This window comes from Corvus cornix, chromosome 1 (genome assembly GCF_000738735.6).
Source record: "Corvus cornix cornix isolate S_Up_H32 chromosome 1, ASM73873v5, whole genome shotgun sequence".
NCBI classification, from domain to species: Eukaryota; Metazoa; Chordata; class Aves; order Passeriformes; family Corvidae; genus Corvus; species Corvus cornix.
The window spans coordinates 83,408,760-83,470,835 of NC_046332.1; the positions used below are offsets into that span (position 1 = coordinate 83,408,760).

General features: G+C 41.3%; 1 protein-coding gene across 1 annotated transcript; it reads left to right on the plus strand.

Annotated features, from left to right (window-relative positions):
- Positions 1–20,555: 20,555 nt before the first annotated feature.
- P2RY8 (P2Y receptor family member 8) lies at positions 20,556–55,072 on the plus strand. The gene is made up of 3 exons (XM_010394158.4): positions 20,556–20,684; positions 24,184–24,269; positions 50,883–55,072. Exon 3 carries the CDS (start codon positions 50,951–50,953, stop codon positions 52,022–52,024), a length of 1,074 nt encoding a protein of 357 aa, XP_010392460.2. The 5' UTR covers positions 20,556–20,684; positions 24,184–24,269; positions 50,883–50,950; the 3' UTR covers positions 52,025–55,072.
- Positions 55,073–62,076: the final 7,004 nt, after the last annotated feature.

Here is a 62,076-nt window from a genome sequence, read left to right on the forward strand (position 1 = left end):
GCTATTTCTTATATTGTTTTGAGTTATACAAGGCTAAATCTGGGTTTTGGTCTACCTTTGCTCCATCTGTCAGTGAAACAAATTCCAGAAACCCCTGCCCCCCCAACAAATATTTGATCTATAAATTACCCAAAGTCCCATGGATTGTAAGTGACGTGGTTTTATTTTGCTATATTGATTGTGTAATTATGTAAAGCTCTACTGTAACAAGCCACATTTTCTTGAAAGTGTCTGTATGGAATTCAGGCTTGACCACGGTGAAATAAAGTTGTGAAAGAATGCCTGTTTAAGGCAACAGTTCTTTTCTGAAAACAGAGTTTCATTGTTAGAACTACAGATCTAGTTAATTCATTTAGCTAACTATGTATTTTGCCCTTACTCAATTGTGTAATTCCACTTGTGTTTTATGATGCCAAGTACTTTGCATACATAAATCCATCTCAGGAAAAGGCTGAAGTTTTCAGAACTGCTTTCTTAATTTAAGAGCCCAAGACAGATTTTGCCTTCTGAAGTCACTTAGGCTTCATAATGAAACATTTTCCTCAGCGTCTCTTTCCAAATACCTGCTAGTGTGAAACGTGGGTGGGGTGCCTATAACACCAGAAGTGAGTAGGATGAGGACTGTGTGACAACAAAACCCAAACCTCAGAGAGCTGCTCATTTTATTTTGCTTGTTCTTCATGGGTTTGCTGCTGGGGGAGGGGCTGTTGTTGTCCACCTGCATGCACATGAATTCAACAAGCTGCTAAGAGGGAAAGTCAAATTGAGGTGATGAGAACAAGGGAAGGTGGATGAGATGTGGATGCTGGAGGGACGGTGAAGTACAGGGAGATGACCTGTATTGGTGTTAACACACTATGGTCAACTGGTTAGTGTGAGGAGAAAATTGACTTTTCTGTGGAAAGTTTTCACTGTCCTGGACAGACATCTGTGACTTTGAACGTTGTGAAGACGTTATTGAATTAATACTCACTGCATGCAGAGCTTATGAATACTCAGGTTGACAATATACAGAGCTTTTCAAGGATTTCAGATAAAGAAATCAACTATAACTTGGCAAAAGGTTCTTTCCACAGAGAAAAGCTAATACAGAAGTGAGTTTTTGGTGGCTGTTTTTCTTGTGAAAGAGTTAATGTGAAAAACTCTGGTTTCTATCTTCCCTCCACTGTTTTCCTCACAGGACAGTTATTTGATAACTTAGGAGAAACCCCAGGGAGCCAGTGAAAAAGTCCAATGGTTTTCACTGGTTTTTATATGACTTTTTTTTAGAAGGATAACATGTTATGTAAGGAAATGGATACCTTCTGTAAAAACTCCCATTAGAGGACTAAAGCAGAGCTTGAAATCTTGTAGATTCTGCTCTCCACTTCTGTTTGATGTGATGCCAGAGCCCGTGAGTTCACATCATATCCTATACCTGTACCTCTCTGCTGAAAGGGTAAGTTCTAATGAGAAATGTTCAAAATACTTCCTCTTCTGTTCAGCTGTGCTCTTTTGACCATGTGCTTGCATCTTCATGCACACACAGAGTAGCTGTATTCTGGGGGTTTTCCCTCAGTTTAGTGCCCTGACTTTTATTTAGGAAATTACTGGAACCTGTAAAACCAGGTATGTTCACAAATGACAGTAGCTGTGACGTGAGCAAAAGAGCATCCTTTGTGCTTCCACTGTTCCATAAGCGGCTGTGAGGGTGGGCTGCCCCACAGGAGCAAGCCAGGAGCCAAGAGGGGCCATGAGGCTGGCAGGGCCATGCCCTCCTGCGCCAGGTCAATGCATCAGTACCCAGCAAGGGAGCAGAGATAAGACAGGGATGGCGATCATGGCCAGCCCAGAGCCCTGCAAACATCTGGAAGGCTCCAGTGATGGGGCAGGTGCGAGGGCCAGTGGGGGCAGTAGGTGATGGCCAGCAGGTACAGGCTGGGGACAGACTGTGGTGTAGCTCAGGAAAGGGCCATGGCTGAGGATCTGGTCATGGATGCAGTTCCCAAGAAAATGGGAGCTGTAAAGCTACCCCAGTGGTACTCTTGGCTCTTTCTGCCCTAAGCCTTTCGCAGCAGTGAACCCAGCCAGGCTGCAGAGCCAGGGCAGCACTCAGGGCCTGGGAGACTGGGGGCTCAGCAGCAGAGCTGGACTGAATTTTTCTTGGATCACTGAGAAATGCTGTTGTATTACATGAAGAGTTTTCTTGGAAGCATATTGCATTATTAGCACAGTCTCTGGGCTCCAAACAGAGCTCTCTGGGTCCCGGAGCATGGGGCCAGCAGCATAAAAAAGCTTTAGGGTCCAGCAGTGGCCAGCGTGGCCACGGCCTGAGGAGCCTGTACTGGGGGCAGAGGCTTCAAGGTGTTTGTGCAGCAGGCAAGGGGCATACTCAGTAGCTCAATAAAATCCTTGGGGGTTTGAAACTTTCAGAAACATCAACCTCCTGGAAGAAGGGCACCACCCAAGGTGTGTTTCCTCGGAGGAAACATCATAATTTCTTGAAATCTTTGGTTTGTGAGAAATAAAGGGGAAAAAGGATATCATTGTGTATATAGTTTTGTTCTGACTCAGACCAAACCCAAATTTTAAGAGCACTTGAACTTCCCAGAAACCTCAGAACCCTTTCTGATCATCTCAGAAGGAAGGCTTGCTCTGCCACTCACCATTTTTTTCTCTAGAACAAAAAAAAGTTGATTTCTGCACAAGTTCTTTTCAGGAAACATGTTGTTCTCTTGTGGTTGTAGCTGAACTTTACAGCACTGAATATATATTAAAAAAAAGACTTTCACAGTAGAGAAAAGAGAGGACTCTAAAGCTGTAATGAGGCAGGGAACATTGGAGCAAGGTAAAAGCCTTGAATGCTGAGATCACTCTTATTTACATTTACTTCATACAGCCACAAAGATAACCCATTTTTTATTGTGGTATGGACTTACTGGTACTGGTATCAGGTGGGGATAAAGGCAGCCAGTTTTAAAATCTCTCTCTCCAGACAGTGGTTAGACCATAACAGAAATGTTAGTAGATAACAGTGTGGCTTATTTATATTTCAGTACAAAGTTTCAATGTGCTACCTGATATTTCAGTGTGAAAAAATATTGCTATGGATATAACAGTCATGAGCATGTGAATGGGCCTCATATCACTTGTTTTAGATGTTAAAGTCTCTTTCCAGGCAGTGATGGAGCTCAAGTTACAATCAGGTAAAAGATCTAATATAAACAGTGCAAGGCTTCTCAGTTTCTCATCAGAGAAGCTTTTTGATGCTTTGTATATTTATCCCTACCTCACCATGCACAGGCAAGTGTAGGGATATTATCTGGATGAAATCTTGTGGAGTAGCATCTGCGTTGCCAAAACCACATCAGTATAAAAGTCTTAATGGATTCCAGGAACTGGTCTCTATAGTCTGTCTGACCCCTCCTAAATAGCTTTGACTTCAGGCAGTTTGCCACAGGGATGGGGTTCTAGCCTCAGTTGGATACAACAAAGTAAAAATTAACATCATCTTGTTCCTGGTGATATCCTACAGGGAGGAAACAGAGCTTTGTTGACAGTGTAAGTGCAGTTTCACTTATGGATTGAGATTGTAGCCATGCCATAACATGAAAGCCAATAGATTTGACTTTCTATGCCCTCATGTTCATATGTACAGTGGAAACTCTCTTTTCCACTGTACCTGATAGGAAATAAGTCCTGCCTTAAACATGTTGGTCGAATGTTGAGCTTGTTAAATTGTGATGTGTCCTTGCTTTAACAGCTTGAAACTGGTTCTATGCCAGTGAAGCTGCTCAGAGATAAAGATGTCTTGATGTTTTTAACTGTTGGGTGTTTAACTGTCTTGGTAGTAAATCAAAGTCCTGGCTGCAATTTAGAGACAAGTCATGAGCTAGCTGTAGAGGTCAAAGACCCCATTGCTAAGGCACAAGGATGGGAAAAGGGAAGCACTGAATAATTCACAATCCAGGACTTCTGTTTTTCCTGCCTTCTTGTACAGGTGATGCAAAGTCCATTTTTCAAATTCTGTTTGTGAAGCATCTGAAAAAATGCTCATGGTCCTTACCAATGTAGAACACCTAGCAAAAGGAAGTGCAAAAGGAAGTACAAATGCTATTTTTTGCCTTGTGTTGTATGTATGAGTTTAAAGTACAGCATAAAATCAGCATGAAGCCACGGCATTGAGATGAAAAGTCTTGAGGCACCTGATCTCAGTCAGAGTAAAAAAAGTCCCTTTTTTCATAGGTGTTTCGGGTGTTTTATTACTGTCACTAGAACAGTAGTATGGGAATGAGCTTTCAGTTACAACCCTCCACTTGGGGCTCAGAAACCAGACAATTCAGTCATACAAAAAAGCCATGGCACTAAACATATTCTTCCTTCCCTGCCTTGGCAGTAATTCCCTGGAAGTGAACAACAGGGGTTTTCAGCAGGTGCCACTGCCCCAGCCTCAGGAATCTAAAACTGAGTCAGCAGCACCCCTTGCTATGACTCCACTCAAACTGAGGCAGCCCTTGAACCAGCTGAGATGAGGATGTTGCCTCTCTGTCCCTGAATCTCAGGCACCTTCCTCCAAGGATCTCCTCTGATGTGAAGCCAAGCCAGCTGCACTGTACCCTGGGCCCTTTAGTGTCCCAGGAGCTCTGAGGTAGGTGCAGTGTTTTGCTTTCAGCATCTGGAAACTCCGTCACTCCTCAGCTGGGGATTTAGGGTCCTCCTTCAAAATGGCTATGTGCATGTTATTCCAGTATTTTGCATGACTGGGGATCCCTTGCAGCATTTCTGAATTGGACTGACTCCCTTTGAAGTTGTTCTTTGGGCAGTACTGAGAACTGTACTGTGGGCCATTGCCTCTTGGACTTTAAGATTTTTCATATAATTTTATTAAAGCTTTTTGAATTATACTTCAGGGCTATCTGGGTGAAACTATCTGGACTTGTCAGTTTTTTTCCTCACTTCCTCTCGTTTGCATCAAATCTCCAAAAAACCAAAGAACTCCCCCAAAGTGAGATGCATTGAGAATACTTTCTCACCTTCTGCCTATACTTCACTATTTATCTCCTGCCTTCAAAATTACCAGATTTTCCTGCTGCTTGTGGGTCCTCAGCCCTGAGGATCAGCTGTATCCAGAAAGGGATGCCAGACACTTGGGAGGAATGAGTCAAATGGAAAAGGAAGTCAAATGCTTGGTATAGATGAGTAAATAGTCCTATTGGGGAGTTCAGGAAGGAGATGGAAGGCCAAGGATTGAAGATAACCTTTTTGGTTTCGAAAAAAAGGTTGTTAAGGTGGGGGGAGGGGGAAGGAGAGGAAGAGTGGAAGGAGAGGAAGAGGGGAAGGAGAGGAAGAGGGGAAGGGCATGCTAGTAAAAGTAATTGTGAGTTCAAGTGGAAGAAAGAGAGTGTATTACTGGATGTCAGAGCTCTCCTCCTCCTCTGGGACTGCAGATAAACATATTTCTATCCCAAGCTGTGTTCTATCAGTCTTGATATCTGCTGACCAAAACCCAAAACTTTTCCATTATTGTAACACCTGTGTTCCTGCTCATGGCTGATAAGCACAAGCTTTTCAACTCTGAATCATCAACTGAAACTTTTATTTCAGGACTGAATACATGTTCATCAATGCTGAGGGAAGGAAAAGTACATGGAGATAGTGTCAAAAGGTTATTAATTATATCAATAATTTCTTTCTTGTTCTTTCCTTTATGATTACTTTACATTGTTTCTTGAAAAATAGAATACAGCTCCAAAGAGCAGGGCAGAAACAGATTTGTAAGAATTATTTCTTAGGGTTGATTTCTGCATTAAAAAAACCAACCAAACAAAAAAACCAAAAACAAAATCAAAAAAAACCCCCACAAACAAACAAACAAAAACCCAAACAAAACAAAAAGGCAAACCAGACCCAATCAAAAACAACAACAAAACCGAGCCAAAACAAAAAAACCTCTCACATTTGTAGAGTGTGGAGGAGCCGAGGTCCTGCTGGAGGTACCACGGTAAAGCAGGGATGGCAACTCCTGTACTTCCATGGCACCACCTGGTGGGAGCTCTTTGTCCCTGCAGCTTCCAAATCCCTCCCGTGTGATTGCAATTCCCCAGCGAGTTTTTTGCATTTTGCCTGCACTTGGTTTTTCAGCGGAGCCCAGATACACCCGCACCCCAATCCATGATCGGGCACAGCCAAGTCTTCTAAACTTTGTCCCAGTGACCGTCTCTTCTCCAGGTATCAGAAGGATAGGGCACAGGTGAGGGCAAGTGAACTCCAGGCTCGTCCCCTTGCAAATTGAGTCCGAATATCTATAGATACTGAGCCAAAACTGTGCCTAGTCTTGTGTGCAGACACAAAAGAAATGGAATTGTGAGGCTGGGAGTGCATTAATGAAGCTCCTGCTTCAATGAGCAGTATCAACAAAACCTGCTTTTATAGCATGTACGGTTGACATTAGTAGTCCTTTGCATCCATACAGGCAAGTGGAGCCGAGGTAGGCTAGAAATAGCCATCCTCTGACTGAGGTCAAGGGAAGAGGAGGAATATGGTTATGTACTTAAAGAGCAAACTTTCTCACAGTGTTTGTGCAGGGGGAGAGTGGTTTTCATGCTCTTATCTCCTAGTTTCCACAATTTGACATTCCAAGCTTCTTTCACAAGTGTAATTTTACACATAATGGGTGCTCACTTTCCTTTTGGCTTTTCCTGTTGTTCTGGAAACATTTAGCTTGCAGTCTATATCTCCGTGCTGCAGCTGCCACAATATCCTCCAGAGAAGGATTCTCCTACATCTTGCAATAGCAGCATGACATGTCATGGGCTTCTTCCACCAGGGCATATTCCAAACTATTGATGATGCTGGATTTTTTCATTTCACTGGAGGGAAATCTTTTGTGGACAAATGAAAGTGGTTTAGGTTCAACTCCATATCACCTTAAATCCTTTTTAAAATTGCATTAATTGGTTCTTTTTAATTATAGCTTGAACTTTCTTCTTCACCTTTTTTTGCTCTTAAGAGAAAGTTTTCCATCCCCATAGTTGCAGGAAAAGGTTTCAAAATATGGATCTCAGTGGATGACAACCCATAAAGTAATTATTTAAGAAATAAATAATAAATAAATAAATTATTTAAAACCATCTCTTAGTATTTATCACATCTAGGATTTCTAGATGCATGAGACTGGCTGTAGGACTTCCAGGTAAAAGTGTGAAGGAATAAAAAAGCATTACTTTCTGGTCCCATTCTCTAATTCTGCCACATTTAATTTGAAAGATCTCTACACATAGCTAACAGTATTATAGATTTAATCTGCTAGAGCATCAGTTGCAGATGGTAATAACTCAGACTCTTGTTTCCATTGTTCTAATGTGTACACCCACAAAAATGTCATATAACTTTATGAGAAATGGGGATGGGAGAAAGAAAATCACTTTTTTACTCATCTGTTATCATACTTCATCTAAGCTTCAGTCTAAAATAGTTTAGTTTAATAGACTAAGTATACCAAGGCTTGTTTTGGGAACCTACATCCTGAATATAAGCTCAGCAATGGCTGTAATGAGTTTAACTCATTAAAAAAACTGTAAGTTAAGACTTGCCTCTGTGGAGTAAGTCACAGAGGATGGGATTCAGCTCATGTGAATTAAACAGTCTAAAATGGAAGAGTCTGGATTAATCTTGACAACTGGGGAGTGAGAGACACTTCTATCTAGACACTTCTTTCTAGAAAACACATTTAATTTCTTGCCAAGGAGGAAGTGGAGGAGAGGGGAGAGGAGGGAGGCAGGTCCTTGCTGGTGGTCAAAGTTTTCTAGTTTCTGTTGCATCTGACAGTCAAAGCAGGGCCCAGACAGGGGTCCTTGAAGACATCCAGGCTCTCCAAGTCAGTCTCAGCTGCCCTGAGAGAGGCACGCTTCAGTTTGGCATTGGGCTCATGGGGCAGCAGTTTGAAAATATATTCTGTGGGACAGAGCCCCACATTCCGTCCAGTCAGAGCCTGTTGAAGGGATAAAAGCTGGGGAGCATGTGGATAAAAAGAAAAGACTTGGAAGTCAGCTAATTTGATTTTCCTGGAGCTGGCCAACAACAGAGGAACACTGCAGACACCTGGAACAGCATCTGGCTTGGCTTTCCCTCCTGCTGTGTCTCTTCCCTTCCTTGGGACAGCATCTGTTTGCTCCTGCCTTGTTGTGGCAGGAACAGGAGGATGTTTGTGGTGCCAGCTGTTGCTGTAGGGAAGGACAGCATAGCTCATCTCAAAAGTGGGAGGCTAGGAAGTTCTAAACAGAAGGAGGATCTTGCTGCAGGTGGGAGCAAAGTTTCAGGGTTTGATGCTCATGAAGGTCCATGCTTTTGTACAGGGTGTCAGTCAAGGCTTCTACATGTGTGATTAGCCTACCGAATAATTAAATTTAATTGTATGCAGTGTAGCTCAATGAGTTGCAATTAGTGATGCACTAGCCTTATTTTTAATCGTGTTAGCTCACATTTCTCCTTTCTAAATGTTGGTATTCCCTAATGCTTCCTCATTAGGACATGCAAACTAAATGTGTCATAAAATTGCTGATTTCAAAAACACATTTCATTTTTCTCCATTGTTACAAAACACAATAGATGGAGCTGAAACCTGCAGGAAGTATCCCTTATCATCCATGGTCATGGGCTCGTTAAAGACTCAGCCTCTCACATTTGCAGGTACGTTTCTAAGAACAGAGATTACAAACAGATCACTACATACGTTAATGAAAGCTGAGGCAGCCTCTCATCTCTGTGTATGGAAGTTGAGAAAGAAGGTCAATAATGTCGCCACATCTGAGGGGAAGCAGGAGAAATCTGCAGGACAGAAAATCCAGGACAAACTAGTTCATGCATTGGGAACTGGGGAAACACAAAATATTTTGGTCTTGTGGAAGCTTACATGTGCTCAGAGGGTTGAAAATCTACCTGCTGTCTAGCTGCCACTGTAAGTTCAAAACTCAAAATCCTTACATTTCCCATCAAGGCCTTAAATTAAGGTTAAAGATACATCAAGATTCGATGTGGAAAAAGAAATCAAACCTGAGAAAAGTTTGTTTCAGATCTTAGCCTTTTCACAAAGCCATAGTGCCTGACTACATAGGAAACAAAGAACTTCTTAAATATTTTCTTTTTCACTTTTCTCATTTGGCTTCTAGCCATTTGTTCAGTGCTGAATTGGTCAATGAGAACCAAAGAAAATGCTGCTGCAGATGCTTTTGGACTGAATTTTTGCTCCCAGTCAACCAAACAGGCTTGTTTTTCTGCCACTGGGTCCTACATCCCCAAAAGTGTCCAGGTCATGTAGGAGAAGAAGCAGCTTATAGTGGGCCAGCAGGTTGCCCATCTTAACTGGTGTAGCTATTGCTGCTTTCTGTGTCTACATTAGAGCTACAAAAATATGTTGAACAAGCCGAGTGACCTCAGCCACTCCTCACACAGCCTATCCTCAAGGCCCTTCACCATCTCATTGCCCTCCTTTGGACACTTTATAATAGCTTTATATCTTTCTTCTATTGTGGTGCCCAGTAGTTAGTTGAGGACACCTGTGTTTGTGGCTTCAGGAACTCAACATCATGGCAGAAGTCACCAGGATACACCATTACCTGTCTTCTTTCATGCTGGTCCAAGACTCCCTCTACACCTCACTAACCTTGCAGCGGCAGGAGCTGTGGTAGGTGAAAATGAGAATTTCTGAGGTGGCAAGTGGGTCCTCTTTGGAGGATGGATGAAAAAAGTGAAAACCCACATAATGCACAGGGAGGAAACCCAGGGAGGGGTGCAGGGAATTTCACTGCATTCACACGGGGATGGTGCTTTTCAATCTCCAAATCCTTCTCATCTCTCTCCTCCAGTTTGTGTTGTGGCAAATTGTGGGGTGAGGAGCAGCAAGCAGGGACCCTGCATGCCTTCACAGGGGTGATGGCAACCACAGGAAAATGAGCAGTTGGGTGGTGTAAAAGCAGAGGCTGCCTTTAGGCTGATTGCCCATCTCTGCTCTTGAGAACGACACCTCCAGCACAGAGCAAGGCAGGTGCCACAAAGCTATTCCCAGCACAGTGCTAGCATGTGCTTCCCCACCAGAGAGAGAAAGAATAACTTGACTGGGGGTAAAAATGTACATTAAAGGAAACATTTATTTGGTGGAACAGATATTCTGGGTGCCTAAGAGAACACAGTCTTGTGATGCATTATGTACCAATACCTAAATTGCTATTACAACTAGGACACATATTAAATACTGCAGAAAATAACTGTTAAAAAAATTTATGGGTGAAAATGTATATTCTTTTCTGAGATGAAAATGAAGAAGTGAAAAGGTTTCTGCTCTGTAAGGGCGCTTGTTCCTTAAAAACATGTAATATATAAATTTTAAAAAGAAATAAAAGTGGGTTTATTCTTTACTCATTTGGCTTTCTTCCATTAAAAAAAAAAAGGGGGGGGGAAAAAAAAAGGAGGGCTTTCTTTTTTTACCTTGTAAAGCAATTTGAGTAGAAGTCACCAAATCCATCCTGTGACTGTAGCATTAGGTACCAAAACAGAGGAGATGCCCAAGACCAAAAGCTGCACACTGCCCTTCCAGCCCTCTGCTTGCTCATTCTCCTGCCAGCCCAGACTTCTGGCAGGATCCTGTAGCTGCCTGATGCCTTGGGCTCCCTTTGTGAAATTCCCCCGTAAACTGACCGGCAGTCCTTCATTTTACAGCACAAGTGCCTGCATTTCCTGCTGTCCCCAGGAAAGAGCCAGCTCCTCAGCCCCACTCTCTGTCACCCTGCAGGTCTTGCCTTCTGCAGAAGGAGGTGATGCTCCAGCTCAGGCTGCACACAGAAGCCTCAGGCACTGCCCAAGAACTGGTCACTTGACCAATTGAAATGTTTGATTACAACCATTTCAGGTGTTCAAATCTGCTCCTCTGGTGTGCACATTCTTCAGCTCTTTAATTTAGTAAGACACATCACACTTTTCAGTGCAGGAATGACAGACAGCAGCTCACTTTGATGTGTTTGTTGCCCTGACCTACATTTCCTTAAGAAACACTGTTTACATTGAAGATGCTGCTTTTTCACAGGTCTCTGTGCTCTCTCCCTGCTCACTAGCAATGGCATCACAATTATTCAAAAACTTCTTACTTCCCCTTGTACACAGTTCAGGGAAACCAAAAAGCACACTGGTGCTTTCGACTTTGTATTGTGTGGGATTTTTATGATGTGCTATATGCCTGAAACAGTGATAATAACAATCCAGTTAGCCTATATTGCCAAACTGAAGAGTTTGTTTGTGGTTGTATAAGCTGTTGTTGGCATTTAACAGTCTCCGCTTTGATCCTGCTGTTGTTACTGTGCTGCAAAGAGTTTCAATGAAAGGCACAAACGAAGATCTGCAGATACCTTCCTGAGACATGCATTGGAAATGAAGATATGCTGAGATCTTCCCAAGAAAAGAATTACAAAACTGAAAATACATTTAATCTGGAATAGATGCACATTTCATGGTTTTTTGGGGACCTGAAAAGACTGCTACTTTAGAGCTCAGCTTGCAAAAAAGACAGCAAACTGCTCTCTGCCAGAACAATTGCAACTTCTTTTGAAGAAAATTATCATCACAAAATAGCTCACTATGAATAGTAAGAAAAGAACTGATCTTCCTTGGCATCAGCATACTCCAGCATATGAATGTCTCTGAATTAAAAATGCAAGGTGTACATTAGTGCAGGGGCCCTGCACCCTGCTGGGCTACATTTCTTGAGCTTAAAAAATTCTTCCAAAGCTTCTTTCCCTTTTGCATTGCTAAAGGAAATGACTCAAGACAATACAATAAATATTCAGTCATGCAGCAAAGAAATATCTGGACTGAGAGCAAAATACATTGTTGCCTGGGTCAAGGGTAAGTGCAGATGAGTTGACAGAGCCTGCAGTTAAAAACTGAATGGCAGAAAGATCCACAGATTATCTTTAATCTGTCTACGTACATTTAGCTTCCTCTTTGCAATCAGTATTTGCGCTGTTGATGCATTGAGTGTTAACACATTGTGTGTACATTTCCTAATGGTGTTTGTGCTTTATCAGCCATTTCTGGCCACGGCCCATCATGTCATGTACCCCCAAGTATCTGAACTGTAGGGCAAAGCACGGCACAGCAGAAAATCAAACTGCTGCTCTGCATCTCTCCTCCCTCCAGGCACTGACCTTACAGCCTCACCTGCTGCCCAAGGTTTGGTCCCAGGTCCACGACTGCTGCCAGGGAGCCTCAGCCACAAAAGCAGCTCCATAGGGCCGCAGCTGTGCCCTATGGGAGCCCGAGTTGAGCCGCAGCTGTAGCACTGTGGGCATCCAAGCCAGCAGGTTTACATATGAGGCTGCCACTCCTCTGGAAACCTGCAGCTGAAAGGACACCTGTCACACCAAGTGCCCCAGACGGCTCCTCCCCAGCTGCCTGGGCACTCCTGCAAAACCTTCCCGAGCCATGCTGCTTACTTCCTCACTTCTTTCCCCTCTCCACTGCCCTTCCATCACAAGAGCCATAAGCAAGGAGGCTTTTGCCTGAGTCACCTCGAAGTACGTGCCCTTGCACGGGACCATTTTGAATGCAAAGGCAATTAGGATGTCAGGAGCGAGGCTGTAGCCCCATGAGTATGTCAGGAAGACTGGAATCATTCAAGGAGCTGCCATGGTTTTATTTGCACCTTAGCAGAGCTGGGAACATAATTTGACCCTCACTTTTTTTATGTGATGATCCTCCAGACTAATTACAAGACTAAAAGTACAAGACTGAGGCATTTGTCATTGGAACAGAATCCAGGTTCCTGATTTAAACTGCAACACAGAGCCCATTGGAAATATGCACGACCTAACCTCCCCGTCTCACACACCCCATTCCCTTTCTGCAAGAAATACCACAAAATTTTCTTGTATCTTGCTGAAAAGATTTCTTATCAAATGTGTGTCTGGAAAAATCAAGAGCTTTTCTGGGTGTAACAGCCACACAATAAATTATTAATGAGCAGTAAGATCATCTGGGGTTTTTTATTTTCCTCTCTTCTTTTTCTTAAAAAGAAGGGGAAAAACAGAATTTTTTTGAGACACAGGTGACACCTTTAAGCAATGGTGCATGATAATTTAAGAAATTGGGTGGAGTGCTTCCTTCCTGTAATCTGTTTGTAATCGGTGCAAAGTTAGAGCCAAATAGGATGTCTTATGCAACGTCTGAAAAAGAACATTTTAACAGTTAAAAAAAGAAAGAAAGGTTTTCCCACATCCTTGGTGGGCCTAATTCTGACTCCTCTTAAAAACGCAGATAACAACCCCCTGTCTTGGTAGGTGGAATTGCTGGTGCTGGCCAGCTGGTAACTCTTCCACCTGTAGTTTTCTCTTCTTGTTCAGTAGGCAGGCTTGCTTCTTGCACACTTTGTTTTGGGGGTAGAAGTAGATGTGTCTTCAAGAGATTTTTGGTTGCAGTCAAGACCTGACAGCATCTGCTTGCCTAAACATGGGTGAATACATTTTCCCAGCAGCTGTGTGATGCAAGATGGGGACAAAGGGGAAAAAAGCGCAACCGAAACCTACAGGGATCTCATCATCCTGTATGCAACAGCCACAGCCTCCTTTTTCAACACCCTCTGCTTGAGAGCAGATGGCCATATTTCAGTTTGTCACATCTACATCTGGGCAACAAAACAAAAAACACCCACTTTTCAAATAGCTTCAAAAAAACCATTGAAACACTTTAGTTGATAAAACAAAAAGCAAAAACAAACCCAGAGCGTTTTAAAAGTATTTTTTTTTAACCAGAGAAGATACTTTGCTTCCCTAGGTATTGAATTTTCCAGGAGCTGACCATTTATCTGACAGCTTTGTCCAAGAGTTAGACAGAGTGATTACAAGGATCTAGGAAGCTGGTCAGCCTGAAGAAAGGCTTTCCCACTTGCCTGTCCTTCTTTTGGTGTTGGACTTGGTGATTTTTAAAGGTCCCTTCCAACCCAAACCTTGTATTATATCGATGACCTTGGTTAATCAGGGAACAGGCAGACAGGAAGAAATGGTTTCCTGTCAGCCACTCAAGTGTCTGGGCTGGCTACTGAGGTCTGGAAGGAAACAAGTCTTGTGGGTAAGGGACCAAACAGCCTTGGTACTGGGGACTAAAACTGGAGAATAGGGGAACAAAGTGCTTCCCATTGTAAGAGATCAGGTTTGTGACCACTTGAGGAACCTGGTTGTGCATAAGACTATGGGACCTGATGAGATGCATCCCAGAGTCCTGAGGGAATTGGCCAATGTAGTTGCCAAGCCACTCTCTATGATATTCCAAAAGTCATGACAATCAGGTGAATGTCCTGGTAACTGGAAAAGGGAAAACATTATACCCATCTTTAGAAAAGTTAGAAAGGAGTGTGGGAACTACAGACCTGTGAGCCTCATTCCTGTGCCTGGGAAGATCATGGAACAGATCCTCCCAGAAGCTATGCTAAGACACATGGAGGATGGGGAAGTGACTCAGGACAGTCTGCACAACTTCACGAGAGGCAAGTTCTGCCTGAATAACCAAGTGGCCTTTGACAGTAGAGTGACTACAGCAGTGGACAAGGGAAGAGATATTGTCTGTCTGGACTTCTGTAAGGCCTTTGACATGGTCCCTCCCAACATTGTTTCTCTCTAAGCTGGAGAGAGATGGACTCGAAGGGTGGATCATTCAGTGGAGTAGGAATTGGCTGGAGGAACACGTGTCCCTCGTAACACAGCTTTGAACCAAAGCCTTGCCCATACTGATTTCAGTTGGTCAGTCCCTAGGTGTTTCAAGGCATGATCCCAGAAATTGAGACCCAAGAATATGTCTACTTTGGTTGATGTGGTTTTACCAGCATCACCTAAGAACTATGGGGCAGAGAGCCAAGACAGAGTTCAGTTCTGGGGTAACACTCAATTCCTTCTACCATAGAGAGTAGAGGGGCCACTGCTTTCTGCAGGACCACAGAGATTTGTCTCTTGAGCTGACCCACACTTTGGGAGGGCTTTAGAGCAGTGGGGGTGTGGCCATGTCTGCCTGTTCTTAGGGGCTCAGCTCAAACAGGTGCCTGGAAAATGGCAACAACTGACTGCATTTTCTCCCTACCCAAGTTACATTGGGTAAATTTATGATCACTCTGCTCATCTGTCTGAGAGAAAGTTCCCTCTGTGAAATGCAGTAACCTGATAGACCAAGGTCTTGGATCCTGCCTCCTTCCGACTCTTCTCCCACAGAATTAACACATTAACACCTGAAGTTCTCAGTCCTGACTCTGGGCCTTAGGCTGAAATTTAGATGCATTTTTTTTTAAATGACAAATGACAAATAGAATTGAACTTTACATGACTGGTGGAAAAATACCTCCAATAACTACCCACTAGGTAAGAAATTCTGATCCCTGCACTTTTTTTTTTCTCCTCCTTTACAATGACTGGAAAATTAAGGGAGACTCATTTATGTAGGGATAGCATCCTACATAAATGAAATAAAAATAAGAGTGAGGGGAAGTCAGTTTTAAAGGCTGACTGAGTATCAGGATTATCAAACTGAAATCTGCCTTGTAAGGGTTAGTCAGACCAGCAGTCTGTCAGCAAACATGCAATTTTCTGAACTATTTCAAAAGCAGTTAAAGGTTTTCTCAAAGCTGAGTCAATTCAAGCTCAAGCTTTAGCTGCTTCGTGCTGTGCAGGTAGATTTATTCAGACTCAGCTTTTGAACCACCACAATGGAGGCAGTGATCAAAACAGCAATGACAGAGTGATTAGAACCTTAAAAACCCCAACATGGTGAGGATCAGGGATAAAAATTTCATTAATTTCTAGTAGATCAAGAAATGTGTACTTTATTTTGTGCTGATTAAATTTTTAATTTCAGTCCAGGTGCAGTTTTTCATTTGGGTTTCTTTTCTAAAAATGTTTTTAGGGAATTTAGGGACAGCTAGATTCACAGGAGTGCTGTGAGGTGGCAGCTACAGACCTGAAAGCAGAGCTCTGGTGTTTCACAAAGTGGGGTTTCGTTTCAGCTGCAGGAAACTATACACCTCTTGGTTCTCGATCTAAGCATCACCTCCCTCATAGGAACAGTCACCAGACCACAGATTTATTCTGCACTGAGAGTAGCTCAATATTTTGTACAACATTGATGAGGAAAGACAAATGGTGCATCTGAACTTGCACTCTGATTCATGCCACAATGCACTGATGACCCTGGTTATTCCTGATTTGCAGTCTGTGCCCCCTGCTTCATCCTACCTAAGGGCATTCCCCCCTTCTCTCTGCTCTCTTTCTTCTCCATCCCCCTTGCACATCAGAGAGTATTAACTCTGCTCTGCCATCTGTCATCACTCTCCCTCTATTCCTTCCCAGACTTTTTCTCACCCTTTGCTTGCAATAAGGTCTCACTCACCTGAACCTTTGTTGCAAGAAACACATATGCCAGGAGTCTATTTTGGAGAATTCCTCCAGTTTTGCGTAGAAACCAAGGTGCAAGTGTGAGTGTGTTTGGAGGGGAAGGAGATGTTGAGACTCGGAAAGTCTTGAGACAGTTTGGTTCAGGGGTGTGACTAGGACATTCACCTCAGTGTAAAAAGTAAGAAGTTTCCCTGGCTGTGGTAGGACAGATCTAGTTGGAGAGATCGTGGCCCCAGAAGACTCTGCAGTCCAGTGAATTAAATGGTCCCCCAGAGGATGGAAGGCCCACCTCAGACAAAGCAAAGACCCATATCATGTACTACTACCAGTGCCACTGAATTATGCAGCAGCACTCATTTCCTGTGGTAGAAATTTCCTATACTGAAATGAAAATCTGTCAGTTTGAAAACACTGACATGAATTTTTTTGCTTTGAATTTTTTTCCCATTCATTTGCTCTTGGGCAATATTACACGAACCTGCAATTTGGGGGTTGAATAACTGACAGACAAAATGTTTGACCCTTGTAGGCTGTGACATTGGGCAAGGAACCAGGTAACACCTCATGTGCAAGGAAAAACTGTTTGGTACGTTTTCTTTCTCACCATACCACCCCTCCATGGGCCTAGAATATCTGTAATGAATCTAGCTAGAAGTAGTTGGTCAAGATCATCTGCTTATTCTCTAAGAGCTGATAGGAATGTCTCTTTTCTGGAGAGCTCCACTGCTGATTTCACGTTAGCGCTAAAATGAACAATCAGTGATAACTGAGAACTGGAGTTTCTTCAGATGTGTATAATGGCATCATAGCACACAGGTCAACAGCACTGGGCAAAAATGAGTTTTGCCACCTGGACGATGAGCACCAAAGTCATGTATTCTGTCTGCCATGTATTCTGTCTTTCCTAACATTGTTGGCATCACAACTCAGTTCTGAGGGTGGGTGGGTGTTACACAGATTGGAGATAATCAGATTGGTTGTGAGTCAGGGGTCTCATTCTTTTCACTGCTTGCCTGCCTGCCATTCATCCCTCAAAAAAGCTCACCTTGTTATGGGACAATTCATGCCATGGTTATCTCACCTGCCTAGAACTGACCAAGCACCTGAGCCCTGGAGATCTGCTCAAGACTTCCTGGTGCTGGGTGACAGAGAAGCAGAAATTCTCAGAAAACTCTTCTCCTTTCCTTCACCTTTGCTATGATACAGGATCGATGTCAGCAGACCCTCTTTCCTCCCTCTCTGTTCTGCTTGTCCTCCTTCCACAGCTGAGGCCTCCTTTGCTCCTGCCACCTTCTCTCACTTCCATACAGATTTACCCTTCCACCTTCTCACTCCCAAATCACAGGACTTCTTTTTTGAGGTTGCCCACTGTCACGCTCCCATATCACTGTACTTACAGACCTCCGACCACCACCTGTGCAAGCTGCTGATCTCTTTGTCTCCCAGTGCATCTAAAGCTGAGCTCCAACCAGAGCTGCACAGCTCAGCTCAAGCTGAGATGAAGAACCCTTTGGGAAGGTGAAATGACAGCTTGCATCTCTCTTGTTTTCATGTCACAGCTAACATTGTGCCATGTCCTCCTGTGGTTAGACCTTCCTCTGCTCATGGCATGACCGGCTAGGTCCGTCAGAGAGACCCCAAAGCAGGTCCTGTATGTAGCCTGCAATTCTGCATTCCTCCAGACCCTCCTCAGCTGCAGAAGAGAATCTAGTGTTTGCGTCTCTGGGAATAACATTTCTGTTAATGAATAATCACATTCAGCCTTAGTGCAGCTGCCCAAAACCGTTTATTTTTTCACCATTTTTTATGCAAAGGGTTGGTATGGCCTGAGGCTGGGTAGCCCTCAGGGCCTCGTGCAAATCAGATCCCCATCTGCATCTGCTTCCTCTGGGCTCCAGGAACCAGAGCCACATTCAGGTCAACCTCAAGGCTGTTGCAGATTGACCCTACAGGAAGACCTCTGCACTGGAGAGATACTGAGGAGCTTTCTAACACCACTTAAAAAAAAAAAAAAAAGTCTGAAACATCACCAGGCTAGTCTAAAATATGTTACACAAAAGTCATGTCCCTGTCTCCCAGGAGAGCACAGTTGAACTGCAGATTCTTTACCAACAAAGCCAGGAACCCAAATGCTCATAGACTGCTTGAGACAGCCCCAGGGAAGACTCTCAAAGTGAACTCCGGAGCTGCTGAGCTGAGTGAGAAGCTATATATGGACACCGCCCAAAGGAAACACATCTATAAAAATGCACACCACTGCTCATAATCATTCTGAAAGACACGACCAGTCTTCAGAGTGATGCTTTCTTACCACCTAATTGCTTTCTGAGGAAATTTTAGCATGGCCAAATGAATGTCATCAAATTGATTACCTTGTAGACGCAGTAGTTATTATTATAATTTAATTATTAAATAATCTTCTTTTCATAATAATATGTTATGATATGCCACAGTATATTGTGCTGCAGCATTAATTATTGCATGTACTCATTATAATATTCCAAGACTGTAGAATTTCATGGTTTTTTACCAAAAGTGCATGCTGGGTCTTTTCATTCTGAAAGTTTCTTTCCCCAGTTTTAGAGGGGAAAGCTTCTTTAAAAATGGGAGTGAATTAAAAGTTGCAAAATTTTAAATATTTGTAGCCTTTAGGATCAAAAAGTGGAAAATAAAGTGCTCTATTTCTAGCCTGCTATATTTGAACTAAAAATATTTTTGTTAAAAAAATAACAACCAAAGAAGCAAAGCAAATCTCATTTTTACTAGGAGATTTTGGGGGATCTGATTCAATATATTTTGCAGTTTTTGAGGCTATGAGACTGAAACTCCTTCCTGTTTACCTGTGGGCTCATGGTGAGAAGACTGACAGTTGGGTTTCAATTTTTGATATGTGGAAGTGAGAGGAGTTTAAAGCAAGAACTTGAGTCTCTGTCCTGCAACCATGTTCAAAGTAAAATGCCCTGGTGTTTCTGCATATGAAGCTGTATCATCAATAGCCGTAGCTTGAGAAGCCACACAGATGTTTTGGCCTCCATTCCAAGAAAGCAACTAAGCACCTGCTCCGACCAAGGATCTTGAGTATCTTTATTGTTTTTGTGGTAGACTGTAAAAGGATAAACTTCAAGTGCAGACCAGCCTCATCAGTGTCATGTGGGAGCATGCCTCTTGAGGTGTTGTTACTGGAAATAATCACTGGGAGGTCAAAGGTAAAACTTAACTTGCAGAGAATAAGGATTTTATTTGTAGTTTTTATAAAATCTTGATTGCATAAAAAAATCATGCAAGCCTATGTATCTATATATAGCAGAAGGAACTCTTATTTGGATGGTAAAACTCCCAGATAAACAATCTTGCAAAGGTCTGTTTCTTTCCACTGCCTATATTCAAGAGTGCGTTGAATGATGGGCTCTGGTGTAGATACCTGCAGTGCAAATGCCAAGGGCTAGGTAAGACAACTCCATCCCTGTGTTAGGAAACCCCAACACAAAGTCTCTCCACGGGCTCAGAAGCCCAGGTTCCACTTTGGGTTCTGTGTGGAGGTGTCCACTCCCCAGAAGTAGCCTGTGCTCCTGTGGGGAGCAGGCCTTTAACAGCTTTCAGGCTAGTGGATGTTTATAAGCTCAGTCTCAGAAATGCCTTTTAGTCAGATACATTTAGGCAAGGGAAAACAGGTTTTCAGGCACAGGGGGTTTTTATGTGCAGAGGACTAACTCCTGATGCTCCAGGATGCCTGACTTTCAGCTGGAGACCCTCTGTGTATAAAAGTATTATACACTATACGTACATCAAATGCTTGTCCAGGCTGCAATGGATGCCACTCCTTCAAATAACCTAGGTTTTTTACCTTGCTCTCTTGGGCACCACAACACTGAAATCATGTTGAGAATATTGCTCCATTGCTCTAAACTCTTCTATAAATGAGAGTTGGGAGGTCAAGCCATTACTCAGTCATTTCTAAACTTCATTACATAAGCGTCACTCAACAGTAAAATGTACTTGGTCACAGTTATGCAGAAGACACTGCAGTTTTTCTCTTCCACTGAGGTTATCAGAGTCTTCTCTGGCCACCTGCATATTCTCAGTGTGAAACAGAAATCATGTGTAGGGCAGAGTTACCAAACTGCAGTGGAACTGTACTTGAAAGACTTCGAAGTGAGGAAGGAGTTAATCATTGCAAAATAGTCATTTCCTGAGCCCTCTGGTTGGATGAGTAAAAACTTTCAACTATTTCTATTTCTTCTGTGTCATTTAAGAGGCTTTCAAGGTGCACTGTACCTCTCAGACCAGGTAAGGAATACAGCTTTTCTCTTCTTCATTGTTTATTGGTAATAGTTTTTCAGAGGAGCCAGAGTCAGTACAAGACTGATTTTTTCTCCCTCCTATTATTTACATCTGAAGGGAGAACAGAGTTCATTGCAGTCCAAGAAGTACATGTGTTTCTTTGTGCCAGATGACTGTGAGCTGTAGAAATAAAGGAAGAACTGTATGGCTTAATAATAGAGCAAAGATAATGAAGAAATTACTTTGCATATATTTAGAAGTCAGAATTATTACAGCAAATACTGCAGTAAAAGAGAAAGAAAACTCATCGCTAGTTTTAAGGAGTTCACTCTGCAAAAACCACTATCAAAAAAAGGAGTTCTCAGGTGCACAGTTTGCTTTAGTGAGGAGAGTAGTAAAAATCATAGTGTTTCTTCAACTCCGTTTTTAAAAAGAGGAAGAATGAGCTTCTATGTATTGGGGGACAGAAAAAAAATCAAACCCAGATAATTTTTGACCAGTTTTGGTTGTAAATCTGGACGTGATATCTATCTTTAGCTATTGCAGTCATGTACTATACTCATCCTGAGACTCCGGAGGTTTGCAGCAGTCAAGCACACACAGAAGTGACTGTGGAACCATATCATAAAATGATATAATTTCATCAGGGTCTTTTGATGCATAAAAACTGAACTCAGACAGACAGGCACCAGAAGGAAGTCCTGTAACACAGTGCACTTTTGCATACGGCATTTGTTGCCTCTTAATAGACAGGGAGAGAGACTATTTGTGTGAAAAACTTTTGTTTAATAGTTCAGAAACAAGAATAAAATAGCCATCAGTGGGGCAGTTATTGTAATAATGTGCTGTCATTGGGCCACATAGAGAAAGGGAAATTGTATGTGGTATGCTGATCGCTGAGTGAAATCATACACTAATATGGCATTTGTGGGTTTTTTAAGACTTGGGTTTTTTGGCATTTGTGACTTTTTAAGTCTTTGCTTGTAATCAGTTTTAATATTTGGACATTGACTCCTTGAATGTTGGTGTAAACACTTTCTGGATTTTAAACATAGTTGTCAGAAGAATCTAGGTAGGACTTTTAACAGCATGGGTTTGATTCAGACACAAAACTTCCATCCACGTTGGGGCTTCATACCTAAATCACTTCCACCTTATTTGTGAGATTGCTGTTACAGCAGCAACTGGACCTCTGTAATGAATTTCACCCTCAACAGACTCAATGAGCCACTTGAAGTTTTGTCACTGCACCTACAGATGGAGAAGGAATTCAGATGAATCCCAGCTGGTGCCAGACTTGTGCCCTGGTTTTTGCAGCTCCCCAGCACAGGCAATCTGATCAAGAATCCTAGTCTTCCCCTGCAAACAGCTGTGTCAGTTTATACACAACCAGAGAGCATGTTACCATTCTGCTAGGGCAGAGGCTATGGCATGGGTAGAAGCATTTGCATCAGCCTTATGTCTTCTCAGTTTCAACATCAATGCCAAGCAATTTGCTGTTCCTTACAGGTCTGTGTGGCCTCAGTTGGTAAATACTTGCAGCCTATGCCATGGTTTGCTGGAGGAAAGCTGGCCAAAGTGTGCCTACCATCCTCCAGTCACATTTCTCAGTTACTTCATAGGCACGGCTCAAGGGAAAGTGCTCAGCAGCTTTGTGTGGGAAGAGCAAGGTGAACCCAGGCATCCCCTGTCACCAACCAGCATCTTACCCACTGCTTCTGCCTCCAGTTTTTAGCATCCCTTCAGGCACATTTATTGAAAATGTGTATTCACCTTCTGTCTTGCAGCGTGGGTTTGGGTTCAACTCAGATGCATCTGCCTGTGCAGATAATTTTGCTTTCACTGATGACTGTAAGTGCAGAAAAGGCCAGGTTAGGTAATTTAAAATGTTTGCTCTCGGTGCTCTCTTTCAGCATCAGTATCTTTGTTTGATGTGGGAAAAGGGTGCACTCCTTGTCTCTCTGTCGGAGGGCAGCAGGCGTTATGTGCAGCGGTTATGTGTAAGAGCACTGAAAACAAATACTAGAAAGGTCTTTCCTTGTATGGTAGGTTTGGTCTGCCACAGTAACTGCTGCGTTCTGGACAAGTGGCCAGAGGGGGAAACCCAGACACAACTCAGCCACAAACAAGTTATCTTGTGGTAGACTCCTCTTTCCTGCTCAAAAATAAAGACACACCAAGACTGTGTGCTGGTGTTTTGCACATGTATTGCCACTTAAAAACTTTACTTCACATTTGCATAGTTTCCAGATAAAAAGTTGTTTTGAAACAGAAGTTCAGGGGGCTTCACTGCTGACAACTAATGTTTGCAAAGATTTCAGCTGGATAGAAGGGAGGTTTTCTTATCAGGCATATTTATTGACACTGTTCCCATGCTCTTCACAGAGTGCAGAAGGAGCTTGAAAATGTAGTTCTCCTCTGAAAAATGACATTACAGAAATGACATTACGGTCTGGATCTTGACTACTGCTTCCAGAATTCCTGGATGAGATGAGCTCTATTTATAATTAAATGTCTGTGGGATTGTTGTTTTGGCTTGATTATTCTTACTGCCAGCTCTCAAATGGGAAAGTCAAACTGGTGTTCCTCTTGGGCTTACTATTTATACACAGGAAACCTGAGAGGGACTCAGCCTGAGAGCTAAGGTTGTTATTTAAAATAGGTTTAAAGTGGGTAATATAGTCCAATTTTTTGCCTAAATTTAGATGCTAATCAATAAGAAATATCCCACAGGATTAATTTTCTACATTTTTGAATCTGGTAGTGTCAGTTTGATCCAGTCAATTTTCATATATTTCTGATTGGAAGCCTTCTGTCCTTATGGAAATTCTCCATTGGCAATCTTATTTTTCAGGGCTGATGAATACTTAACTGAAGTTAAATACTCAGAGAAAGAGGGAGAGAAATCTGTGTATGCTTCGTGCAACAGCTCAGTATTTCAATACTGGGTTTTAGCTCTCATTGATATCCTAACACAGAGATTCTGCCTTTTTGTGCACAGAGTGATGAGGGTCCACGAGTTGTACAGGCTGGGGCCAGGGATTTGTAAGCTTGGTCATCAAGAGCTGCACAATTTTGTCACATTTTCACACTACTGCATGAGAAATTCAAGTTCAGCAGCTGGTGAATTGAAAATCCTCGCTCTCCCAACTGCTGACTAAGACTTGAAATAAGAACAGAAATTACACCTTGGTATGGTTGTGAAGAAGAAGCTAGGGCTATTTACTGTGAGATACACTGTACTTGATTCACAGCTGCAAAAATGAAAAGGGAAAATAGCAAACCAACAAGAAGTATGTGCTCTTTTCTCTTCATCTTCAGATACCTGTATTCTGAAACTTTAGTAGTCCTGCACAGGTATGTTTTACAGCTAGTGAACCATATATTTAAGGCTATGAAAGAAAATGTTATCAGTGCTTGTCACTGAATTATCTTTAGATATGTTATTTTTTTTTTTTTGTTTTCTTTTGATTCTTAAAATATTTCTTTTTTTTCCTTTCTGCAGCTCTTACTCATAGAGGAAATCTGATCTGCTGCAGCACGGAAACATCAGCGGTGAGATGGCGAGACAAATTCCTTAGGGAACTGCCTGTAAGTCTGGTCAACATTTAAGATGAAAAGTTTTGCATTTTCTTTGGCAGGATGTTGCATGCAGAGTTTAGCTGTATGAGGCAATTGCTGAGGCAATAAGGGAACATTCAGGAACACAAGCCTCTGCTTTGAGTAGGTGAATAAGCACAAAGGCAGAAATAATCTTGTTAAGACTTTTTCTTTCTCCCCTCGCCCGCTCCCCCTCCTCCCCTCTCTTCTAAAAAACATCACTGGTCTTTGAAACTTGCTAAATGATGCCCGATTGAAGTCCTGTTCTCCCAGACTCCTAGATACACAGTCTCGAAGTAGATGAGGACAGAAGGTGGTTGGTATTGGGACGGCAGTTGACAAGAGGAAGACAGACTTTGGGTTACATGCTGCTGATGATTAAAGTGGATTTGTAGAGGATGGCAAGGTGTGATTCTTTCAGCTCTTTCCCTCTAATGCTCTGGAGAAACCCCTGAAATATCCAGATCTCAGAAACATAAATCTTGGAGGCAGCACGGGCGCGTCGGCACCCTCTAGTGGGCTACACAGAAAATGTTTTTACCCAGCAGTAACTTCCCACTTCATTCGCTGGGACCAGTCATATCCTGATCTTTAGCGTATTTGACACACCTGTAATAACTGTTCTCAGCCTCTGTAACATGATGGCTGCATCCAAACTTCTTTTTTGGAATGGTCTTTTCTCTGTCAAAACTCCTGAACTATACAAGAAGTTCATTGTGGCTCAGAGTTGTTTGAGGGAGCATTAATTGGTGAGAGATAAAACTGTGCCAGAACTGTAACAGCCCAAGCAATTGAATTTCATGGTCTGAGCATTGTTCTGACAGTGTTAAATTTACTAATATTGACATACTTTACCTGTAGTAAAGTCCCCCTTGTGCAGGTGGTATATTCCTCAGAGTCCTAAGTGTAAATATCACAGAATAATACTTCAGCACAAAAAAATCAATGAACAACCTGTTTAGTGGGAGACCATTTCCTGTCTCATTGTTCAGCTCTCATCTGCTTGCTGCTGGAGAACACATGCTGACTGAGACGCAGAGCTACAGGAAAAAGCAAAGCAGCCTTGTGATTTTAGTGACTGAGCGATGTTCTGGGAAATATGATTTTGCCTCTGATTCTACCTGAAAGTAGATGCTGAGAAAAGCTTTTGTGATGCTGAGAAAAGGTCACCTTCTTAAGAAAAGGATACACGTGAACTGCCTGAAATGGAACTTCAGGTGTTCAGCTCCAAACAGGGAAAATTCTGTTGTAGCCTCTGACTGCTGGCGAGTTATAAGATAGTAGTTGCGTCTTATAACACAAGATAGCAGTACTTAAAGATACTTAGAGACAAATACAGAGAAGATATCCATTAGCAATTATAGAACAAAAGGATTTTTACAGGACTGAAAGAGCTGGTCTGGTGCCACTGAGGAGAATGCTTAAAGCACATCAGTAAAACTATGTTTCTTCTTTACAAATACAAGTGCTTGTTTTTCAAAAGGTCAAAGAGTAGGAAATAGTGTAACTCCTTCTATAGAGTATAGGAGAAAGAGCATGCACACTCAGCTCTGTCTTTGGAAAGTATTTAAAGGCTTATCCACCTCCTTCCTTGCTAGGTAGTATGCTAGAACTATGGTCTGGGCTGAATTGCACCCAGCCAGTAGAAGCTGGAAGAGCAAGCAAAAAAGGACAAAAAAAGTCAGAAGCCTGAAATACCATTCAGGTAGAAGGCTAAAGATCTTGTCTCTAGTCTCGTCTTCAGAGACACTGTTTCACACTAATCACTGGGTAGCTCCAAAGGCCAAACTAAAGAGTAGATTCCAGGCCGTGTCCACTTACTTGATGGCTGCTTCTGTCACTAGGCTAGAGAATCTCTTACCCTCCTTCATGGTGTTTTCACCTTTCCCTGAGTTGTTGTACTGATAATTTTTTAGTGTGCATCTCTGATGTGAAAGATGGGCAGTACCCAGAAGCTTTGTGGCTAAAGCAATCTCCAGCTCAGATAAGAAGTCCCATGGAGACATCTTAAGGCATCTATTTCCTGAAATTAACCACTACTTTATCATTCAGACAGGGCAGAAAAGTGTTTTTCTTCTATCAACCACCTTAAAAGATTGTAGCAAATTAAATTTAGTCCCCAGAAAGAAAAGGCAACCAGGAATTTTAACAAAAGGAGCTCTGGCAAAGAGGTTCAAGGCTCAGGTCTCGTAGTTTCCCTGTGAGAGCGAGTAGGTTCTGTGAGACTATTTTTTCCTCAATTTTTCATGTTTTTAGGGCTCATCCTTTGTCTGCACTGGATGATCTATGTGTGTGGCGTGCGAAGAGTGCTGACTTCACACTGTTCCATATCATTTTGCTGACTAGTTCAGATCCCATTCTGAGACACCTAAGCCTTCACTGGTGTCTTCATCCTTCCACCCATGTGATGCTTATCTTACAGCACTTGAAATTCTGTTTCAGATCTAGCTTCAAGGAATTAAGCTTTCAGAAACAGGCACCAACTCTGAACTCCTAATTTTCAAATGCTTATGAAAAGATATCTGGATCTGACTTGCAGAGTATCGATTACTCACAAATCCAGGTATGGTCAATAGAAATGTGGCTTTGAAACACTAACATTTTATTTAATGCCAAATGCTCTTAAAAATCACATCCTGGGTAACTCAGGGCCTCCATTCCTCATTTTCCTCTTCATAATATGGGGTTAAATAATCTTCATATTAGAAGACGGCTGCAAATAAGAAATTTACAGGTCTTCCTGAAGCACTTTGATGCTACAAAACTGGATGCCATAAAAATGCCACAAAATCAGTTGTTTTTTTAGTATTTAGGACAAGTTTGAACAGTGCATTGTACATAGGGAATAGTGTCATTCATTGAACAATCATGAGAAAAAAGTCTAAATTTTTCTGATAGGGTATTTTGCCTTTGGAAAATTGCTGGGAAGGCATTGGTTTCAACAGAGATCAAGTGGAAAAGGGCAGACTTAAACATGTCCATTTTCCAGCCTGTGTCTTGTAGAGTTTCTTGGCAGGTGGGCTGATTTCCTGTCTTCAGCTTGCTGACTTCCACCATTTCACTAGTAGGATCGTTCAGCTGAAAAGCAGCCAGGGGAACCTGCTGATGAAATTCTGGCTCCCAAGCTCTTCAGCTGTTTATTTGTTTAGGCTTCTAGAACAGTAACCTTCCTGAGATAAATGGGCATTGTGAGCATTTCAACATGGAAGGAAAAGACAAAACATTTTCATAAGGGACACCTTCCATTCCCCTCAATCACATGTCTCTGCAAGGCTGGTGATCTCAGTTACACAGTGTTTAAATCCTCAGTGCACTGATCCTCAGTGGCTGTTGGGGTCTTTAGAAATGCATAGTTACTCAAAAAGTTTGCAACCTATCCATGATTGCAGCTAACAGAAGTTGGCTGCTAGCATGTGAACGTGAGACTGAGTTAAACAGAAGCAAGATCAAGCCCTTAAGCCGGACTAAACTCTGCCTTGCACATTGCATACAACATCTTCTTATCAGTCCAATTTGTGACCTAAATCTGTATATCCCTGTCAAAGAAAATCACTGGAACCCACTCTTTCATGTGAAGATGTGTCTTCTTGGTCACAGATTTCTCCCATGGGGGATAAACATATCTTTAATGCTCTAAGAGGATGAAGAATGAAGTTTCCTGTTACATGTCTGGCTTTTGCAACCTCAACAATTCTCAGCAGTGCAGATACATCATCTTAAAATCTGGTCTTGGTGGATAAAATGGCCTCACAAAATCATTACTGAGTTCTTTTATGGTTAAATGCATGTTAAATGTTTGACATTTAAAACCATATATACTTGGGAAAGTTATTTTTGAAAATGAAATGAAATGTTTTCCACCAACAGCTCTTCTCTGAGAAACTAACAGGACATGGCACAGTTTTACATGTTATAGTAGGCTGATAGGTTTGTGCAACTCACATGTCTATTTCTGCTAAAGTTTCTGGGTTAAGTACAGAATTACCCCCCACGAGAGGGGCAGAGATCATAGCCAATATGGATATCAATAACATAAATGGTTGATCTGCCCTGAGCTTGGAAATGGTTACCTTGATTCTCAGCACCTCCCAGTTTTTGCTGCTGCAGTAATGCAAAAACCAACTGCAAACTCTCACAGCAGTGCCTGGAAATCACTTTGTTATACAAAAGTGATTTGTTATACATGTGGGAAACACCAGCATGTGGAAAGACTATTGCTATGCCAGTTAGCAGCAGGAGAGCAGAGAGAGAAATTGTATTACAGAAAAATCAGTTCCTTCGGTTGTGCCAATTCTTCTGACTGCCCTAACTTGTCTTTGGGACTACTGTAGTCATGAGTGTAGAAGGAAAAATAGGTGGTCAGAAACAGAACTTTTTAGGCTGGAAAAGACCCTCAAGGTCATCGAGTCCAGCCCTTAACCCAGCACTGCCAAGTCTGCCACTAACCCATGTCCCCAAGTGCACCATCTATACATCTTTTAAATACCTCCAGGAATGGTGACTCCACCATTCTCCTGGGCAGCCTGTTCCAATGCCTGACAACCCTTTCAGTAAAGGAATTTTTCTATTATTCAATCTAAACTTCCCCTGGTGCAACTTGAGACCATTTCCTGTTTTCAGTTATTACTTGGGAGAAGAGACGGAGCCCCATCTGGGTCCTACCTCCTTTCAGGTGGCTGTAGAGAATGATAAAGTCCCCTCTTTTCTTCAGACTCAACAGCCTCAGCACCCTCAGCTGTTCTTAGTAAGACTTGTGCTCCAGACCCCTCACCAGCTCCATTGGTTTCTTCTCTGTACACTCTCCAGCACCTCAATGTCTTCCTTGCAGTAAGGGACCCAAAACTGAAAATCTTTGCCATCTTCAAAAGGGCATGTGGTCACCTGGAGATTTGACTTCCTCAAGTTTGGAGTAAAAACCTCAGTGTTGCAGCTTGCCATTGCCAACCATTTTGTTGTTCACACTACCATGCTACAGGAGCTGTAAATGCTCCCCTGCCCCCACCTGCCACAGCAAAGTAAAAAATTTTACACCTTCTATACATGATCAGCCTAAACTTTTCTAGTAAATCTGAAGAAAATAAGTAGGGGCTTCTTCACAAAGAACAGGCCAGAAATTCAAAGCATGCCAGGTGTTAGAAATAAAACCATGCTTATCTATTAAAGATGTTTTGGTGTCCACCTGTGGGCTCAAGAGAACTGAACGCTAAATGCTTTCACTTCCTTCAATGGAAGATAAATGTATGGTCCATTCATAAAATGGTCTGTCACACGTTGGGTCAAGCAGATTTGGTGTAGGATTTGCAGACTGATATTTGTATCCACATGAAATACTTTGTCTTCTATTCTGGGCTGCACTTTCCTTGCTTTGACCCCAGACTGAAAAAAGGGATGGGTGAAAGGCATTTTCAACAGTTAGGATGAGACGGTGACACTGCCCCATAAGCAGAGACAACACCAACATGTGTGGATCCAGTGGCTCTGGGGACAGTAGAAAACACTAGTTTATTTTTTTACTATGACTTACAATGGATTAATAGATAATGAATATTGTCCTTATTGCTATTGCACACGTCTGCAAACTTCTCCTGAGTTATTATGGCCATTACACACATAAAACCATGGGCAGTTGCACTTATCAGGGAAAGAAACAGAAAAACATTAGGTGGAATTACAAATGTCTGAATTCCAGGCTTTTATCCAGTTGTCCAAATACTTTATGCAATGCTCAGAAACTTAGTTAATCTCGGGACTTTCACCCTTTATCAGCCAATTTACATTTATTGAGGGAGAGAGGAGAAGTACAGACTTATGTATATAGACCAAAGATCCTTTTCAAACAAAGCTGGACAACAGCTGGGCTCAGTAGTTCTTTGGATTGCATTTAAATTCTTGCTTCCATGTTAATGATAAAGTGAACAAGTGAAAGTGTTTGATACCTGTTCTGGCTGACAGCTACCCAGGACTGCCACATTCCCTTCTGGATTCTCCCATATCACATCCTTCCCCTAGAGATGAGGCTGGATGCTCACCCACAGACTTCATTTGTCTGATAAGAAAGTGTATTGAAATACCAGAGTCTTTCACTTCTAAGTCCAAACAGCCCGCTCCTGTTTCTGTGAACAGCATTCATTGACTGACTCATAGAAAGAATTGCCTAGTCCAGCATCTCAGTGCAGATGGATATCTCCATTATCCCCACTGTGCTCCACAGAGCCCCAGCCCTCACCTTTCATTTCTGCAGCCCAATGTCATTGTGCCCTTTTACTTTCTTCTGGGAGAAAGACAACAGATTCAGGTTGAGCTTTCTGCGTGGACATTAATGTCTCAATGCTCATCTCCTCCTCCAGAGAAATGTGCTGTAGAGACTTGTGGGGGTTTATTTCCTTTTTTGAGATCTGAGCCAAAGCTTAAGTCTCTTGATGTGTAGCCATCAAAGGCACTGAAGATAATAAATAACTCACAGTAGTGCTGGTAAATAAACATCTTGCAGACTGTTGCTCACTGCCTTATTGTTTCATGCACAGTGTTAAATGGGATTATATAGAAGCAGAAAGTTAAGTTTGCAGCAATTAAACTTCTAAATAGCTCTGAACATTGAGATTAAATGTTTTCAATTTTATATATTTATTTTGTATTTATTTTATTCACATTTAGTTCACTTATTAAATTAACTAGTCCTAAACCATCCCTAATCTAAATCCTTTCCACAACCACTCACATTGGTGAGAAATTATGCCATAAATTTTGGCAAGGCCCTACATACAGACAGTTGCAAATTACAACACTTTTTTGAATATAGCTGCAAGGCATTGACTTAAGCATTAGGGGTTTTTTTATATATTAGGGCTACAAAGATTGTATTGCTGCTGAATCACTACTGTCAATCGTGAAAAATGAAAAGAGTATTTCCCCAGTGGAGAAACAGCCAAATATGATACAACTTTTAAAAGCCAGAAGAGCATTCTCAGAACAGAATTACAGAGTATGTAAAGGTTCTTTGCAAATCAGTTCGTGTTTATATTTTTTACACTGACAGTCCAGCTGTCCTTTGTGGCAAACCTCACAAAGGGTTTTAATGTGCCTGTTCTGTTTTATGTACTTTTGACCCACTTGATCTCAAGTTAAATAACTAGATAAAAAAAATGGTTCTACCCTACACTGGAAGGGTTTAGAAACCAACCTCTCTTCTCCTTATTAGAAATAATCCCTTCAACTTCATGTTTCAGTCTGGGTGGGTGAGAAAACTGTGCTTGTTTTTTTTTTGGCTAAAAAGTGTAGTGTTCCAATTGCTGAAGTTCTTGTTGCATTTTCCACTAGTTATGAACACCCACAACCCCAGGAAAAACAAAAAAACCCGCCTAGTTTGGGGCTCTTCTTGTTGTTTATACACCATTTAAAATGTTATCAAGTCTTTCTTAACTCTTTTCTTTACTTAAAAGCAGATTGTTTCAACCACTACTTCCTTATTTCTCCTCCCTTCCTCTTAACTCTTTAATAGAGAATCTCTACTTGTGCTTTTCTTTTTCATGTACAGTCTATGAATAAGCAGATCTGTGCATCTTCCCAACCAACTGGGAGTATGAAAACCAAGCAAACTTTAGGGTAGATTTTCATCAGAACAGCAAGATAGAGTTGAAGAGTTGACAACAGTTTTCAAGGAGTGGGGGAGAGGCTCTTACCACTGAGAATCTTATAGTCTTCTCATTCATCCTTCTAACGAGTTTTCTTTTGACAGCCTGCATCACAGAAAGCATCGTATTGTCACCACACAACACTGAAAATGACCCGATCATCTGTTGCTTTCCTCAAACCCGGTCCTTCAGTGATGCACCCACATACCCACAGATAGGAGTTAATCATGCCAGCAATGACAGGATGTCACAAGAGATAGCTGAGGTCTCGTGCTGGGACAAGAAAGTGTGTGTAAGCTCCTCCATGTACGTCCTGTGAGCCTCGTTCTGTTAAAAAAACATTGGATTGGTGCTACTCTGAGGCCAGCCTGGGGTATGTTGTAGCTCCATGAGCACAACTTTCATTCTCACTGGAGTCCTTTTCTCTGGTCTGGCTTCCTAGGTATTTCCCTGTGTAATTGCCCCCCTTGGCAGGAAAAAGTAGTCAGTGTAAGTACAGGATCTTTATACTGTTCTTCTCCCATTCCAGCCAGGAAGGGGAATATGTAAAGGGTCTTAGCAAGACATAGAGCAAGTAGATACTTATATCCCTGTAGGCGGAAGCTCGTCACCACGACGCCATCCGCCTAAACAATCCAGGAAATCAGGAATGTTTATTCAACAAGAAAGAGCCCTACTTCACCCCTGATTGTTGGGGTGGGGGGAAAGATACATGAATTCTCAGCCAGGTGATTTGCAGTGAAGGCATCACACCCACCTGCCAAACTCACCCTCACACACTTCCACAAGTACCTTATATCTGCCTGGGAGAATGGTGCAAAAAATGTGGAGTTGGGCCAGGTAGCTCTTCTATGCTGAATGTCTTTCCTAGTCTGCTGGGACAGGATATCTGTTCTCAAGGAGTTTAGCAAGACATTTTATCTCCACGATCTCAAAGACTGACTGAGTGACAATACATTATGGAGACCTACCAGGGTTCTTGACCTAGAGAAAAGCAATTGGGACTGCTATAAAAGCAGTAAAGGCAAGTATTTTTATTTGACTGCCACTGGTTCTTACAACAGAGGATGAAGACCATTCATCCAGGGTGGGACTGTGCTCACCAATGAATGATTTAGCTAGGAGCACAGGAGATTCTTCTGCAAAAGGGGCATAAACCCAGAAGGCAGAACAAAGCAATTGTGCATTTGTGACTCAGATTATATGCCTAGCATCAGGCCTCTGCATGTTCATATGCCTGACCTACTTGCTGGGATCCACTCCAACCCTACACTGAAGGAGAAAATCTTCATCACAGGTGGAATTTCCAATTTCTGACCTTTACACTACCACTGAAAAAGGCTTTAGGAGCCTAAATACTCTTTTGTTGTCATTAAGTGCTGAAATTCAAGACTGAGGTCTTCAGTTGCTCAGCTTTTGCTAAAGGTGCCATTATCAAAATTATGAACCCCAGTCACTAAATCCTCAGAAGCCCAGATATACTAATACCCAGCTCAGGCTAAAGGCCTGAAATAAACCACAGTTGTGGAGTGGGGAGAACTCTGTTCCTTGAGCTGCATCAGCTGGAGGACCCAGTACACCATAAATAGCCAAAACACTTATTGGAGACTTACTGGAGTACATCCTGCGTGGGATACAGCCAGAAGCAAGGCATCAATGCCATGTGCCCTTTAATCCTGTGGATACTTAGGGCACTCCCTTCAGACTATGGATGTTTAGCTGGCCTGATTGGAACCAAGCATTCTTGCAGAAATGCATTGACCATAATGTTATTTATCTACAACTTGTCTTTACTCTTGCCGCTGAATTTGTTTCAGTTTGCCTGGTACCGCTGGGATATAAATTCCATGGGTGAGAAAAACAAACTGTAGTGTTTGTTTAGCACTTGAGAGGAGAAGACATCCAAAATGCAGTTCCTACTTAAATGTAATTTATATATTTTAGAGGAAGTAACAAATAGAAAGTCTAATTGCTTGGTGAGACATGTAGATTGAAATCTCATCACTCTGAAGAGAGAAATAAATTCTAATCTCCCACATCCTCACTGTGTGATATTAAGGAAGTGGGAATAGTATTCTTGTTTCTCGTTTGGATACTTCTGGGTTTTATGAGATAAGATGGATGCAAACATCTCACTGCAGCAGAAATTTCAGTGGTAATACATGGTTGTATCTAGAGGTCTCCTTGAAACCCTCCACAAAGTGTCAAAAGCTGAAGCTTTCCCAGAGACTGAGGTGTTTCTGTCTAGCTTTCTTGCTGCTCAGTGTTCTGGTTTTCTGTATCTCATGGTAAAAGGCCTAATTGTGAGCTGACGAGGTGGGGACATCTCAGATGGGGCGATGGAGACTCCTGGGCAGGTAGAAACTTATGTTTCTACAACCTGAGGCAGAGTAGGTGTAGATGGTGGTGCACTGGGCTCTCTCTGTGGATTTACATTCTGTATTAACTCCTCTAGGTACTTGCTGCTCTCCTTTTTTTTTTTTTTTTTTTTTTTTTTTGGGTGATTGAGCAAATCTAACCACAATCTCTTTTTACACCCAGTTTCTAAAGAAAGTCTTTTACCCGGTTTTCAGCTGAACTGTGTCTTCACTGGTGACAAGAACGAGATATCAGAAATCCAGTATACAAAATAATACAGTGATTCTGTAATATGAGGTGTTCAATCATTTGAGAACCAGAAAAACTTATTGTACCTTGCAGTTTGTGGGTATTTTTACTCTTGGGATATTATTACATTATTATAATTCATCAGAAAAAGGAATCCACTACCTCTAAAGAAAGACTTTTTTAAATTTTGATAATGAATTCAGGAAGTCTCATTATTTGGATAACATTAGTTAAAGTACAAGGAAGTGCTCAATTTCAAAAGCCACTTAAAATGTTCTCCTTATAACTCTTGTAGTATTTCCAAAGACACTAATATTCCTTGAACCATCAGCAGCAAGGTAACTGAGTTGTGCAAAAATATTAGTATTATTTAAAGAAAAAATTATATCAGAGTTGGAAAGTGACTTTTCAGAAGGCATTGAGTAAGTGAAAGAGAGAGCACTGCAATTGAAGATGTTCTGCTTATCATCCTCAAGAACACACCTACAGTCTTGTCAACTCTTGTCAATCCAGTCAACCCTCAGAAGCAACCTGATTCTTAGTGATCTATCTCTTGTAATTTCAAGGTGGCTTTTTCACAAAGAGATACAAAGAAGTCATTAACTTTTCATCTCCTTATTGACATGGCTCTCTGCAGGAGTGATAATGAGGAATCTCTTTGTGACTGTTGTCTTCAGTCCACTTCATCCCAGCAGTTTAGAAGTGCCCTTGGAGTGCCAGATCCTTTTACACAGGCATGTTCAATAAGGTGGCTCCTTGATCTGATCTAGAAAGTCATATTGCTTTGGATGCAGTGCCATTGTGGGGAGGCCACTGACATACTGGTCCAAGTATTGTTGCTACGTTCTCATTGACAGTTTTTGCAGCAGGAGACAAGTTTGCATTTGCTTTTGTTTTTGCAGAAGGGTGCAGGGAAACTAGTCAGGAATGCCACTACTACGGACTGACTCCTAAAATATTTGGATGTCTAATTCCTTTTGAGGGCTTAAGCCAAAATTAGCATATTTTCCAAATATTGTTTTGCATCAGGTGTGTAAAGAAACGAGAAAAAAAACAGCAAAACCTACTATTAATACAAATGGCAATGGCAGTGAGTTGGCATGTGATGCAGCCTAAAAAAAAGGAGACTAGTATAAGCACATGTTCAGACTAAAATGCACTGTCTTGTGATTAGTATGACCATTTCAAAATATTTCCTGTTGTGATTGTATAACCTTTAAAAAGAAAGGATAGGTTTGAGCTGGTGAATTGCTAGGTGTCTTCTCTTTCTACTGGTCTTGGTGAAAAAAAAGGGATAGATTTATTTTGCATTAAAGAAACAGGTAAACAAAACTAAATGAAAAGCCTTGAGGGTTTTGTGTAGGTTAGTTTACATCATGCTGTAACAGAATGCTCTAAAAACTATCAGCCCACGCAGTACAAACACAAGTAACTTTTACATGTAATTTGTAGTACATCTTAGAAGCATCTAAAGAGATGGTGTGGGAGTGGAGGGAGGGCTGAACTGAGGAAACTGCTTTTGAAAGTTGTTTTTTTGTGTGTGCAATTTTTTTTAAAGAGTTTCAGAGAATTGAAAGAGGAACCTATACTGAGCAGCTAGGCCTAACTTGTAAAAAACTTTCCCCACATCATGTGGTGAAACATCTTTTATCACTGCACTCTTATCTTTAGTATGTTGGCACTATGGTTTGTTCACCTGCATGGATAGATGGATGGGGCTAGAAGGGATTGTGTGAATTTATTTTGCCTTTCCAGACTTTTATGAAAATGTAATGTACAACCTTTATTAAACCACAATCCTCAAGAAAATTGATTTACTTTAAATCTTAAAACTCTCCTTTCCTTTTCTTTCTTTCTCTCTCTCTGTATATTTGTATGATGATAAGACAATGTAAGACAGAGAAATACACAGAGAAGAAGAAAGGAAACTAAATTTGCTCTCCTGAAATGTACATTGCCTTTAGGTTTTTATAAAAGTCTTTCTGAGATGTTAAAATTAAAAGGACTCAGGCCTGTTTCCTTCAGTTCCCTGAAAGAGCTTCAAAACACTGGCATTTTCCATCATTTGCTTGCCAAACCACATTAAACCTCACCGCAGGCTGTAGTGCTCAGTGACTGTCACAAGCATGGGTGACTTCATCTCACATGCCCCACCAGGCCTCTCCACTGCTAAGCTGATGCCACACGCAGATGCTGGCTGGACACCATGTGCACGTGCAGAAAGTGTGCCCAGGTTCCAGGGCATTTCAGCAGGGCTGGGGAGGGCATAGTCTCGGCAGCTCTTGGTGGGAAAACCCCGAGATGGCTCCAAGCCCCTGATCTTCTCATGAGCAAGCACAACCAATGAGTCCCGAAACAGAGCTGGGAACTAAGCAATAGTGAAAAATAGATAACCTCCACTATTCTCAGAAAGAGAAGTGAGAAAGTAGTTGGTGCTGATCTTCCTTCACTGTGAGCTGGGGAGCAGGCTGCACTTTCAAAAGCACCATCCTGTCTCTACTCCCAGGTAGCTGAGGGCATCCTTGGGGTTTCAGAAGAGAAGGGGGCTGCTGTGGTGGCTGGGATCACATCTCAGCCACTGCCAAAGCATCAGGTGTCTGCCAGCAAAGGAGCTTCCAGAGGCAATTCTCCTTCATGATCTATGGCACTACAAGATACTGAAAAAGAGAACCAAAACCTTTTGATAGGGAACTCCTCATGAGAGCCCAAGTTTCAAGCTTGCCTTTTGCTAACAAGTTTCAATTAACCAGTTGAAGTTGTAGAAATTTATTTGAAATAGTCAATAGGTCAAAGCTCTTTGTTGTCTCAATCAGGAAGGAGACCCCAGGTCAGTGCTCCTGCTGCTGTGGAGACTCAGGGTGACAGAGGCCTGAGCCAAGAGCTGCTAATTCTCATCTTGTGAGGAGCTCCCCGCTGGACCTTGAACAGCTGGTTTCCACAAGGAATCACACTTGATGTGCCTGAAGACACACATCACACCATAGTGCATTTTCCTAGTTTGATTAGGGGTACTTGAAAGGCTTTATTTCCATATTGTTTGGTGCTGATTTTTCTATCCCAAGAACATTGCTGCCACATTTACCATCCTCGTTATGTGATTGATGATGCAGTCCTCCAGTCACAGCCTTCAGCCCACGAATATTCTGTTGTGTGTTGATGCAGCTGAATTGTTTACTGGATGTGACACAAAGCTCCCAGTAATACAACAGTACCGATCCTCCAGTTGCACGGCCCGTTTTGGCAGGGCTGTAGCAGTGTGTGCCTTGGCCATACCATTCCTAACAATCACTTTCTTTCATCAGACTCCTCAGATGCCTAAATTAGGTCAGATTCCCAGCTGAAAACCAGGGCAATCAGCCTCAGCATTTTTACACTTTTGATTTAACTGGTTTTTTAATGTGTCTGGATTTTTTTTGTGGCTCACTGTTTTATGTGATGTGCTTCACTTACGTCACATGTAGAAACTGTTTGTCTGGTTCCTTCTTGGGCTTTATTAACACCTTCTCCAGTCCTTTTTACTAAGACTGCAGGGAATTTAATAACATTCCCACCACTAAATATGTGTCATCCTGAACTATATGCTTTTCTGTGACAGTTGGCTCTCTAATTTTTAGTTTAAAAACCATAACCTTAATTTTTAGTAACAGAAACCTTGCCCTATTTTAGTTTAGGTCAAACCATATTTTTCTGATGGCACCATCTGCACTAAACATTTCTTTTATTCTTAAGTGCACCTATACCATCTTTCTATGCATCTGTTGTCAAGTTACACACTGAAACTACAGGAATGTGGTAATATTTCAGACCACACCACTTAGAGATCTCTAGGGCTCCTAGCAGCCCAAATTTTGTCTCCAAAGAACTGTCTCCCACTGCTCTACTGTTATACATATCTTATTGGAGCATAACTGTACCAGTCATCAAAATTGCCTTAGAGCAGCCTAGCTCACAACCTGTTTCTAGTGGTATTCCCCAGGGGTCAGTACTGCATACAATCTTGTTCAATTTATTCATCCATGAGCTGGATGAAGGGACAGACTGTGCAGCCTCAGCAAGTTTGATGGTGATACAGAACTGGGAGGAGTGGCTGATATACCAGGGTGCTGTACTGTCAGTCTGCAAGACTTAGACAGGCTGGACTGATGGACAGAGAGGAACCGAATGAAGTTTAACAAAGACAGATGCAGGGTCCTGCACCTGGGGAGGAATCAACACATGCACCAGCACAGGTTGGGGGCTGATCTGCTGGGGAGCAGCTCTGTGGAGAAGGACCTGGATGCCCTGATCGACAACAAATTGTCCATGAGCCATCAGTGTGTCCTTGAGGCCAAGAAGGCCGATGGTACCCTGGGGTGCCTTAGGAAAAGCATTGCCAGCAGGTCGAGGGAGGTGATCCTGCCCCTCTAATCTGCCCTGGTGAGGTGCAACTGGAGTGCTGTGTTGACGTGCAGACAACTCATGGCAGAGACAAGGGTGTAAGGAGGTAATATATTGATTGCAGTATAGTAATGAAGTAATATATTGATTGCAGTATAGTAATGAAGATACACTTTCTCACATGGTAACCGGGAGCTGTTTTGCAAAACTTCATCCAAAAGTGGTATGCAACCTCCTTTGCTTGTATGAGTGCAATCAAATACACAGAGTGACTGATGAGATATGGATCCACACCTCTGCTTTCATTGCAAGAATGTGTTTGTTTGCCCATATGCCTAAAGATAGCAGATCACAAGATATATGTAATAGAAGTGATTATGAGATACAGAGTGTTGGCAAATGGAATACACAAAACTATCTCTATTAAGTTGGGGCTAAATACCAAGGTCATAAAAATTATAATTAAGACACTAATTTTTAGTGCACAGTTAATAAATAACACCCTTTAAAGCCCAGTGTATTCAGCAGCACTTCTTCTCAAGACAGCAAGATTTCCAGTAATGATTTGCATAACAGCGAAAATAAAGATATATCAAGACATTTTGCTAGCAATAAAGAGGAACTCAAGTAATGCCAATAAGAAGCTGTTCTAATGGATTTTGGATACTCACTCTCCCACAAAAACCAGTTGCAGAACATGTTTGACTTCTGACATTATTTCATAGGTAGCATTCATTATAATAATGTATTGGCATATATCTGACTATAGTGAGGGCACTTACATACTTCTCCAAGCAGAAAGAGTATCTTAGACAAGGATAGAATCCAATTTCTCTCTTATTTTCACATTTAAGTTATTTAAGTGCAGAGAGGATTGGAGAGGAAGACCAAACCCTGAATACTATGGCACTTGCAGTCAGGTTCAGCTGAAAAGCTGAACTTTGACTTGCTGTCTCACCTGCACTCAAGGATATTGAGAGGAATGAAGCAGATGTGTTTTCAGGGTGCTATTCCTGTTGTATCTCTTTGTATTAGTGTGACAGCTCAAGTAGTCACAAAGAAACTGGATTAAAGGTGAAGCTTTTCTTAGAAATATTTTTCCTTTTTTTCCCTTTTTATAATCTCTACTTCTTGTATGTTACCAGTCATACCTCTAACTGGTATCACCTTTCCAAGCTGAGGAGAAGTCAAGAAAAACATGTTAAGGGTTGGTCAGGGAGAAAGTAATAATACTGTTGGCTCCTTGCTCCTCCTTTCTGTGCATATACGACACTGCTTTTAAAACTAGGTCATATCTGCTCCTGTAGGCTGCTGTTTCTGAGGTTCCTGATACCTGTGCACTGTGCCTTTGGGTGGATGAGCTCTGCACTGTTCAGGAACTTGTGAATCCATACTGTGTCCTGTGCCAGCCACAACCAGCACAGCTGCAGTTATTGATGCTCAGCTTAAGCTGTGAGAAGAGAAGCCAATTTTCAGTTCTTTCAGCAGGTGAACAAAGTGATTTTGCACAAGCTTGGAAACGATGATCTTGCTCCTACCTATGGAACATAGAGCTCCGAGGTGCTGTGCATACAACACACAGAGCTGCCTCAGACTTCACTGCGAGCTGCATGAACACCAGACTTACAGGTCTGCTCCTAAGATAAAAGTATCCTGGTCAAGCCACTGGGCCTCCATTGATTATATGATCATAATTAAAAGGCAGAATCAGCCATGGTACCCCATGATGTAGCTTGAATACTATTGAATGTTGATGGCAATGTTGAAAAAATGAAGAAACTTTTTCTAGCAGAGAACCACAACCACTTATATGTGACCATATACGTGAGCAACTGAACATCACTCTGGAAAAATACAGCTCATACATAGCTCAGTAGTACAATTCAGGGTTCACATTCTGAGCTGTGACAATAAGCAGTAAAAGAAACTGGGCAAAAGAAAGACCTGTGACAGCGCAAGATTTCTCATGGAGATGACCTGAGGTGAGCCCTAACCACCAGTCCCTTCCGGCCAAGCTGGAAAGGAAGCATAGTCTAAAGTGCTGGGAAATGAGCTCACATTTCCCACTGCCTTGGATCGCATACATTGCTGCCTCCTAGCCCTTTGACAGCCCAGGCCCACCTCTCCTCCTGAAATATACGCAGGCACCTATTTTCAGTGGGAATTGACAAGAGGTACAGGCAAATGGCTGAACGCAATATCAGTTCCAGTCATACCAAAGTGCCTCCAGCAGCCCATTTTTGGGTCAAAGCCTTCCAGTAAGAGGTACAGTTTTACAGGAAGCGAGGCTCATTCTTTCTGTATATCTAACTCCTCTTGCCCTTTCGGGAGCACAGAATAAGATATGCAAGAAAGCTGCACAGTGCACATCAGTTTAGCTCCTACAGAGCCCCTGGTCTCGTATTTTTCAGCCAAGACTGTTTTCACTAGTGCTGATGTGAGAATTACTCCAAACTGACATGAGAGTCAGGAGAATGCCCAGTCTGCAGGAGTTCACTGCCAGAACATTGCAGAAGGCACCTGGGGAGAGAGCAGAGTGGTCAGTCTAGTATGTGGCCTGCCAGTAAGGGCTAAATGGTATGTGCTGAGCAAGGACTACAGCAGGACCAGAAGACAAAATAAATTTTATTCTGAGTCCTTATGATCATGTAAAACTGACTGTGGGTTTCAACACACAGGTGGAAGAAGATGGATACAGGTAAAACAATTCATTTGATCCTATCCTGTTCCAATTCATTTTCACACAGAAGCTGACCTGGTCATTTAAAAGTACCAGCTGAGTGATTCAAGTGTGAAAGGGGTCAATTATGTTTTAGTGAACTAGTCCAGATTTTGACAGAATCTAGGCAATTATGGGTCTCCAGGAAATTGGGATCTGAATCAACAGGATATTTAAAACAGGCTGGAATCAGATTCAAACACCTGCATTTACTGTGGAAGTGACTATGTATGCAAATATTGCAGTCACTGGAGATCCACCCAGTACAGTAAACACTTTCCAACTCACCCTAAAATAGATACTTAGATTTCTATGGATGATAAATCCATAGCTGTAGCAAAGACCAGGCAGGAAAGCCCACCTATACCCAAATCCTGCCACTTAGTACTACTGCTGTGGAAAGAGTTTTGCATTTTCATGTTCCTCCTACTTAATAGGAGGAACAATAATTCATCCTGTATTTTTACAAGTCATCAGTTGTTATGGATCCAGCACAGGCTTTTTGAGACATGTCTATTTATCTAGGAGGTAGAAAGATGTTTTGAATGTACTGAGACCAACTAGTGGAAGCAGTGGAAGAAGGCCCATCTGAAGACAGCTTACATGCTCAACCAAGTTATTTGATACATCCCTAAAAATATTGCTTCCAATTTCTGGCCCCAGTACATTATATGGATGTTAGAATTACTCTACATGTTTTGCTCAAAACATTTCCCAAATACCACACCAAATTATCCTTCCAAGTACACCTGCAAAACTTGGTGGCCTGTGTATGAGCTCCTGTGTATGAGCTCCATCATAAGCTGAATTGATCAACAGCTACAGACCTTCATATCCTTAGTGCAAGTATGAGAAAAAACAACATCTGAGGTTCTTTCCTTTTTTTTTCTTCTTCCTTTTATTTATTTATTTTTTTAATCTCTAAAGATAATCTTCAAGAGCACTCAGGCAACTCTACCTCAATTCCTTTGTGGACTGAACAGGAGAGGAAACGCAGAGAGCTTCACAGAAAAGAGAGATGAAAAGATAGAAAGTACAGATTTCAAATAGAATATATATATACACATATGCTTATACATGTGTATATTTATATATATTTGCTTGCTGTAAAATGCCAGTTGGACCATACAGATTCAGTGTAAGACCACCAAGTTTCTCAAGATTGAGGAATTCTCTCTTAGGAATCTGTCATATTGCCTACCACAAATGCCTTGTGCCAATAAACTATTAAATTCTTTTCCTGGAATTTGAGGTCAGAAGGGAAATGATCAACTACACTTTTCCTCTGACTCTCACAACAGCTATGTGAGGCAATTACTTGTAGAGGGAAGTAGTTACTGACCAGAAGTCATTCTCTGTCAATCCTGGATACAGATAATATTTAAAAATTTAAAGTTATAAAGGAAATCAGTTCATGTGTTATTTAAATTTCAATTAGATCAGGTATTTCTGTGGTCAAAGTTCTATAAAAACATGTCTCTTCACCATCTTGCCACAAGTCAAGGCCAAGGTACCTGCAGGAGGGCCCTCTGGCACAGGATAACTCCACACTATGCAGGATGTCTGCCAGAGTAGTTAAAAGGAGGTTTACAAGCTGGCTGTTCATGGCCATGCACCATCTGACAAACACAGCAGTCCGTTTAAGTGGAGGTTCCCTGCCAGGAATCAGCAGTTTCAGGAACTGCTTGCATGGCTCTTCCTCCCTGTGCAAGACAGCATTGTTTCACCCAGAGGCAAGTTACCTTGTGCTGTTGGGAAATACGAGTATGTATATGGGCAGTGATCACAGAGTGTCCTATAGAACGAATTCCTGAGCTGTTATGTTGAACTCTTCTGTTGCCTTAGCTTTGCTAATCTTGTTTAAAATATCAGTCTTCAAAAAATTGAGCTTAAAAAGTCTGCTTATGTAGGAAAGACCAACATATATGTAATATTCTAGCAATTAGCCCCTACATTGGAACCTCTTTAAATCCCATTTAGGATGCTTACTCTGGCTGAAATTTAAACCAGCCTAAAAAATCTATCAGTAGAGTTACACAGCTTGGGTTTCAACTGACCTAAGGTTTTGCTCATAGCATTTTTATAAGCTGACTTGCACACTGATAAAGAAAATTGCAAACTGCTTTATTTTGTAATCTAACTAGCACTTGAACTGTAAAATCATACTTTAGATGCTGAGAGTTGTCAATACTGGCCCACAGACTTACTATTTCCAAGAACCTGACTACTGCAGAAATAAACTTTTAAAGACCACATTGATGAGTTTCGCTCTGAACTGGCTTATTGACACAGATGACAGTGGCTGTGTTTATGCAAATCATACCTAAATTAGGGTAAATGTTGCTAACACCAGCACAGAATCCTGACTTTGCTGATTTATAGTTAGAAAAGGTGAAGATTCAAGTGAACTAAAATTCAACTATCAGCAAAACTGCATAGTCCACGACAGACACAGGAAATCTGAAAGTAGACTTGTACAGTTAATTTTACTACTTAGCTAGTTCTGAAGATTCAGTGCAGTATTTGCTTGTGGAGTTTCTTTGTCTTTCATCTGTATATTTAAAATTCACAGTAAGAATTTTCTGGTTCAATCTTGGAAACTGCCTGCTTGCACTCTGTCAGGCTGGAGAACAGAAGCACTCCCTAGTAGGCAGAAATGACAGCATTATTTTTCTTCACTTTTGAATAAAGTGGTTTTTCTTTGCAGTGATACAGCTAACATGCTCTAACAGGTGGAGGTATGCACCCCTCCACTGCATGAAAGCTGGTAATGCTCCTATATTTTCCTGCTGAAAAAATAGAGGGGTTTTTACCTCTCAATGTGAAACCCTTGTGGAGAGAAGACAGTCTTGTCTTACCTTGCCCTGACTGTTTGAGGTCAGAGCTATAACCACCATAGGGTTTGCTTTGTCTGGGTGTACTGAGATAAAGACTGACATTTGTCTCTGAAAGAGTTTTTGATTAATATAATGATTATAGTGTAACTTTTTCATTGTAAAAAATATGCCAAATTTGCAGTGAAGGAATACGTATGGTTTACTTATGTCCTTTATCTGAGTTATCTATGGCATGGAAGGCCAGGAATATCAGAGCTAGTTGGATGCTCTCAGTTTTGTTTTGTTTTGTTTTGTTTTGCTCGGTAATACTTGCACACACAAGCTCACAGAGGTTAGAAGTGTCATTTCCCAAATGTATTTCTTCTTAAAAGAAGGTAAGCTACAACACCAAATAATGCCTGTGTGATAACATAACTACAGGCTTGGCAACAGTTTCTGACCTTTGTAATAATGATGCTCAGAACAAAACCATAGGAAAACAATTGGCTAGACGAACAAGAAAGCCCAAATACAAAGAAATTTCTTAAAAGACTTAGGTTCACATCTTCACGAAGTGAACCAAGATCTTGGCTTTTAGAGATGTAGAGATGTAACCCTGCAAGCTAAAATTTGCATGAAAGTTTATTGCAAGTGTGAGAAAGAACCATCAAGACAAAACCTGCAGCCTCTTTCGGTAAGGCCCACGTTCAGTTTAGGAAACATTCAATCGGGGATGAACTCATTTACATTCCTCAGTTTGGTGAACTTGAACATTTGCAGAAGTGTTTCTCTGAATCGCATGAATGATGCTTTAGGAACTGTACTTGAGAAGTGTTACAAAAGTGCACTTTTTCTTCTTGTTCCTCATATTAAAACCCCTTACTCTATCTAAGTATCAAAGTGTTTGTCACTTTTCCCACAGCTCGAGATTACTGACTCTTGGCTCCTTGCCTTCCTGACTCCTTCTTCTCCTCATACTCAGTCTACAATAGAAATTAAGCATTTGTTTTATGTGCTTTTACTCACTTCACTCATCTCAGTAGTAATTCAGACAGTCCAGGAGGGGTTGAAAACCCAGCAGGAGCTCTGTACTGAGAATCCGTAAGTTTTCTCCAGTTTTATCTACAGTTAGGTAGACATAAACTATCTTAATCCTTTAGCTCTTGTTACTGCTTTGTAATAGTATTAAACTGAGTAAGTAAAAAAACCCCATAAAAATATTCTAAAAAGCAGTCTTTTAAGAAAAAACAAAATACATTCTTCAGCTACACTTGAAGAAAAACTATTAAGAGGATTTTTCTAAGTGCTTACAATAAAATCTGTGCTTTCACTTTGCTTCATTCTGAATCTATTTGCAATTGAGTTGAAATAGCATTTCAGCTTATTTTTCCTGTAATCTGAAGCATGCCATCCTACACTCTTCAGCTAGAAGGGTGTCTTTCTAAAAGTGTAACAATATCAAAGAGTTTATTCCACAAGAACTTTTTTCCCTATGCAATACTGCTTTGACAGGTAGTGAACCAAAAATTATGAAACACAATAGATTTTGAAAGGCTTTCTGCTGCATGATATATTTTGAGATTTATTTTTCCATCTCAAATTACAAAACAGATCTCAAAAGTTTTTATAAATTGGCAATTCCCATTTTGACTTTGCTCATGGGCTTTTCAGTCTTTTTCACAGGTGCACTTGACATTGACAACAGGAAGATAATAGATGTAAGAGAGAAAACACATCAGTTTAATTTAGCAGTTCTCTAAAAATAGAGACATCTCTATGGTTACCCTTCCATCGCAAAGAAATAACATAGATATCTTGTGATTTTTTACTGTTTGATTTTTAGTATACCCTTTAATGTTTTATTTATCATCTTTTGTCAATTGAAGGGAAAGAAATCACTATTCCTGTCAGAAAAGTGTTAAGCAACTATCACCTTAGCTTATGGTTACAGCTTGGATGAAAACCTGATGCCACTGAATTTCCAACTGAGTTTTCTGTGCCGAGTGCCATGAGCCAGTGAGTACAAAGAGTAGTGAAAAAATCCTACATGGATTTAGTGAGTATTACTCCAGAGGTTGTTTAGTACTTCATATGAGACTAATATACATCCATCCACTAAATATTTCAGAAATAAGGCAAGCAGAATAGGTTAACATTTCTCCTTCTATGTCAGAAGCTTGAGGACTGATGTAAATGTCAATAACACTGGATCATGTCACTTGAAGAATCCTTATTGAGTTTTTGTTTCAGTCTATCTTTATGTCCATTGGTCTGTCATATTTTAAATATAGCTCTCCCAAAACCAAAGCAAAACCATGTATTTCCAACAGGGAAATTTATGTAACAGAACTATATTTTTACAGATTATGCATATGAAACCATATCTTAGGGTGGATGTTTTAAAATCCATGCAAGCTTCACTGATTCAAATTGTGTTTGAAACCTGAAATTGAAAGGAAACAACTCATAAAAAGTAAGAGAACTCTAACTCTAAACCTCTAAAGAGAGAATCTTTTCTCTCTTGATGTATTACATTTTCAAATTAAACCACAAGAGATAGACAGAGATTGTGGGTGCAGTGAGGGAAGGACACAAAATTAACCTGAACAAGATGAAAATGTAAACACAGCATTGACTAAACCCCAATAGATGCAGCAATGGGGGCAGTAAAGTACATTGAAATGGTACATTGTGGTTCCAGCAGCTTAACCTGGTGTCATGGTTTCACCCCAGCCAGCAGCCAAGCCCCACACAGTCGCTTGCTCAGCCCCCACTAGGCAGGACTGGGGAGAGATTGAAAGGGTAAAAGGAAGAAAACTTGTGGGTTGAGACAAAGACAATTTAATAGGGAAAGCAAAAGCCGTGCACACAAGCAAAGCAGAACAAGGAATGAATTTGCTGTTTCCCATGGGTTGACAGGTGTTCAGCCATCTCCAGGAAAGCAGAGCCTCATCACATGAAAGGGTTACTTGGGAAGACAAACACCATCACTCCAAATGGTCCCTCCTTATTCCCTCTACTTTATATACTGGTAATGATCTTGTATAGTAGGGAATATCCCTTTGGTCAGTTTGGGTCACCTTTGGTCTGTCTGTGTCTCCTCTCACTCTCTCATGTAGCCCCAAATTTCTTGCCAGCGTGGCACTACAAAAAGCAGTGTGGTGGCTCTGTGTAAGCCCTGCTCAGCAATAACAAAAATATCTCTCTATTGTCAACTCTGTGTTCAGCAAAAATCCAAAACATAGTCTCATATCAGCCACTGTGAAGAAAATTATCCCAGCCAAACCCCACACTGCTGGGCATTTAAAAAGCAAATTATTACAAGTAAGGGTGAATCAGAGCAGAAATTTCATCTAGTCCAGGCTTTCCTGACAAGAAATTTGGGTTTAGATCCTGAGAGAACCTGGCAAAAGGAAAAACGAAATTGGGAGGAGGATTTTCTGTACTCCACATTTCCCCAAGAGACTAACTGCCCTCAAGAATGACATGTGACATCAGTCTTGTGAGCTTTGCATGCCCCCTTCTCCCCTGCAGAAGACTCTAAAGGAAACACCACAGCATTCTTCTTTTGCTCATTGTGATGGACATCTTTATTACTGAAAACCATGTCAAGGAGACCTGGGTAGGTCTTTTTGGAGAACTCTTCTAGGCACATAACCACAAAGTCTGGTGTCCTTCAACTTCAAGAGGTGCCAGCATCTGGAGGTACTTATGTTTTATTGACAGTAGCGTTCTACGAGTGCATAAAATTTGCCTTTAGCCAGGCCATGAATGCTGACACTGCTTTGCATTCAGCAGCACCTATGAGTGCATTTTTTTATCTCCTTCTTATCAAGATGTACTCTCAGAAAAAGCAAGTACAAAAGAAAATACATTTGAGATTAACACAAACTAAAATGTAAAACATATTAGATAGCTTTATGACCAGTGTGACAGATTTAATGGAAATTTTCACCTATACTCCTACCTCCCCAAGTACCTGTAATTTCTATAGGAGTAGTATCTAGGGGCCTGTGACAGCAAATACCTTTCACTTGCAAAGGTATATTATTAGAGCTCTGTGAATACTCTGATATAGACAACAATTTTCTGTTTGTTTTGAGAAGTACTAAGTTGTTAGGCACAAAGGGGTGCTACTTGAGAAGGATTTTTGAGGCAACAGACTTAATGAATAAGTATTTGCTATGGTAAGACACAGACAGATGAGTTGAAATAGAAAGCATTAAGGCTTTTTCCCCAAGAGTTATGTGACAGTGAGAGCTTTTTCAAGTTAGCCTGAAAAATGAAGAATTAGTTTAATTCTTGATATAGCTCCCCTGACAAGAACTGAATTTCATTTGCAACAGATTTGGCTCAAAGGGCTTTTTGCAATTGTGCCCATTTGATGATCACTTCACTACTTCACTCTGTGTCATGTGCATGATATATGTACATCTCTGACATCTTTGCAATTCCTATTTTCTTTTTCCTTTTTCTAGGCTTCCAACAACTCAGCTGGAAGCAACATTAGTCAATGTCACTTTCTTGAAACTGACTCTCACCACTTCTGAATATTTTTAGCTGACATTTGAAGCACTATGTCACATAGATCAGATCAAGAAAGAACCTCACTAAGCCCCCACTGAGCAGCTTGCTGCTGTAGCTGTACCTTTTTCTGGATTTGCACTTGGGTTTTTCTGAGTTGATTATCTCTTTACTGCACTGCAGCCTCCAGTAGAGACTTCACATTTGCCAGGTCTCAGGAACCACCAATGGTTCATAAAGCTTTTCAGTAAAAGCCTCTCTCAGAAAGCACAGTTTTTGGCAGAATAGTTCATTCCAGCTATAGAGTTTCCCAGCACCATGGGCTGGGCTCTTTGAGAGACTGACCAGCTACACTGCTCATGGTCTATGACCACACAAATTAAAGGTCTTTTTTAACAAGATATGATGTTAAGTGACACCAACTGGCACCTCTGTTTTTTTAGCTAACCTCCTACAGCAGGGCTGTCTTGCAACAAGATGCTTGGAATGAACGGCGCAGGTGATGAGAGTCCACAAGGGAGTGTGCCTGAACCCACTCTCTGCCTGCTATTAAACAGCAGAGATGTGCCCACAGTTATTGTCTGACTTGGCCTGGCACCTCTTCAGCCCTTACTGTAACTCTTCACAGAACCTACCACAGATCTCTCCTTTGCCTTTCTGGGCATTCGTTGCCATTTCTTCACTTTTTCAACACTACTTTTGTGAAACTGCCTCTCTGTACTTGCAGCTTAACGAAAGCAAGCACACAAGTAGCACATTGAGGCATGGGTTCTTTCCTGCAGCTGCTGAATGCTACTATGCTGCTTGAAATAAATAGGCTAAACCATGAGCTATTGCATCTGCCAAGAAAGATCTGTGTAAACCAGACAGTGAAAGCATAGGTTTGCTTTGCAGACTGCAAAACTGAAACTAATTTTGCAGAATTACAGATGATGCAAATAAGACAGCTGCAAACAGAACGTTTTTAAATAACTTACATTTTGCAGAAACTGAAGCTCAATAGTTTTTCTTCTTGGTAGAAGGAAGCTTCTCCAGCCTGTAAACCAGTCCGGCAACTGCAATCTGTCCCTGGTTCTCATGGTTTTTTTCCTTACATTCTGTTTATATTATAAATATAGCAAGAGTCACTGAATGCATGTTCTCCTTTCCCTAAGCTGAAAACAAATGAAAAAAATTTTAAATCCAGCCCTTACTTGAAATGGATCACTCTTTAGTTGTGGGGGGGGAAGGTCAGAAGATACTGTGCACCACAGAAATCAAGGTCATGACATCTAGAGTAGATATGATGGATTTAGCTCATGAAGAATCTATGGACTAGTGATCACATGCAGACATCAATTGAATTTCAACTTGTGATATGTGATTTTCTTTATATTACAGTAACATAGGAGGTGTGATAATGAATAGACTGCAGAGCAGTCTGGATAGGAGGGATTGATGGGCCAAGGTCAATGGTGTGAGGTTCAATAAGGCAAAATTCCAAGTCCTGCACTTGGGTCACAAGAACCCCAAGCAGCACTACAGGTTTGGGGCAGAGTGGCTGGGAAGCTGCCCAGTGAAAAAGAACCTGGGGGTGCTGGTTAACAGCAATCAGTGCTATGATTTAATTGACATGTGGTGTTTGCTCAAAGGCTGGACTCTATGATCTTGGAGGTCTTTTCCAACCTTAATAATTCTGTGATTCTAAGTATCAGAAAACCATTCAGCAGGGGAAAGGTAGCTGTTCCAAGATAGGAAGAAGTGAGACTGGTAAAATATTATGATGATTTGGAGGGAGGCAAGAATTTTCAGAAAGTAATTTTAATGGATTCAGTGCATTCAGAGACAATCTGTCAAACTAAAGAATTTTTGTTAGTTGATTAATAGAGGAATTTTGTTCTTAATTTCTGTTTTGACATTTTGCTTTTCTCACTTGACATTTCTCCTCTAGGTTTTCAAGCCAAGTTTTCATGATACGATCCAGCTGGCTTACAGGGATCAACAACCCACTTGTGAATAATGGTTAAAAACGAATCCCACCTGGACGTTTTGACGCTGGCAATGCTCCAGAATAAAACTGTCTCCATCACCCTCCCAGTTGTGTATACAGTGGTGGCTCTAATCAGCATCCCTGGCAACTTGTTCTCCCTTTGGGTGCTCTGCAGTCACATCAAACCGAAAACACCTTCTGTTATCTTCATGATCAACTTAAGCATCACAGACCTTATGCTGGCCTGCTGTTTTCCCTTCCAGATTATTTATCACATCCAAAACAATGACTGGACATTTGGCAAGACTCTTTGCAGCCTTGTGACAGTGATGTTCTACTCCAACATGTATTCTTCCATACTGACCATGACCTTTATCAGCATGGAGCGTTACATGGGTGTGGTACACCCCTTGAAGCTGATCAAGTGGAGAAGAAAAAGGTATGCCTTGGCTGCCTGCCTAGCTATGTGGATTTTCTTGCTACTAGCCTTCTACCCACTAGAAACTACAGATCTGACCTATGAAGTGAAAGAATTAGGGATTATAACCTGTTTTGATGTCCTAAAATGGGATATGCTGCCCACCTTTGCAGCTTGGGTAGCCTTTCTCCTCACTTTATTCATTTTGCTCTTCCTGATCCCTTTTATTGTAACAGTTGGATGCTACATTGGTATCATTAGGAAGCTAATTCAGACATCGAGCAGATATGGTAATAAGCAGAAGACTAGATCCATATACCTGGCAACAATTGTCCTTCTGGTGTTCATCACTTGCTTTGCCCCCAATAACTTCATCCTACTTGCACATATGATCAGCCGCCTATTTTACAACAGCAGTTTGTACCCTGCCTACAAGCTCACCTTGTGCCTCAGTTGCCTCAACAACTGCATAGACCCCTTCATTTATTATTTTGCATCAAAAGAATTTTACCAGAAATTCATGCAATTGTTTTGCCCTACGGTGCTGCTCAGCGACAGCTTGGAAAACAGAAGGGAAAGTTTATTCTCTGGCAGGACCATGTCAGTCAGATCAATGTCAAGTGGACCTATGGATGGGTTAGAGGGAGTAAAGGTCAATTTGCAAAGGCAGGAAAGTGTTTTTTAGCTTTAGATATTCCCAGAAGAAAGACACCTGTGAAACTCATGAGTAGACACAGAAGACATTTCCTTTTGAATGGCCATGCTCAAAATACCTTGCTCCAGTGACAGAACTCAAGCTATACTTAAATTGCACTTCAGCATTTTCTGATTAGAAATGGAAGTCCTAAAGGAACGGAGTTTATTCAAGAAGGCACTGAAGCAAATCCAACAGGGTTAGCCTGGAAATAGCCTTGCTGCATAAGACCAAGGGATAGGTTTAGAACAAAAGTCACTCTCAGGTTGTATGATAGTTAACCAAAGACTTATGATTCTCAGTGAATGTGAAATACTACTGTACATGAATTAGAGCATACACCAAAGCTGGTTTGGGAGTTGTTTTTCTAAGAAAAGTGCTAATCTTTGGTTTTGTTTTTACTATATTTTTTTCTCTCTTGTATTTCTATAAAAGAAAGAATAAAAGTAGCATGGCATTTTACCATTAATGCATAATGCACAGCCACTGTGAATTCACCACAATACTCACCCAACTGCTTATCAGAGTCAAACCACACTGACACTTGAAAAGGTTAGGTTGACTCATATTATTTATTTCAATTCTATACAGCAAAACATCTCATACAATGAAAGGAAAGCTACAACTAACAACGTTTGCAAATACTTCTGCATTTCTTGAAGTTATTAATTTCTCAGGACTGTGGTGAGCATTTTTTTTAAGGAAACAGACTTTCCCACATTAACCTGTTACAGTACCAATGCTGCTTGTATGTGGTTAGTATCAACTGGACATTTTCACCAGTTCACTGTTGGCTATGCATAGAAGAACCATCCCCTCAGCAGACTTTAGCTTTACACAGTGCCTGGGGAGTGAGCTTTCCTTCCTTACAGAGATGGTGTGGATTATAAACCAGATTTTCAGCTGGATAAATGAAAATTCAACCACAGACTGGAGAGTGATTCTGTGCCAGCAGAAACGAGCTGAAAACTTTTCACGATGGCCAGATGTCAGAAACTGACTTCTTTCAGGCAGGCAAAAAGAAAGAAGAAAAGAAAGAAGAAAATAAGTCTTGAGAATGGGAGCTGTACCAAACATCCTGAAAAAAAGCTATGGCAGGTAGATTGAGTGGTCGCGTATTTGGAACCCTTCTCTGAAATATCTTTCTACAGCTTGTTTGCATATTCCACGCCATGTGTAATTCTTTTCACCTCTCAACAAATGCCTGTGTGCTTGGAAAGAGAAGTGCTACAGAAGTTGCACTGGGAATAGACAAAAGAAAAGCTTTTCTTGTAATACTTACAGCTCTTTACCTACATTTGACCTTCATGGACAGAGGAGAGCCACAAACCACCTGAGAACACCGGGCAAGTTCCCCTCACAAGCAAGGCAAAGCTATTCCATATTTTGCTGTGCTGCAACTCCATCCAACACTGAGCAGGAAGCTGTCTGCAGCGTTGTGGATAGTTGTTTCAGACATCACATGCTGCACTGATTCCTGAGCTCCTGTGCCTAAGTAATAGGCAACAGCCAAGGCCCTTAAAATCTGCCATTTTTCTTTGGGTATCTCATGATTAAAATATAATTTTCCACCACTAATTACCACGACTTTCTTCACAATGTTGTGGAAAACCACAACATGCACAGTGAGATATTTGAATGTCCTATCTTCTGCTAAAGTATTGTCAGGTTTTTGGAGCAGAATAAATGTGAGTGGACCTAGGACTACCGTTTACAAGGCAATGTGAACATTCAATGCTTCGTGGCATTTCACAGTGTTAGTTTTAATTGATCTGCACATTTTCTGTGTACAAGGCCAACCTTAGTGATACGTAACCCACCTAAACTCTCCCATCAATTTGCCTGGAAGCTACCTTTCACTATTAATTTTCACATGATTCCAGCTTTCTCACTATCACAATTGTTTAGTTGTTTTCTGCATTTTGTTGTGGCAGAAACTTTTTTTGAAGTTTATACTGAAATCTCTCTCATTTTTCTTTTTTTAACATCAAAATATTTTTACATTGAAAGCCTTTATTTCTCCTACATCTAATGCAGACTTTGTTTTATCTTGAACATGGTCCTCAAGTGCATAGTCCCTCCTAAAATATGCTGCAAAGTGCCTGAACTGTAACTGACACAAAATAGAGCCAAAAGGGCAGAAACCTTGCACTTTGGACATCAACTGCTATATTTTAAAAAATAGTTAATTGTTCCTTTTTCAGGAGAAAAAAGATGCTCACAGCTGACTGAAAATATTCCCTCCAGCCTCATGCAGCTCTTCATCTCTCTTCTGACAATGTTTAGAAAGGAACAGGAAGGATGCCTCATTCAAGTACACTTCATGCCATTTCACTAACTAGCCTCTAGTTAGCTCAGATTCCTCTTTGGGTCAGTGGCATTGTTCCTTGAGAAAGGAATATAAAAATGAACCCAGCAACAGCAATCCTTCGAGTCTGATGGTGTATACTGTGAAGCCTTGGAGAATTTTTATTAGAGAGACGAGAATAAATTATTATTAAAAGTGGCCCATCATACTGTTCTTTAATCCTGGAAACATATTCTTCTGGGACATCATAAGAATAATGACTTCTACCCTCCCTGATCAGTGGGTGTGAGTTGACATCTATATATATAAACATATAAATTCATACACATATATGTACATTGCAATTTGTGAGGTTATTGAGAAGTTCATGTCCAAACTACCCTCAGTTTGGGGAATATGAGCCCTGGGCAGCTTGCTTACTTGTAAGCATTACTGTGTAGTTAATGTAATTTTATTGAAAAGACAAGATATAAAGGCTTCTGTTTATTTTTGGGGTTGGGAGGGGAGTTTGTGTTTTGTTTTGTTTTTTTAATTAACGTATAGAAATTTAATCTATGAATGCGCTTGAACTTTTTTGTACATATAATGATAATAATTAAAAAAATAGAAAAAAGAACATGATTTAAGATTCATTCCCTTGTTTTTACCTACCATGTGTGAAAAACTTCCAAACATAGAAGAGGGCAGGGAAATCAAGTTACGAAATAAAATTAGTCTCTTTCTCATTGTTATTGTGGGGTTTTTTTCAGGTTTTTTCACGTTTGTTTATATATATATTAGAAGTTCACATATAGCCCCTTCACAAAAATTTTAAAAGTATCAATACTTTAATGAGATGTTGGCTAACTTGAATCCTTCTCCTTGCCCAATAGGTGCACCAATACAAATATTTTTTAATTTCTATGCATTTCTGAAGTAGCCTAGCCCTCAGAGCCTGTCCCACCCCCAGCCTGGAGCAGGGCATTGGAGGAAACTGGGAAGGGACAGTCAGAATCAGTAGTCATGGAATCAAAGAATCATAGAATATCTCAAGTTGGAAGGGACCCACAAGGACCATTGAGTCCAACTCCCGGCCCTGCACAGCACCATCTCCAACAGTCACACCATGTACCTGAGAGCATTGTCCAAACACTTCTTGAACTCTGTCAGGCTGGTGCTGTGATCACTTCCCTGGGGAGCTGTTCCAGTGCCCAACCACCCTCCGGGTGAAGCATATTTTCCTAATACCCAACCTAAACCTCCCCTGACACAACTTCAGGCCAATCCCTTGGGTCCTATTCTTGGTCATCAGAGAGATCAGTGCCTGCTCCTCCTCTTCCCCTCACAAGGAAGTTGGAACTGCAATGAGGTCTCCCCTCAGTCTCCTCTTCTCCAGGCTGAAAAGACCAAGTGATCTCAGCTACTCCTCATACAGCTTCCCCTCTACACCCTTCAACATCTTTGTAGCCCTCCTCTGGATGTTCTCTAAGAACTTTATGTCTCTCTTATATTGTGGCACCCAGGACACAAGGTAAGGCCACACCAGCACAGAGAAAAGCAGGACAATCACCTCCCTCAACTGACTGGCGATGCTGGACGGTTCCCTAGACCAACTATATTCCATTTTGGTTCCGTGTCTGTTTGGCTACATATATGCTGATACACGAGAGGGACAGAGATTATCCTGAAGTTAACTCATCATTTTTTGCAGTTCAAAGTGTTTAAAATAACATGAGGTCTACATTGGTACCCACAAGGGTGTTGTTTCTCTAAGGTGACAGTTAGGATATATGCTGCATACCCAAAGGTGGGAAGGATAGCACGAACATTTGTCTGTGAAATTCAGTTTTGGTGAGTGTGAAATAATGCACACAGGGAAATCCAGTCAGAGCTTTGTGTATAAAATGATGTTGCTTGTCAGAGACCACTATGAATCATAATCCATAATTCGATTCATCAGATCAGCATCATAGAAATCCATGGCTCACCCACACCTGGTTTACTCTGTGCACTTCTGGCCTCTGTCACAGATAGGACCAACAAGGACTGGAAAAGATCGAGGCAAGAGCATATGGTATGATCTAAGATATTAACTTAAAATCTTAGAAGTAAAATAGTTTAAGACTCTTCATCTCAGAAAAGAGACGGTATAAGGTAGGTAGGAAAGAGACCTACAAAATCCTCAGTGAAATACAACAGCTGACTTGGATGAGTTACACTGCCTTTGCCCAAGCAACACTTGGTGAACAACATATTAAGCTAATGAGATCTCGGCTTAAAACCAGAAAAAGTTAGTATCTCTTCTTACAACACATAGTATAATTAAAAAACACTTTGCCAAGAATGTTGTGGATGCACATAGTACACCAGCCCAGAGAGACTGGAAAAGAACATGAAAAAGAAATCCACTATAGGTTACTAAAGAGGCAAACCACCACAGGCCCAGGAAAAAACCGAGGATTAAAATTGTCAAAGGCTGGAGGAGTACTAAGAAGAAGTCATATTATGTGATTGCCCTGCTCTCCCTTCTCTTGGAATGCCAGTGTTTGAGGCAGGACACCATAAGCAAGACAGCCTCTTGGCTCCACTCTGCTCCGTCTCACACTCCCAGTTAAGGCCTGCCAGAACCACCTCGGAGCGTGGCCTCTTCCACCCTGCCTGCTGGAGTACTGCCAGTGGGAATTCAGCCTGCTACCATCTTGGAAGAGGCTATTCCACAGTCAGGGGAGCCTGGGGCACAAGCTTGATCGTCTGTCACTTAGCCCTTTAGACAGAACCACAGGATGGCTGAGGCTGGAAGAGACCTCTGGAGGTCACCATGTCCAACCCCTCTAACCAAGCGATCTCTCACGTTCAGGTAAAGATGAACTTGTGTTTAGCCCTTCAACAAATCTCTGCAGGTGCTTGTAACAATTAATAAATTTTGCTTCAGAACACATAATTATTAATTTAATTTCTGACATATTTTCTCACCTCTGGTCTCATTTTTTCCATCACCTATCTCTCTCAAAGGCTGCTGCTGTTGGAGCTGACTAGCAGCAGACCTCCTTGTCCACTTGGGGCAGGGCAATTCACTGTTGCTGGTTTTTTTTAACTCCTCAGGCAGCAGCCTAGTCTACTCTTTAAAGCTCACAGCTGTATTAGTGAAGAGTGCAATTCTCTGGCATGAATTGTCACAAATACATTGGCAAACACACTCTAGAGTACTTTTTCTGAAAAAAAAGGTAACAAAATCTTTTTCAATGACCTGACAAGTTCCTCTAGAAAAGCTAATTTAAGATGCTATGACCTGACAAAGTCCATTAAAATAATCAGTTTTATTGGTAAAATTTTTAGATGTATCTAAAGCCACAATTCTTTTAACAGCCCCAAATGAAAATTCTAATGGAAAATGATTCTCACAGAATGAGTAGGATATAAGCCTTGGTTATTGTACTTAGTAATTAAATCCATCCTGAAAAAAACCAGGAAACTTTTATAGGAATAAATGTACTTTCCTCATTTATGCTGCAGGTCATAGTCTCAGAAGGAGTTATTGAGAGCAAAATTTAAGTAATACTATTAATTTTGATATATCTGGATTACTTTCATTCTGGATTAAGTTTTTGCAAGTGTTTTCTTCTTGAATCTGCAAAGTGGAATTATGGAGTGCATAACAGAGCATAATGCTTAGTTGAAATATCTTTTTTAAAGCTTTATTTTTTATTTGACAAAAAAACCCCAACCCTGCATAACTGAAGTCTGGACTGCTACTGAACTCCTGGTCTTTCATGACTCAGTTGCAAGTCTTCTAGTATTTTTCCTTAAAGTCTAAACAGCTGGAATATGTTATCAAATGAGGAGACTCTCAAGCCTCTTTAATTATAAAACAAGATGTTCAGACCTGCCAGACAGAATACCTTTCTAGCTTTTAGCATAAATACCTCAACTCCCTTCTTGACTGTCTTAGCTCATGATGATGTCTTGCAGTCAATCTTTTTCTTCTGCAGAAATTTTCAGCACAGGGACACTGATGGTTCTCTTTCCGCAGTTTCTGCACCACTGCCCACATGACCTGGCTCTGGCACGCCTCAATTTGCAGCAAGAAAAGTGCATGTTGTCCTACTGAGAGCTACCCAGGCTAATTGTCCTTTGGAGCTTTTCCAAGTATGCTCCACAATCTTAACTGTTGTTGTTGGGTATGGTGAAGTAACAGAAAAATGGAGAAGTGTTTTTTTGAGTGCCTTAAATCTGAGGAAATGTAAAGGTTTTTCTCTCCTCTGCTGTGTACCTGAGCAGCTTTATCAAAGGAGAAAGGACAACAGACTTACATGAAGTATAAACAGATTCAAGCTGGAGAGGGGTTAGAGAAATCTGTGGCAGCTGGGCAGAGAAATACTTTAAGTAACTGCAGAGGGACACAGGAAGTTGGTTTTTGCAACAGGCTATCTACAGTTAGAGAGTGTCTGTAAATAGTTTTCTTCATAAACAGCCACTTTCATTTTAGAAACATGGCGCCTTTTCAGCAGAAAAGCTGGAAGCAGCAGTAAAACTCCAGATCTCTGCTGGAAGGAAAGGAATGTGATTAACAGACAAATAAACACTATCGAGATACAGAACAAACACCTCACAGAGTGACTCAAACCTCTGGAAATGTGGGCTTGCCATGCACAAAAGGCATAACTTACCTGATCAAGTGTTACCCTAAGCATCCTATTGCTTGGCAGCATTCATGATGACTGTCTCCTTTGTTTCCTAAACATACATGATACCTGCTTTGGTTTTTGGTTGCATTCAGACATCCAAATGTCGACAGACCTGTGTGTTATCATAGACACACACTACAAAAGCAATGTTGGTAACCCACAAATGTTACCATCTTCATCTTTACAGCTGTCTTTGGATTTTGCCATCTTCACGCTTGTAACAGCAGGTTACAATAATATTCCTGGGGATCCCAGCAAGCACCTAAATAGGCTGTAGGTCTTGTTACCTCCCCAAACTCACATGGCTTCAGAAAATAAAGGAAAATATAAAAGTTAATAAGTTAATGTATAAGTTAGAGCCTCTTCCCATCATTTACCTCTACAAAGCGTCTGTCTACCTTCTCAATTAGAAACTCTCTATGGAGTGCAATGGCTTTTTCTCTCTAAAAATGTTTCAGCACCACAACACCTCTGGCTTGGTTTCCCCAGTTCCTCATTATTGTCAACATGCTGACATTTCTCCTTTTCCTATTTCATCTTCCATTCCATAGTATATGCAGAATGTATTGGTATCCCACCCCATTTTGATGAGTAATGCAAAATTCTCTGTACACTTTCACACAAAGTGTCCATATGTTTGAACTTTTTAAATCTTTAAACGAGTACAAAAACAAGGTAAAATACAACATATAATTTTTCTTCAATTTTTCTGATAAAACTGGGATAATAGAAGACAGAAATCTGACAGTATTTATTTCCATATTCAATAAAGGTATTTGGTTCATAGCGTAGAATTATTCCTGTTCTTATAACCAAGAAAATTTGCTGGAGGAGCCTTAAGCTCTGCGGCAATCGTATCTTAGCACTTATTAGCGTAGTTATGGTGTCTCTTTACCTCTCCAATCTCAATGCATCTCTTTCAAGATACTGCTAGACCTATTGCCATTCACATCGGCTCTGACTGTCCCTAAAAGTACACACCTGCACGCACACATCTGTGTCCATTGCTCAGCCTGGAGAAGAGGACGCTGAGGGGAGACCTCATGGCAGTTCACAGCTTCCTCTCGAGGGCAAGCGGAGGGGCAGGCAATGACCCCTTCTCTGTGGTCAACAGTGACAGGACCTGAGGGAATGGCCTGAAGCTGTTCTGTTATGTAATCCTTAAAATTAAAACCAGGGGTTTGAGCGTTTGGGGTGTGCGCTCTTTAGTTCTTAAAAGTTGCAGCATTTTTAGAAGTACTCGATAGCTAAAGTGCGTGATCAAATACGTAGGAAAATGACGGGACGCACTGCCCTCTAGTGGAGATACAGATAATAAATGTAAGAGCTCCACAGATGTTCTTGACCTTGGAGCCTCGGAAGTTACTTTCTGGAAGAGGTGGGATTACAGTTGAGCCAATCAATATTCTCTTCTCTGCATCTTCTTTTCATTTTCCCTAACTTTATACTGTTGTCTTTGCAGTTATCGTTATACCGTACAAGAAGCAGGAAGACTTATTTTCCATACTTAGGCAACTATGTATTTGTATCTTACATCACATATGTGTACATGCATTTTTTTATAAACACACACACACATAAAGATAACATGTGTATGCTGCATATATAATATATATATATTATGTATACACACATTTTCCCCAAAATATTTTATGTACTTGTTTATGCATTTTTCAAATTTAAATAATACAGAACCACTGTTTTTTATAGTTGATACACTGTTTCTTTTTGTCTAGAGATTATGTAAGTGTTAATTGAAGTGAGACTGGGGAAAACTGGGATTAGAGGTGGAACCTGCACAAGCAGCACAAACCAGCCATATGACTTCAAGGGGCTCATGGATTCAATATAATCCACTGGCTGTCAAACACACAAACACACAGATAGCTAGGGATGCTGTCAGCATCTTAGATATCTCCTGTCCCAGAGTCTACAGGGTTATTAGGCTCTGCCCAGTCTCCCCTTCTGAGGCTGCTTGTTGGCCTCAAGCCCATAGCACAGCAAAAGGAAGCTGCAGACCAGAAGTTGCTCTCAGCAGCAGACATTGGCTTTGGCAACAGCTGGGAAAGACAGCACTGGCAGCGTGTGTAACTGTAATGCTGCTTCTGTGTCATGTAAATCAGGATGCACTTGCAGCACACCACTTTATCCTGGAAGAGGCTATAGAACATGTTTGATATCAGCTAGAAACTAGAAGGAAGGAAGTGTTCTTTCCTTTCTGCTATCCTATGTTGCTGCTGTGGATGTAGCAGCTCATCCTTTCAGCCAGCACAGGCACAAAATCTGTCATTCTGTGCTCCTCTTACAAGGATTTAGTTGTCTTCACACTGAGATCTTTTTCAAGGCTCTAGGCTTCTCCAGTCTGCAATATCTTTTCTGTGGCAGAGGCCAAAAGCAAAGTAGTTGGTTTGAATTCCTGACATCCTTTCTTCAATTATTCTTGTCAGGACTCTCTGTACACTATCTAAATGTGCTGGCCAAGGATGATTCTTTGGGGCTTGGATAATGATTTCTGTATTGTCAAAAGATGCTTTGTGAATGGCCATGTTCTCCTCCTGGGCATTGCTACATCCATATTTGATGTAGCTGTTTCTCCTTGTCCCAGGAGATGGACATGGAGCTGCCTGACAAACAGGCTGGTATTCTTCTGATACTAGTTATACTGCACTCCCTCAGCAATTGTGAAGTTTCTACCCAAGGTATGATGTAATTTGATAACTCTGCTATGAAGATAAAGATTTTCAAAGTATGTACGTAAAAACATTTACAGGGACATTATGTATCCTACAGCCTGTATATTTAAATCTTATTTCATCTGACTTCCTGTGGTCTCCATAAAATGTCTCCATATGATTGTAGTACTACTCTACTTCAAAGAGAAAGGAAATTCTGGGAAGTGGTTACATAGAGACATCGAGATATTACAAGCTGGACAGAAGAGGAGGAAGGAGCATTCGGACCTGAGCTGACAAACTGATAGGGATTCTTAAAAATGGCCTATGAGAAGACAGAGCTAAGCAATGAGACTGGTGAAAGAAATCTAGGGTATCTGCTCTGAAAGCACTCTCTGA

Bases quoted from the DNA above. Each gene is read 5' to 3' on its own strand.
- P2RY8 (XM_010394158.4), top strand. From the start codon at position 50,951: ATGGTTAAAAACGAATCCCACCTGGACGTTTTGACGCTGGCAATGCTC.